Here is a 72089-nt window from a genome sequence, read left to right on the forward strand (position 1 = left end):
CACAGCTGCACAACAGAGAGCAACTGGATGTTTCCCAGTGAAACAGGCAAAACACACACTGATACACACACACACTTGCTTTAGATAGATAGATAGATAGATAGATAGATAGATAGATAGATAGATAGACAGAGTAGATGTTTGACAGGCTGTGAGTTGTGTGACACAAGCAGAGGACAGGTGAGGGGTCACGTTCAGGTCTTTGACAACAGTGTGTTTGCACACAGCGTGACAACAGGTGTGTGTTGGGTCAATCATCACACACACACACACACACACACGGTGGGATCCTCCTGTCTGACAGCAAGACGAATGGAGGCGACAGATGCACACATAACTTTTACTGACAAAACAGTGAGTGTGGACTTAAGAGACGTAGAGGAAGACAGGAGGAGGAGGAGGGTGATTACACTTCTATTCTCCAGACTATAAACTCTGTATAAACACCACAGGGGATCTGTATGACAACTATTTCAGATTCTGAGGGTTATATTGATATAATTTATCTACGTTTCCCCCTCCATCGCTCTACATAAGACAGCAAGCAGTCCGAGAGGAGGTCATAAACAACCACCGCTGAGTTTTACCGCTTCACAGGAGCCTGATAATCAGACTGAATTGCCATTTGGTTTTCACGTCATTATTAAGCTAGAGAGGGGAAGGGTGTTTATCCAACTAGGGAAATATCTGGCAATGAGCAATGAGCGTTCACACGTACGGACTCAAAATGGGACCTGGCGTTGCAGCCCAGCGTAGTAAAAGCTGTTTTTGGGTGAGAAGGATGCTGTTTTAGCCTACATCCACAATATTTGCTTGAAAATGATCTCCATCCAGACAAGCGTTTTATGGCCGTCTCAGAATTAATCTCCGTCCATACTACCACGCCTGAAAAACGCATATCACATGACCATTCATGTACACTGGGCATGCGCGTGCTAGCAGACACAACAAGGTCAGCAACGCTTGTAACTCATTATCTATGTTGAAATTAACCGCTGGCGGTCGAGGCTGATGTCCTTTGTTTTCTCTTTTCGTTTTCAAAGGTCTCTGTTTCTGTCCGTCCAGACTAAAACACAACACCAGAGTTTTAAAACTAAAACGGGGTAAGCAGCGTTTTCAAACGTCTCTGTTTTAGGAGCTGGAAAACGCCACAGTAGTGTGGACGCCAGGCGTAAACGTAGCAAAAGTTATGTGTTTTAAAATCTGGTGTTTACCAGAGATGTGCTCACAAGAGTCTTAAAAATAAGTCACTAGTCAAACTAGAATAAAATAGATTTTTTTTTTCGGGCTCCTAAAATGGAGATGTTTGAAAACGCTGCTGACCTCTTTTTAGTTTTAAAACTCCGGGTTGCGTTTTAGTCTGAAACGGAGACCTTGGAAAATTATGAAGCAGACGCCCACGTTCGCTTCTTGATTGGGTCTCATCAGTCATGACGTAGCCCCTGTCACGTGAACCTTTTCCAGAAGAAAACAAACGACATCTGTTGTGCTTTGCGCCGCGTAGAACGTCTAATACTCGTGTGATACTTTCAGTAACCGCTCCATCTCGTCGCCAATCCAAGCAAAGAAATCTCTGGTCTTACTTTTCACCATTGCTGAACTTCCAGCCTAGTGTTTTCTGCAACCGAACAACCAACCGTGCTGCTTCCTGTCCACCGCCACGTGCATGCCCAGTGTACGTGAATGGTCATGTGATGTGCGTTTTAAGGCTTTGTAGTATGGACGGAGATGAATTCTGAAAACGGCCCTAAAGCCCTCGTCAGGACGGAGATCGTATGAGTGTGGATGTAGCCTTGACGAGATGCTACCTACTTGGACCACAGAGGAAGACTGTCACAGCTTGTCGGAGAATCAATGGGTCACACATTCCAGCACTTCGGTCTGAGGACTTCCACTCTGACTTCTTCAACCACAACAACAACCGACACTACGTCATAAAAACACTGAGCTCTTCAAATGATATTTTCCGTATGCAAATTGTTTAATTCCCTGCATCAGCAACAACAAAACAAAATGACTTTCCCTAGTAGGAAGTAAGAATGTGATTCCTGAATCTGAATGAATCTTTAATCTCGTGAGGACACAGTCTCCATCCTGATCCACTCCACTGTCAGGACTTAAGCCGGCCTCGGGGTCTCGGGGGTGGAGAGTTGGCAGATTTGGGGGTGAAAGGGTGATTTAGGTGTTGAGGGGACGGGAGGAGGGTCACCAGCTAATGATCTTAAATCCTTGACAGGTCAAAGGTCTTTTTAAAGGATCCACTTCCAGGACACAAAAGAGTCCTGTTCTTCATCCGAGCTGGAGCAGTCTATTCAGCTACAGATCACCGACCTTCGACCCCCGAAAACCTCCTGTGGAGACGCAGCAGCTTCTGACTTTAAAACCTATTTGTTGCAGTAATTTTCTGTGTTGTTGTCGTGTGGAAAATGCAATTTGCTTTTCAAAAGGAGCAATGAAATCTTTGATGAGCGAGCCAATCAGCAGAGTCTTGGTCACAGCATTTTGTGACAGAATTAATCCTGGTTTTCTAAAAGCATCTTAAAATGATTCTAAAATCCCTCTTATGAATCTTCTTGAAGCTTTAAGGTGCTTCCTCCCACCCACTCGTAGAGCATCTCAAGAGGCTCTGCATCTGGAGGGTTTCCCTTTTTCTTTTATTGGTTTTGTTAATTTTTTAAGTCTATACTTAAAACAAAAACATTTAATTGAACAGCTAATCCGTCAGTTTCTTTCATCGTCCTCTGCCTCTTCACGTCTAATATATTAATCTCTTCTAATGCCACTTTCCTAATGATCAGTTTCCACATCTTCTTCGTCTTTTCTTTCTATTTATGGTACCGATACATAAAATGATGATTCATCCACAATTCATCGTTTTCTGCGATGCTTATTATCACAAAGACGTTGACACAGGACCGACATTAAGAATCTCTTCACGGCAAGTTACGTGTGCACGTCCTCTTCAGTGTTGCTTTGGTAAAATCATTTAAGAGCATTTGTTGAAATGTGATCATTAATCTGGGGTGGGTGAATTCTGCACATGGATCAACAAAGAGAAATATTTTCCTTTTCAAGCTTCTCAAAGACATTTTAGAGAATTCTCATCTCAAATATGTCTCATGTTACGTGAAATTTTACACTTAAAAAATAAAGAAATATAGAAGCAAAGCGACAAAACTAGTGTTTTTTTTTTACAACATCCGCTGCCGCCATTTTGGACTGAAAACGCTTCTTATATTTATGAGAATTTATTGTTCAACACGGGCCATTTAAATGGAATATGAAAATAGAAATAATTTAGTTTTACGTTTGTACGGCTCTTTGTAGGCGGACGTTTTAGTGGTGTCCTGTAGTTACTTTCAGTCCAAAATGGTGGAAGCATAGCTCTGCTGCTGGGAGCTGATGTTGCAATGGAACGAACTATTGACTTTCACTTCTTATCAACATACGGTCTTTGATGAGGTGTTGAAAGCTTTTCCTTTCTCATAAAACATTTGCAAAGCAAACTGTCAACAGTCTCAAACTCTAGATCAGCAATAATAATAATAATAATAATAATAATAATAGCATGAAATCGTCGGCATAAAGGTGTATTGTTTCGTCGGCGTGCTTGTGCAAGCATTACTATAACACGAAATGCCAAAACAAAATGTTTTTTTTTAAATTTTCTTTATTTTCTATAATTTCCTTTTTAAAATGTACAATTTGTTTTATTTATTTTTCTTATTCTTCTTCCATTTTTTCTTTTCCCCTCACATAAAAATGCTGCGTTTGGATTTACATTTGATGATAATGTTATGGCATGTCCTTTGTCTTATTCATTTATATTGTATGATAAAAAATAGGTTGTATCTTGGAGAAAAAAGTGCATTTATGGATTAAATGAGTCAATAAATAAAAACTAAAATAATAAGAATAATTTCTACAATATCCTGAAAAAACACAATATTTCAACTTGTCTTTAGTCATATTAGCAGATACTAGATTTTTTAAGGGGATTTTTCACATTATCAGTCACACTTTTTCAGATGTGAGAATTCATATTCACATTCAAAGGTGTATTCCCCCCCCCACTCCCCCCACCCAACATTAACATTTATTCCACATGTTAAACACAGAGTTGGTTTCATATCTGAACTGTGACTGTGAGTTCACAGAGGAAACGGGGAACTGACATTCATATGAAAACCAACAGATGTCCATAAAACACATGAATGAGGATTCAGTTTTCCCACCAGATTGTTGCTTTATTAATATTTTTAGAGAACAGAAAGGGCGATGATGAAAATCTTCTTACGAGATTAGCAGACTTCTCCCCGAAGACGGCGATGAGTTTATTTGTTTCCTGTCCCCACACGCAATTTAGCATTTTCTTGTTATTCTATGCGTGTGTGCGTGTGTGTGTGTGCGTGTGTGCGTGTGTGTGTGTGTGTGTGTGTGTGTGTGTGTGTGTGTGCGCGCGTGTGAATTCAACATCACACTATGAAATTACAGGGACCACTCAGAGGACTGAGGGGATCATGTTTGTGTGTGTCCTGCTCTTTGCCAACTGCCTATAAAATTATAGAGGCCGCCTGTGGGTTTTATAGAAATGTACAGTGTGTGCGTGTGTGTTCTCTAACAGCCTGTAAAGTTACAGGGTGAACAATGGACGGTGGGCACACATACAGTTAGTGTGTGTGAGTGTGCGGTTACGGGAAATGAACAGATTCAGACAACGTTATTTATTCCAAGAAGGGCGATTCATTTGCAGCTTTACCCACCAGCTCCACATCCACAGCTCCACCACTCACCGGCGATAGGTCAATACCATGACAGCAAGCAGCAGTTAATAAAATCAACCATTTTGCTATAGTTCTGGCTTTAATTTTTTTCTGCCATGATATTCAGTACCAAATAGGTCGATAGGTTGGTGTGAACATCCATCAGATTTCTCCATTTTCACATCGAAGTCACATTTTGCTGATTTAAAAATAAGTAGGTTAAACAGATCTTCCCATTTTATTCTGACTGAATGAATGAACTGTAATTTTTGTTGTTCGATTGCATCATTACAATACTATAGTAGTTGTAGTTAAGGACAGTTGTTTGCTTTGCATTATGATTGAAACTGCCTCAAAGTGAACACACCAGCTCGTCCTGCTACCTGATTGTTGATTGGAGAGCAGGTGGTTGAGATTAGTGAGAAGCCCACGTACTAATCTCTATATGTGGAAACACTGGAGGAGTTTTTTTTCCTTCAACATTTCCTCTGAGAACAACAAAAAAATGGCCTTTCAGCAGCTCACAGTGATCCATAATTTAGTTTAAAATTACAACTCCGTTTTCAGTAACGTGAGTTAGTTTCCTACGGTGTCTTTGTGACTCCTGGTTCCTGAACAGGGACGTTTCCTGTGCTGATTTGTACTGTATGGTGTCCTACTGTAGGCTACAGTATTCATGGAGGGAAGAGTCAGTGTGGCAACTTGAATGGCAGGAGAAAATGTTCTGTAAAAATGCATGCTATTAAATGAAAATTACTTTTTTGAATTTGTGTTTCAGCACAGTGTGAAAAATGTCAGACACAGTTGAGGTGCTGACAACAGAAAGTTCAGGATCATCCGGCAAACAAATTGCTCTCAATCAAGCACTGAAAGATTAATGTGCAACTTAAACATTTAACTCTTCATCTCACCATCGTGGAGACGAAGGATCCTGACGTAGACTTTTATAAACCTGATTCAAACTCATACCATCTATTCCTCAAACTGGCCGGTTTCATCAAACCAATACTTGCGTCCCAGGCCCGAGCGAGCTGCGAGAAGTCTTCGGGATTTGCAAATTCATATTAAATTTGAAGACAGTGGAGCAGAAGCCCCTGCGTGGTTTAGTGGTAATCACATACAGGTGCTCTCTGGATCCTTCAGGTGTACCGAGCTTATTCAGTCTTGTGAAGGGATCATTGTGCAATATGGGCTCACAAAGTATGAAATGGAGGTCTCCTTCCAAAAATAATCCAAGGCACACTGTAGAGTTTAAAATGCCTTTATTTTAAATGACAATATGTATTTAAAATGAAATGTTGTTGTAACACGGCAACGTAATCTCACACAACGGTTTGTAACGGTTTCATATCTTATGAAAAAAGTGATTCCTCCTTTTTCGTTCGTTTTCCTACGAAAGTCCAGCAACACGTTTCAATTTACGCTCATTACATGCATAAATTCTCTTCAAAATAAACTTCCGTCTTCACAGGAAACTACTTCCTTAGGTTTAGGCAACAAATCTACTTAGTTAGGTGCTGGAAAAGATGGTAGTTTGGGGTTAAAATAACCTTGGAAGGGATGTTACTTAAGTACGGAAGTTACGTGACAAATAAATCAACGTTGACTTCTGGTTTCACACGGTACACCAACACCGGTCTCCTGGGCGAAGGTCCTGTCCACAACGACCTCCTCAACTATGTGGTGTTTGCAGCTCTTTATACTTCCTGGTTCACGATTATGTGGATTACATACAAATTGATTTTGTGGGATATATATATAATTTATGGTGCATTACTTTTTGTAGGTATAGCTACAAACAGTGTATGAGAACAGCCTGAACACAGAGCTGTTTGTAGTCTGACTAGAGAAACTCAGATTGACGCACACTCTAAGAAAAAAATCTGTAGAAAAACAGATAATGTCCTGGCAGTAAATTACCAGTTCATTTTCCGTTAAGTTTACGGACATTTTTTTCAACCCTAAAACGGAAATGTCTGTTTTCTGTGATTTACAGGATGTCCTCTGTACCATTCACGGACACTTCTGTTAATCCTAAAATGTGTATATATATATATAAATATATACAGTATATCCTCCGTACTTAGCCAAATAGCTGGCCCAACCTTTACATTCTGGAGGGAAAACAGACATACCGCTAGCATTTGTACGTTACCTATCGGTCTTTGCGGATCACCTGAGGCTAAAACTGCCACTGAAGTCTAAAATATAAGCTTTGGTAAAACGTAAATTACAATACCATACTCGCTTTAGTGTCAAATTGAGTCACTAAAATATTCCTGCGTATCTGGTAACGTTAACGTTCGACAACAGCTGAACTAAACAGCAAAACAGCTTTCCAACTAAAACGACATAAATCATTTTGGTTTGACATTAATTGTTGATTTGTCCCTCAGAAGTGTGAGAGAGGTTTCTCTGAACTAAAGTTTACCGTGTGTGTGATGGTCTCTGCCTCTTCCAGCTTTCGCGCTAGCTGTGGTTCTTGTTCCCACAATGCAATGCGTATTTAAAAATACGGGTAAAACTGTGAAAAATCGTTACAGAAAATTCCTTCATATTAACGCGGTACATTGGCCCGTATTTTTACGGACTTTTCTTAGAGTGCAGTCTCTGATTCTGAGGTTCACAATAATGTTTTGAAATACCAACTTCTGATGTGTGAAAGAAAAGATACCCAAACATAATACAGATAGATGTTTTTAAGAAAACTTCAATATTGCAGTTTGTTGGCCCCACACACAACAACGTTGAACCCACTTTGGAGAAAACAAGTTGTTTTTTTGAGAAGAAAAAAAATCCAACATGTGTGCTACTTCTCTTTCCAAGAAGCAGCCATATTTTCCTGGTATGCGTCCCACTCCTGGAACCCCCCGCCGCCACTCATAACCGCAGTGTGCTGCAGGATGGCGTTTCCAGTGTGTTTTTGGGGGTATAGAGCGAGGGGCCTTTATAATCTGCTCAGAGGAACTCCCTCTCTGTTCTGTATTGTCGGGTCGGGTTTTGAGGTCGGACCTTGAAAGCGTCCTGACTGGTAATCAGCAGTTTTTAAGATGATCAAACAGCCTCCATTATGATGGAGGACAATAGGGCTGACAGGAGGGTATGGGGGGGGGGGACCCGAAAAGATGACAATAGATTTCCTCTTTCTCTCCCTCCTCACGTGTTCTTTCCTTTTCCCTTTTTACTATTATATATATATACACACACTTTTTTTCCCCTCTTTCCGTCCTCTACTGAGCTGTTTTCCAAATCCACATGTTAAAGTGAACACACATCACTTTTTACTGCTGGAACTCACCGTCACTTCCTCAAGGAAACAGACAGATTTTGAAGATATGGATAATGTTTTACATGCACTATAGTAACCTGGTTACTGTACATCTGTGTGTTTACATGCAACAGGTCATTAATCAGATTTCTCCCCTACTACAACATTATATCACAACAACAGGAACTGCAAATGCATTTTACCTTTTTTCCACCAAAAATTAGCACGTTGAGTGCAGGTTTTTTAGAAACGGGAAAACCTGCTAAAAATAGGCGCCAGACTCCTTTCCCATTGCCAGTAGTCCATATTGCCAACTTTTAGACCTTAAAAATAGGTAGGATTTCAAAATCAAAGCGGAGTTTGAGTTTCAGAGACTTTGTTTCCTGCATTCTGGTGACTTTAAAAAAAAATGAAAATAACAAAATAGTAAGTACACTGCAACAGCATTTTTGTGTTAAACTTCTAATTATCTCCTTCAAGGCCAGGGAGATTTTGTTTTCACCGGTGTTGGTTTGTTTGTCTGTCTGTCTGTCTGTCTGTCTTTTAAGAATTCCGATCAGCCTGAGCATTAAGACCACAGGGTATAACACATGCGCAGTGTAGCTGATGACAGGTTGATGACGCATGACCCCGCCTCCTTCTGAGAGTAGAGAGATACGTGTGTGGATGTGTGGCGAGACATCGAGGAGCGGCGGGACCTGCAGGCCGTCCGCGGTGATAAAGAAAAAAGCGGTAGATGACGGGATGAGAAACAACGTAGTGTAACGCTATACAGACATAACAAGGCTGCTGAATGAGAGAGGCATCCGCCGATACGTTACACGGAAACACACCGTGTTAATAACATGCCGACCACCTCACGGTACCGCCAGCTGTGAGCTGTGATCTGTTTAAAGTCAGGCACCTTGGCGAAGGTCTGTGCTCTTTAACAGAGCTTTACTTTAAGCTCTACTTTAATTCTCAGGAAAGAAAACAGAATAATTCGCCCCTCTGGTGTGAACTTGGCATGTGAATCTCTGGTATCAACTAATATTCATCAGTTTGAGTATTTCTTTCTCTTAGTTCCCTCCATTTCTCTCTCTATCTCTGACTCACTGAAGGTCCTTTCAGACACAACAAAATCAGGAGGGTTGGCAAGTATACAGTAGACGAGTATGCTATTCTGGGGTTTTTTTCTGGTATGTCATGTTTAATGTCACAAACGCCCTAAAAAACAGAGTTAATAAACCGTGAGAATGTTACGGTGGTTATTACTTTTATTATTTATACAGTCTTTCTTTCAAACTCTCAAACCAGAGTTGGTGATTGTTGGAACAGTGGATAGACTTAAAAAGACAGTTTTGATGAGTTTTATTTTGTTTCTGTCGAGTTTGAATTAAATGTGTTTTACGACGATCAGTGAGGTAAAATTACTGTTTCTGTATGGTGGCTTTGGGGAGCGCATATAACAGCTGATTCTATTCACGTCTAACTCTGTGAATTAAGGGTTTATTTTGTCCAAACCAGAGTTGGTGATTGTTGGAACAGTGGAGACTAACCAAGATGGGTTTGAGTTTGAATGAACTGTGTTTCGATGGTAAAATCACTGTCTGATTGGAGTCTGGTGGCTTTGAGGAGAACATATTAATTGCATGTTTTGCATGTTAAGTAAGGGATAATGTACAGCGAGCCGCAGCTCCCTGATTCTTTAAACACAGGGCTGTTTTCTGTCTGAATCACACTGTTCTCCTTTCATCCTGCACCCTGTTACTTTCCCTCTTTGAAGTGTTTGTCCTGCACTTGCATACTTGTAAAAGGCCAATTAAAAACCTGGTTACCTGCATACATGGCCAAGAACTCCACTTTCTTAAGGACAAATATAACCATTACGTAGTTGTGTATTTGGAAAACATCAGAAAAGCCAACATGTGTTCTTGGATCATGTGTTGGGTCTTTGATACAGGAGACGAATAAACAGGCAACAGAAAAATGAAATATTGCAACTCCTTGTGTGTGTTTAATACCAGCTGTGAGAGTTTTCTTGCAGAAAGTTAGACAGGAAGATCGATACCACTGAAGCTAGAGCCAGCAACCAGTTAGATTAACTGAAAAACTGTAAACAGGGGGAAACAAAGTGTACAAAATCCTCTTACTAGCACCTCTAAATTCTTACTCATTAACATGTTGCATCTTGTTTTTTCAATCCGTACACAAACAGAAATATAAAAGGGAGTTTATGCTCTAACTCAGAAGTCAAAAAATTGTTCCAGCACTTATAAGCTACTTTTTCTAATATAGTTTTGAGCAACTAAAACATTATAAACTCACGCAAAGAAAACAGATGGCTTTTACCATGTAAAGCTTCTCATCTGCAGGTAATCACTACAAAATAGAATAAACACTAAGTTCAGAGTACAGTCACTCCTATATTGTTTTAATAATATACCCAATAGTGGAGTGCATCATGGGAGGGAAACACTGTTTAACCAGAAAAATGTTGTAACCATAGACATGTACACATAGACGCCGCATTGGACGCTTCAGCCCATTGCAGCGATACGTCAATGTGGGCGCCATATTGGACAGGGCGAGACTGGCCCGTAAACAAAATACAAGTGAACGGGGGAGCTGCTGCTTTTTAGCCATATGTATATATATGTCTATGTTTGCAACTTGAGTAAAAGATTTGAATGCACCTCCGGGTGAGGTGTTTACAGCAGAAATGTTCATAATGGGGTTAATATCTGATTATTAGAGTGGATGTAAAGTGTCAGACCACCTGTTGAATTCAGAGTAGCCAGAAAACGGGAACTCTTCCAAGAAACACACTGTACAGAGTGTCTACGTCTGCATTATAAGTGTGCTGCGGCATGTGAGCACAAAGTGTTTCCCTCTCAGCCAATAAACCTGAGGGGACCCCTCTCTCTCGCTCTCTCTCTCTCTCTCTGTCAGCCAATGAGAAGGAGGAGAGCACTGCTCCCGGCCAATGGGGTGCTGAGGAGGGAGAGCTGGTCCACGTGGAGTCAAACAGATCCTAAAACAGTAAAGAACAGGAGGTACGGGGAACTGAGGACAGGGAGGAAAGAAGGAAAAGGAGGGAAACAAAGAGTACACATGAGAGGTCAATCAGGGGGAAATGTGGGACGGACAAATATGAAAGAAAGAAAGCAAATAGTCTATAAAAAGACAGAAACGTAGTGTTCGCTGTAAATATATAGCTGTCTTTATCTTTTATTAGTATTGCTCTCTGATATGACCTCCTAAGACCTAGATCCCGACTGACTTTACTGTCTTTCAGAGGCTGTAGTAGGTTCAGTTTTAAGGCAGGAAGAAAGCTTAATAAAGCTCCGAAGTTGGGCTAAATTTTAGCAAGGAAAACTTGTCATGTCCATTTTCAAAGGGGTCCCTTGACCTCTGACCTCCAGATATGTGAATGAAAATGGGTTCTATGGGTACCCACGAGTCTCCCCTTTACAGACATGCCCACTTAATAGTAGTAGTAGTAGTAGTAGTAGTAGTAGTAGTAGACATTTCATTGTAGTGAGACCATTTTTTGAAATTTTACCTCACTGTATAAAATGACCTGCGGTGACCTCTAGGATAATCACAGCCTCATGAAACTTTACAGCCACAAACTAGAGACCTAGAGCATTCAGATGATGGATGAATCAGAGTAGAGGTCTAGAGCATTCAGAGGATGGATGGCTTTCTTGAAGGAATCTCCAAATGTACGTAGATACCGCATTGGCCGCTTCAGCCCGTTGTTGCGATACGTCCACGTCGCCACCATATTGGGGAGGTCAGGACTGGCCTGTATCACAATACTTGGGTGCCGATTCGATATGTATTGCGATTTTTAAGTATTGCAATTTGATATTAAGATTTATTTAATTTCATTTACTTTTTGGTTATTTGAATATACGCCGTTGGTTTTATTAGTTTCATCTGCAGCTCATTGTGCACATTTCCAGTGTTTTGTTGCGTCTCAAGTTTTCCGTCCATTCATACGTTTTTTAGACCGCCTACACATGATCAGGGTCCTGGGGGTCATGGGGATTTCCCAGCAAGCACTGGGCCCCCCGTCTATATCACATGTCTGATACCAACCGATTCACACCTACAGGTTGTTCTCTACTTAGAGTTCCCAACTCGTATCAACAAGTGTTCAACCACACACACCTCTGTCCATTCATACAGAAACTATGTCAACCGTTCTTCTTCTTCTCACTTTCAAACCTCCAACTTCAAAACTGTCCTGAAGCAGTTTCTTAAACTACGGCTCTAGACCCAAACTGGGTCACAGGTCTGTTACTGGAAGGTCTGAACACACCAGACAGCAGGTTCCTATTATAACATGTTTCTATTCACTTGAGTGGGCTGATGACCATAAAACCACAATATTTACTTCAGTAATCACATTTATCCTGCTGTATTATATATGTTTGAACTTGTATTGGTGTAATTAAAATGTATTAAGAGTTAATGTAATCAGAAACCTATTTAGTGATGTGTCTATGTCTGTAGTGAGATCACAGTTTTGACTTTTAGACTGGACAAAAAATCACTAACAACCACTAACATCTGGCTTTAGTCTTGAGTGGGAAAGTTTACAATCGACATTCATTCCTGGGACCCGTGTTGAGGTGAATATACAATAAATAAAATCAACAGGGATTTGAACGATAATTATATTTATTAATGTGCAAAACATAAAATGAATATGCTCTTCTCAACAATGACGACAGTCATTTTACCTCGCTGATCATCAAAATACACTTCATTCAAACTCAACAGAAACAAAATAAAATGCATCAACACCGTCTTAGTTAGTCTTTCCACTGTTCCAACAATCACCAACTCCGATTGGGTCAAAATGATTAATTCACAGAGTTGGATGTGAAAAGAAACAGACAATATATGCGCCCCTCAAAGCCACCAGACTCCATTGACAGAAACAGCAATTTCACCTCGCTGATTGTCGTAAAACACTCTTCATTCAAACTCAACAGAAACAAAATAAAATGCATCTAAACCGTCTTTATTAGTCTCCACTGTTCCAACAATCACCAACTCTGGTTTGGTTGAAATAAACCCTTAATTCACCAAGTCAGATGTGAAAAGAATCAGCTGTTATACTCACTCCTCAAAGCCACAAGACTCCATTAACAGAAACAGTAAATTTACCTAAAATACATTTAATTCAAACACGATAAAAACAAAATAAAACTCATCAAAACCGTATTTTTTTAGTCTTTCTACTGTTCCAACAATCACCAACTCTGGTTTGAGAGTTTGAAAGAAAGACTGAATAAGTAGTTAGTAGTTTTTTTATTTTTCAGTTTAAGTTTTAGTCAGACATCGGATGTATCCATTCACCCCTCTGCACAGCTCTGGCTGTTTGTTATGCTCACCACTAAAAACCCCATCATAAACCCTGTTGAGCATCTACATGACAAAGAAAGACGAAATCTGTCCATCTTAAAGGGGGACTCCCTCCAATTGTTCACATCACAGTCAGATTAATAGTCGCGGGGAATCGTCGGTGGTTCTGGAGGAGGTTTTTCTGAGGAAATGACTTTGATTGAGTTTCTAGATTTGGCCTTGGAAACTACACATTTATAACAGAAAGCGTGTTTACTGACTGAAGGTGTAGAGTTTGAAACATGTGGGTGTTTATCAGTTCAGGGAGGGGCTGATGAAAATATGTTAGCACATTGCATTATGGGAACTGTAAGACCCAGTGTGGGGTTTTTGGAGTTCGACCCGTACTAGAGACCAAAAGTCTTTGCTGGACATAAAGACAACGGAGTAGAAGCGCTGTTGGGTTTAGTGGTAATCACATCCAGGTGCTGTCTGGATCCTTCAGGTGCTTATTCAGTCTTGTGAAGGGATCATTGCATGGGTGGATTTTAAGGTATAAAATTAAAAAATAATCCAAGGCACACTCTGGAATTTGTGCAAAATTAAAATGCCTTTAATTTACATTTTATATATTTATAATAATTTACAATTGTTTCAATTATTTTTTCTCCCGGAATCCGGGAAAACATAACTGAGAACGCAGTTTAGTTGTACGGGAACGTAACTTTATAGGAGCCGGGGGGGAGTTGTGTTGGGCCAAACTTTTATAGGAACTATTTAATCACGGCTATTAAATAAATCAAATACCACCTGACAAAGGATTTTCCAAATCATAAAGAAATGACATGCTACCTGCAATCCACCACAGTGTATATGTATGCCTGGCATTGCGCAAGAGATGCCTGCACAGAACGCATAGCGCACAGCCGCAGGAGTATAAATCAAGCATCAGACTCCTGTTTATTTCCAATGACCCTGCATGTTTGCTGTAGATACAGTTTACAGGGAAATTGCTGGTTGCTGCCTTCTGGGTTTAAATGTCACCTACTGAAAATATACAAACTGAAAGATCATTTAAATGGAAATAAATGGAGCTGAACACCTACAAAATCCCAGCGGAGGAACAGTTTAACCTCTGTGGGCCATCCATCAGTCTCCTGTAAACATCTCTGTGCTCGGCGGTCCGTCTGCACGCGCTGAGGAGACCGCTGATTGTTCATTCTCTCCGTCTTTCAGCAGCAAGGATGAAAAAAGGAGCTGAAAAAACCCAACTCAGTCTTGAACTGACAGTGTGTGGTTTTCTTCACTCGGTCTGTGAGTCACTGAATGAGCCCGACAGGCCTGAAAACACAGCGGGGGACTTTCTCTGTACACTCACAGTGTGCAAGGACAGTCGATGTGGGTGTGTGTGGTGAAGCGTTTAGAAACAGATGAAGGGTGTGTGTGTCGGTGTGTTTTCTGGTCCACCGGGTTTCAGTCGTCCTCGGTGGAAGCCCACTAAGTTCTGTACAGCACCTCCAACGTCATCACCTCACCGGCCTGTCAAGTTTCCCTCATAACAATTTCGATCAACAGATCAGCTTCAGATGATTATCAGTTCAGTTTTACCAGACCAAATGCTCGTCCGGGGGCAGAAATACTGTAAACTCATTGGTCCAGGTAATCCTCAGTGGGCGGGGCCAAAGTACTAGAGACTGAAACTTAGAAAAAGAAGCTTTAATGTCTGAATAAACCTTTAGGGGCCGTGTCCACCAAAGTGTTTTTTTCCAGCTGAAAACGTCAGGCGCGCTTCTGAAAACGGAGCGTTTCCAAGCTCTTTGGAGGCGCACCGTTTTTTTTAGCTGAGACGCTTTGGTTGTGTGGCAGCAATTACACAGAATATCCACGGAGGTTAGGGGTGGGCCATACAGCAAAATTTGGTTTCAATCCGATACCAAATAATACATGGCCAGAATCACCGATACCGATACGATACTTTTTATTATTAAAGCTGAAGTAGGCGAGATTGGAGCAAATATGATTGTGTCCTCTGGTGCTCCTAACGGGGTCTGCAAGATTTCACAGACCGGAGGAAAACAACCAATCAGAGCTAATCTGGAGTCTGCTGTCCAGCTGCCGTCTATGAGAGCCATGAGTCAATCACTTGTGAACTCCGAGCAAACGGTCAAACTAGGCAGCGCTGATCAAATATGAATCAATATTATGTTACGTTGATGCCTATTTCTCTCCTCAGATGTTTTCAGAAACATCTTGTAGTGTACTGTTTAGCTGTAAAATGAGAAAGTTTGTGACCGAGCAGCCATGTTGAGATCAGTTGAGGAAATACCAAGCACCGCCCACCAGCCGGAGCACAGCCAATAGGAACGTTTTCTCTCTCTGAAATGACCTGTGATTGGTCAAAGTCTCCCGTCGGGCTAGATGTCCTAAAGCCTGAAAACAGAGCCATGATGAGGTGCAGAAGTCTAGTTATCTCTCAGAACACTTGAATTACAACATGCTGAAAGGTTATTATGGAATTTTTGCCCAATGATGCCAAAAAATTGTTGCCTACTGTTGCCTATTAATTATCACATGCATGTTAAAAAACAGGACACTTTTTAAAGGTAAACAACAAAATTATTATTATTGTAAAATTGAATGTTCAAACATCAAAAGTATTTTTTTCTATAAACAAAGAGCAAACATTTATTTGTTGAGAATAATTAATGTTTTAAAATGTTTTTAGTGCAAATAACTGTGAAAAACACACAAACTACCCTAAACCATCACTCACAGCTGTGAAATAGCTCCAAACATGCTCCTCTTTCTTCAGCTGTCATGAGTCTGTCGGAGTAACTAGGCTCTGGGTGCACAACGCATTTGTTGTTTGAATGCACACCAGAAAATTTTAAATTTTTCACCAGTCCTGATACATGTGCCAACTTTGGTCAGTTTCCGTGCACCTTTAGCTCCTCAAAAATGCGATTAATTCGCATAAATAATAATAATAAACACTAAAGTTTCAATAGGGTCCTCGTGGCCCGACGTTGTCGATGCTCGGGCCCTAACAATAGATAGATAACATAACATCCTCCAGTCACATGTCGGTAAAAAGTGACAGTGGCGAGCGCAACTTTTTACCCGGCAACCAGAAATAAATGCCAAACATGCAGCTCTCAGCGTAGAACAGACGCTCGTCATGCCGCTGGCATAAATACGCGGCGCTCACATTGCAAAGAATTTCAAAAATACGCCGGCCTTAGGAAAAAATGCTTTGGTGGACACAACCCTTCAGTTAGACGTGTGTACTTTGAACTGTTAACTTGTGCACTCCAATAAACTTGAACTTGACTGAGTGCCTTCGAGCAAAGTGCTGAACCTTCTCCCAGCTGCCTCAAGTTCTCAGCTGACCTCTGAGTCCTCTGAGAAAGGGTGAGTGTAAAAAGTCAAGTTCAGTCTCCTGTGCACGGCGGCAATAAAGCTTTTTATCTCTTTTTCTAACACTTAAAGTTAAAAAGTACAGATATAATAAAGAATCAGCACTTCATGTGCTTCAATAAGAAATTTCAGTGAATATAATTATTTGGTCTCTACAGAGATTTTGAAAACACAATTCAATGACACATTAACAGCCTGTTTAATGAAAGCTGATGAACTCAGTATTGAACGTCGGGTTAATAAGGTTATATATTCCTTTTCCCTGTTGAGAGTTAAACTGTTTCAGGCTGAACAGATGCATGTCGACAACAGTTGCTGATGCGGAAACACACTCTCATTGTCATCAAATAGGATTTAGAATGATAATAATAATAGGATTTAAAGAAGCATTTAGGCAGATTATCCTGTTTTCTCTTTCTGTGAAGTGATAATAACCCTTCACTTTCCGCTGGACGTCAGCAGATGGACCTTTTTTTCTAAAACAACAGAAGCAGCTGCTGGTTTGAATAAAGTTTCGATGATTTTATCTCAGAATAAAAACACAGAACAAATCCTTTAAAATCCTTCCTGCGTTGCTTTGTTTTGCCAGGATGTTGTTCTGTCTCTTTTAGAAAATCTGTTTTAAATACAGTTTATTGGCAGATGGTTCAGTTGCAGCAATATGGCAATTTAAACACACACACACACACTCACACACACACACACACACATTGTCTTTCTGTGATGACTCAACACACACTTTCATTTTCTTCTCAAACACCCCCGTGCCCTGGAAACACCTCCAGTCTCTACAAACCTCAATAACTGAAGTTATTTTTATCGTCAGAGCTCTTTGTGCATCAGTAACGTCCTCCTATTTCACCAGAAATGCCCAAAAAATGAGACAAATCTTCAGTTTTACATGCCAGTAAATTAAAGTCTGGAGGATCCATGGGTGAGTTAGAGAAGCAATGTTCATCATCCTAATAAACGCTTTAATATTTCTTTTCATGAGTGATTATTTATCCATCTGCTATGATTCTGCACCGTTTTGTGTTTTTTTTACTTAACTAGTTTGTTATGTTAACAAAAAGCGTCTTTGAGTTTCTAAAAAGATGCTCTATAAATAAAATATTACTGTGTGACAAAGTCTAAAGCTGTCCTACAGCATTTTTTTGTAGCTTACACCTTTTTGTCAAAGTTCTTCTTCTGTGAATTGAGCTTAGGTGTCATTTCTGGCTCGTATTTGGTAAATGTATTTTTAGTATTGTGTGAATTACTTTCGCTACGTGCCGTACGGTCTTCGTATAACCACAGTGAGAGCAATCTACACCTGCCGCCTACTCTGTTTTGTAGTTTTCATGAGCAGAATTCGGAGGTGCGACCAAAGGAGGCAGAGTGTCCAGTATGGTGACTTCTTCTTTGCTGATTATATTTGAGGTTCATGCTGGCAAACCGCAACCTCCAACCTAACCCCAACTATACTTTAACCACAGCGCTGTCAAATCAGAAAACTATTGATTTTTTAAACTGGTTTTGGAAGGTTTGCACGTAAAGGCGTATAAATGCCACGATAATACGCAAGGCGTTTAGCGTGCAATAAGTACGCCTTTCTTGATTTCCACGTGTCATTTGTAGGCCATGTGTCCTGTACTGACTGCAGTGTAAACGTATCTTCTTATAAATTCTATGGTAAGAGTTGGGGAGGTGGACGGTCCCAACAAACACAAGACCTTGAACCAGGAGACGTCACAAAGTCACGTGACATTTGTCACATGTTTTTTATTGATATTTGTGACGTGTTTTCCGTAGTTGTGTTACGTTGTTTCCGTACATGTTGTACTTAGTTTACATACTTATTTTAAGCCCAACCGTGATTTTCTTGCCTGAACCTAACTGCGTAAGTTTGCGTGGCGTGCAAATGAAATGCGAAAAGGCTAAAATGCGTACTAATGACACGCGGAATGTCCGTGTGATGTCGTGTTATTTATGTGCCTTCTCGTGGGATTGGACCGGGTTGGACAAACAATGTCATCCTGCCTAAAACGTATTTGTCGTTCTGGAGGGCGTAAACAAGCATCGTATTTTGTTATTTAATTTGCCAACCCGGCCTCACGGGTTGGCCGCTTTTCGCATGTCACATAAATGTTTGTGGTTATCTTCAGGCAACAAAACAACTTAGTTAGGTTATGGAAAAATGTCATGGTTGGGCTTAAAATAAATACGTAAACTAAGTAAAATACGTACGAAAACAACGTAACAAAACTACAGAAACCACGTCACAAACATCACACAATAACATGTGACAATCGTTTGTTAGTGGATGCCTTTATATGCATTTATAATGAAACAGGTGTCGACCCACTGGGAGATTGATTTCACTTACTTTAAGAAGATTAAATTATAGGATGCAATAACAGACAACATGAAAAGATCATTTTAGTGTTTATGATTCTTTGCTGACTGTAAGAGGATCAGTTAGATGTCTCCAGTGAATACTTACAGTGGTTAAAATGATCTCTGACGTACAGCAAAAAGTCCATATTCTAATTGTATATATCAAATCTCACAATGGCGCTATTTATAGAAACATTACTCTACATTTACTACGGTTGGTAGATTAGTACGCTACATTTCTTGGCCGCTGATCAGACAGATTGACAGTAAACAACAATAATGGCGGGGGGGGGGGGGGGGTGTGGGGGGGGGTTAAAGGGGATCTTTCATGCTGTGACATCACACAACCACAACTCTTTTCTGCTAAACACCCACTTCCTCATCTGCATGCTTTTCATAGGTTCAAGTTTGGGTTTTTTTTCAGTGACATTTTCCCCCTACCTGAGCATTGGAGCGTAATTAAGTCCCGCCCACACAGGAGGGGAAAACAATTCATCGCTCTCCATCCACTTTGTATTGTGTGAATGATTTCAACTGACGTGGGTCTGAGTCCAATATCCAGTTTCAGAGTGTGGTGCTTGGTGAAGTTTCATGGTTGGAGATTGTGTTGAATGCTGAGCTGAAATCAACAATCAGCATTCTGATGTAGAGTTTGTTATTGACAATATGATTGGAGACGCAACGTATTCTCGTGATATTTTAGGAAAAGTTTAATTTTTTGTGCGTTTTCCTACGATTGTCCAGCAACACGTGTCAATTTGCGCTTCTTACGTGCATACAGTCTTTTCAAAATAAACTTCCATCTTCACAGGAAACAACTTCCTCAGGTTTAGACAACAAAACTACTTAGTTAGGTTTAGGAAAAGATGGTGGTTTGGCTTAAAATAACTCCGGAAGTGATGTAACTTAAGTACGGAAACTACGTGACAAATAAATAAACGGTGACTTCTGGTTTCACACGGGACATGAGCGCTGGTGTCCTGAGCGACCCACCCATCCATCCCGACCTCCGCCCTTCCTGGTTTACAATTGCGTGAATTACACAGTGCATTACTTTTCGTCGGTACGAACGGTGTACGAGACCAGGGATGTTATCGGGCCCAGCAGCTTTACTCAACCACAGAAAATGTTTGTCACCTCAGATTTGGAAAAAAAAAAAATGACTGCACTTGAGTGATATTTATACTAAAGGGAGGAGGAGGTGAGAGAATGAACACAGGAAACCACAAACAGCAGCATACCTGTTGATGAGCAAGAGAGGGCATTACGGGTCACAAGGAAATATATGCAGATATATGTTTGACATTGTATTCTTATATTTACCTTTCAGGTTCAGGCTCTGTTAAATTCACCTTCAAAATACAACACAAAATGACCGCCGGTATGAGCCCACAGAGTTTCCCCCCTAACTGCCTGACCCCTAGTCTTCATGCGGCTTGTGGTGGGTATTTACTCACTACAAGCCAGCGTGACCTGCAAGCAGGCAACACCGCAAAGCACACGGACGTGCTCCCGAGACAACCGCCCGAAAGCAGTTGACACTAACCGCGCTGCCACAACACTAACACAAAGAGATGACGCAACCCAAAGGGGAAGCGCCGCTTAAGCCTGTCCGGGGAACCTCCAAACACAGAGCACAGAGTAAAGGGGTGGCAACACTTACCTTCTCTTTGGACCAAAATACAACACAAAGAAGGAGGAAAAATACGCGTCCACAGATGATAGCACAAACACACAATGTGTCTTTCCCACAATCCATGCACAACGCAGTGGGAACAAGCGCGGACCAGGCTGCAATCAGTTGATCCGTGCGTAATCCAAACCGCGTGGCAAACAAATCCAGCAGAACAGCCTAATTTACGAATGAACATATCAAAAATCAAGTTAACTACTAACCATAAATTAACCCAGACCGGACGAGCCCCCAATTTGTCACAACCTAGCTCTCAGGGCCATGACAAATAGGGAGACACATCGTGGTAACGATTGAATCAATTCATTTATTTAACAAAAAAAGAGTAAATTGTGCAGAAAAAAGGATCAAAAAGGTATGGAGTGTGAATATCAGTAGTATCAGTAGTGTAAGGTGTGCATGGATGGTGTAAATGGTGTGTGCGAGTTGTAAAATGTATAAAACAAGCAGAAGATTAACCAATGAGAACCTACGGCTGCTACATGGCCGACGATGGCATCTGCGAGGAAACAAAGAGAGAGAGATAATGAGTCATCAAGCCTCAGTTTTAAAGGTTTTGAACACCGGGCCCAGGTGTTCCCAGAGGGCCATGATTGCAGGTTAACAGAAACCCTATTAGCGACAGCAGGGATCGCCACAAAACCTATCCCGGGCAACAGCAAACGCTCAGAGAAAGTGCGACGGGAGTATGGGGATGTAGTTTAAAGAGCTTAAAAGTACTGTAGTAGTAGTAGTAGTATTAGTTTGAGAGCTTAAAGAATTCCTGTCCCATGTTCACAGCGTTCATTGTCACTCTCACTGTACAAACGTAGTAGTTTAAAGCCCAACCATGTAGTTCTTTCCTAAACCTAACTATAGTGGTTTTGAAGCCAAAAATAGCGTGACACCAAGGGGCGTTATGTGACGAGTTGGGATGAGAACGTGTTGGTTGCTGTGATGTCAGGTGTGTTTATGTCGGCGAACTCGGGCTGGATAAATCTTGTCCAAGTTTCTGACTTGAATGACAAAAAAAATGGTAAAATGGTATTATTACGTTTTTACAACTATGCGATGCGTATCACTTTCCATGGTTCCGATACGATTCAAGGACAATATTTGGCTCATCTAGAGCGATGCGATACGATTCAAAGACTTGAAATCGATACACAAATTCAATCAGTGTGACTGTGAAATAAAAAGCTGATACTGGACAGTCGTGTAAGGGAGTCAGGGACCTTTTCGTACAGTGCAGGAATGCTCTGTTCCGAGAAGTGTGGACGGCGAGGTATGTGGTACCTTGGCTCTAAGGTTTGGATCATTTCACGGAACCCAGGACTTTCAACCACACTGTATGCTCGCATATCTGCACAGATAAACCTGGAAATGGGTGCTGTAATGTCTTTACCCCCAGGTGAGTTTTGGCCTAATGTCTTACCAAAAAATGTTGGCGAGGCTTGGAACTTTTGCAGAGCTATAGCCGGCACTGCCGGTGCTGCGGGAGCGCTGCTAGAGTTACCTGGTCGTTTGGTGTCAGCAATCCCATGGCATCTCAGTAGGTGCGTGGACAGATTGGTCGTGTTGCTGTTGTATTTTATCTGACCTTTACATATTCTGCAAACAGCGAGCGATTCATCCAGGACATCTATCTTTTTTGCAAAAGCCAAAATGTTTCCACACGCTAGACCTCGAACAGAAAATCTCTCTCTCGTCTGGCTCTTGCTCGCCATCAGCCTGCTTCGTTTTGTTGTCGTCTTTCTGAGATTGGCGCTGCTGGCGCAAGGGAGAGTGAACCGGAGTAACATTTCTTTACTATTAAAAGTGCTAAAAATACGTCCATATAACGTTTGTCGTGCTTAAATACAAGGTGCAAATTCTTAGTATCGATACAATCGATTATTTACTTTGCAAATTGATTTTATATCGATCTACGTCCCCCGTGAAGGACAACTTTGCAGAGTACCTATCGATGTAGTTGGATCGTAGGAATATAAATCGATGTAGTAGATGAATGTTAGACCCCTAGTCAGTATATATTTTATTAGCCAACAAGTAACAAGCTTTTTTAGTGTTTCATTTGAATTTTAACTGGTGAAGAAGCAGCTTTTTCTCTCTTTCTAAAGTGATTAAGTTGAATACTGAGACAGGAAGGTTTGGTTGTAAAAAAAAAAGAAAGGATTAATTAAGCAGCAGTGTTCCCAGTTTAAATCCAGTTCTCCCATTCACTCCCACACAAAGACACTAAGAGATGCTGCTGTGTGCTTATGGTGTTCATTAACTTACCTTTTAACAGACTCTCTCTAACAAATATAGATGGTTTCCTGGTGTAGCCTGGTTTAGTATTCAGTGACTCATTCCTCTACAACGGAAACACTTTGTCTAACCGACGCTGATACCGCTATCTTCAGAAGTGTGAGCGCTCCGTCATTCAGAAACTATGAAGTATGAAATGCTCTTGACTCAAAGTCACTATTAAAACCGGGACCTGAAAGCACCCAAAGACAGAGTGTAGATCTCAATGCACTTTTGCTTTTGTTCCTCACACTGTACCTCCACCACAGGCTCAGATACAATCATGACATTATCTAATTTTCACTCAGGGAAATCAGGCAAAACTAAACGTGTCCTTAAAAAAAACTGAGGATAATAAATGCAGCCCGGACTTGTGGAAATGTTTGTTAATGAGCAAAATTAGGGTCTAGCTGATCGTAAATGATGATATTAACTGAACAAACCAAATGGATCAAAGCGTTGTGAAGTAAGGTAGATGATGTGGACGCTTGTCTTCATGCAAAGTGCTTGCTCTTCATTCGGTGCACCATAAATACCCTCTTGAATGGGAAGCGGAGGTTAATGGTGACTCTTTTTTTCCTGTGAGGCTGAAAGCAGCTGCTGAAGCTCTTTGTGTGTTTGAGTCATTACGTCTCCCAGAATGAGCAGAGTCACAAAGTGACTGTTGTGTTTAATCATTTACGGCATTTGTCTGAGTTAAAACTAGACGACATTTATTCTGAAAGTCACGGTGGTCCCTGTCACACAGCCTGTATCTGTCAACCAATCAGATTCTTCTCAGAGAGTGGGCCTGCTCACTGATTGGTTGGTGAATAATTTAAATTCAAACAATGCTGGTTGTTTCCAAATCTAATCTTTTTTTTTTTTTTTAAATTCAAAATATTCTTTCTTGGATTTTAGTGAAAAGTGACAGAAAATTATAAATTACTGAACTTGCTCATTCAAGAGAAAAACAATCTTTATTGTCACAGGATGAAAAAACAGAAAAAGGTGAGCAGCTCCACACTTTATACCCTGTGACATCACAAGTTTGAGTGTTAGCACTCTAGTTTTTGGATTTGGGAGAGAATTGTTAATGTTTACTAATATTTTTTAAAGATCTAATATTGTAAAAAAGTGAGATGTTTATGTATTTTTTTATTATAAAGCAGGTTTAAGTGCTATATTAATACTGTGAAAGTATTGAAAAGCTCAATCCATGGAGAAATACACACAGCCCGTATTCAGAAACGTTTGAAAAAAGCCATCAGGATTTCCGTAATTTTGTGATGTCACAAATGTACAATATTTAGACCATTTCACAGTTTTAAACGTAAACATTCTAATTGTGTCCCAGTTTATTTCCGGTTGCCTAAACATAACCGCGACAGTTCCATTGCAATTCTGTTGAAATGCACTAAAACAGAGCGTTTCAAGTAGAGTGTAAATACAGGCATATTCATGCAGACAGTATGAGGAAAATAAAGTTTTTTTTTAATATTATAGCATCTAACATGTTCTAGTAAAAACACAAAATACAAGTATGAACTTGAAAATGAGTATAATATGGGACCTTTAATAAATTATGGTACCTTTTGTCCTCTCTTTTTGTGTCTGAACCAGTTGATGACACTTTAAAATAGAACCCATAATTTACACTTTCCCTTCAGCTCTCTATTTCAGGTTTGGGCGAAAGTCATTATGGGAAATGTAGGACACCACCAACTACATGAGACAGGTTGAGACAAAGTGGACACGTATTACTGCTCTTCCATAAAAAAGTCAAATAATGGATCAGAAGGCAGGAATCTAAAGCGGATAAAACAGTTAAACTTCCAACATTACAGTCTTTTGTATGCTTCACAGTGTGTTGCTGCACCATTTCCTGCACATTTAAAGCAGGTATGCAGAACATAAGTTGTGACAGTGATTTCTGATGTGATTGTGAACTGGTTTAAGTGAACAGAGGACTGTATAAACAGAGCCTCCTCAACCCCGCCGCTGCAGTCCACGCCTCCTGTCAACGCTGTCAGCAGATAGGCGATACCAGAGATAAGCGTTGCCCCAACAGGAATGTTCTAACGTCTCGCTTGCCTCATAGCTCAGATGCAAAAAACCATGATGGTCGCCCACGGCCGGTTTCACATGCAAATGCCATTCAAATATTGATCCTGCGGCGACAGGGAATTTGAATACCAAGTTTCTTGAGCAATTCCCAGGATTTTTTATGTTCTGTATGTCTGTTTGGAAGCCACCAAACGTGTTGAGACATCACTGAGAGGTTGATGTGAGAACTTCAAAAATGTTCAACCTGTTCTCATACTCTGTTCATAGCTACACCTACGAAAAGTAATGCACTTTAATACCTCGCAAAATCATTTTAATTCACGTTATCGTCAAACCAGGAAGTATAAAGAGCAACAAACGCCACGTAGGGAGGAAGTCGGGGTTGATGTTTGGGTCTAAAAACACCAGAGTTTCACCAGGAGACCGCTGTTCATGTCCCGTGTGAAACCAGAAGACACGTAACTTCTGCACTTAAGTAACGTCACTTCCGTAGTTATTTTAACCCAAAACACCATCTTTTACTAAACCAAACTAAGTAATTTCCTGTGAAGATATCATAATATGTTGACCCAAGATGGTCTCCCTGAATGGCGTATGAATGACACGGTATTTTGTAAGTCATTTTGTGTGCAGTAACAACACCTTTGTTGCTTTTGCTGTTTAATTTGTACGCCATGTAGTCTGTACTGACTGCAATGTAAACGCAGCCGTGTGAATCTGCTACACTCAGAGTTAGTGATGTAAAATAAAAAGAGAGAAAGATCACTTATGGTGGGCGGGTCGGGAAGTGGATGGGTCCAACAAACACCGAACCAGGACACCCCTGTTTGAGACCCGTGTTTTGTTTTGTAAGGCACATTAGTGATGATTGTCACGTGTTTTTCTGTGATGTTTGTGACATGGTTTTTGTAGTTTTGTTACGTTGTTTTCGTACGTATTTTACTTAGTTTAGGTACTCATTGTAAGCCCAAACATGATGTTTTTCTATAACCTAACTAAGTGGTTTTGTTGCCTGAATATAACCACGAACATTTATGTGACGTACCAATATCATGCGAAAAGCGGCGTACAAATAAAACGCAAAAACGCAAAAATATGTACTCGTGACACGCGGAATGTACGTGTAATGTCGTGCTATTTATACGCCTTCCCATGAGACCGGGCTGGCAAATTAAGTCATTTTGCGCGCAATAACAAGGCCGTTCTTCTTTCTTTTGGCGTTTCATTTGTACGCCATGTAGTCTGTACAGACTGCAATGTAAACGCAGCACATTTGAAAATGCTACGCTCAGAGCTAGTGACGTAGAATAAAAAGTGAGAGAGACTGCTGATGGTGGATGGGTCCAACAAACACAGGCCTTCAAACCAGGAGACCGGTGTTCGTGTCCCAAAGTGTTGTTGACTAATTTCGAAGTTGCGCTAGTGATGTATTTTCCGTACTTATGTTACGTTGTTTCCGTACATATTTTACCTTTACATAGTCATTTTAAGCCCAACCATGATGTTTTTCCTAAACCTAAGTGATTTTGTTGCCTAAACATAACCGTGACCAGTTTACAGTCACAACCTGGCATATAAATGAAAACCAAAAAGCCTACCTATTCTTTACCTTTAATTGTCCAGCATGGTTGTCCTTGTCCCTATAGCTGTTATTTCTATTTCTGTGTAAGTAAATCAAAAGAAATGCAAAGAACGGAGTCAACTTCCTTGTATGTGCACATCAAATAAATATGATTCTGAGAATTATAAATCTCCCTTGGCTTAACGGAACTTTACAGTGACATCCAGCTCATTGTTTATCTGTCCGGCCACAACTTTACTGTTTTGGTTTCACTCTCACTGCTCTCATAGCGTTGTTTTCAGAGAAAAAGCTGTGATAAACCCATGGTACACTACCTGCTTAGCAGCAAACAGCAGACATCAGTTAGAGACTAGCTGGTGATCATAGTGGAGCATTTAGCAGCTAAAGAGACATATCTCCCTCAGGAGGTGGTGGAGACCAAAAACAGAGCTAAAAGAGAGAGAATATTGGACTGACATTCATCAGGTGACACAAACACAAAGACTCCTAATGAAGGATAATGTAGCTAACTGCTGGATGTGTAAATGAGCAGCTGTTTGCTAACAAGTCAACTTACAAGGTGATGATATGTCAATGATGTGCTCACAACTTATTTCACAAAAATCTTATTTTGCGAGTGTAAGTATGAGATAGACTTCATAAGTGTGAGTAATATGATGCAGAATTTTCTATCGTGTTTGTCATGGTCCCAACTTTACACCAAATATACATGTCTTGTCATTTTATAAACTCTAAAAAATCTAAAATTAATCTGCAAATTAACTGACGCAGGTGTTAAATAAATGCTTTGGAGTGATTCCTGTGAAATGTAAAGTTCTACAAAATAAAAGTAGGCATATCTCAAAAATGATAAATTACATCACTTCAAAAACTTTAACTGGTCGTTTGCTCCTGAAAAATCACATGAAAGAATATAAAGTGATACGTTAAAAAGTAGAAATTAAACAGAGTTTCAGTTTATAAAGAAACTTTTCAGGATGTCGTCCAGGTGTGAACGCAGGACAGAAACTCAGAAGATCTCCGTAGAGGAAATCGGTTATGTTTTCACACAAACATTAAACACAGAAGTTGTTCTAGAAATTCTTGATTCATGTTTTTATCATTGTGCTGTTTCCAGCTGTCTCAGGATCTCTGCTAGTTTACATCCTTAGGGCAAGTTTACAGATATGCAAATCTTATTCAAATGTTTTTGTCAAGAATGTGAGGAGGAGGAATTACAGTAATTTTTTTTTTTTTAGATAAACATCTGGAGGCGGAAAGGTCACTTGAGTGGAAAATTTCCCCCTTTTGGTCCATTTGTTTTTGTCACTTTGATCAGTGACCTTTCAGGAAAACACCTCGAGCTCAGCAGCTGACAGACGTTTAAAGTGTCGACAGGAAGGTTTCATAAAGTGGGCGCGAGGTGACGGCATGGAGTTTTCACCACTCGATGATGCGCTCATAACTCAGATAGAGAGAACACCAACTCATTCAACCTTTTCATTTTTTCAATTATGAAAGTAACTTTTTAGCATTTCTGTAGTTTTTTATCAGCGACACTCGACACTGAAGTCACAAGCAGAGAAATCATCTCTGTTCCTGACGCTTAAAGCTCTAAATACTTTTTGAATTTCTCTAACTGGACAGAAACATTACATGTGTTGAAAACTAAATTTAAATATATAAATGTAATATAAATAAACTAAATTAAAACACTGTGTGTGTTTTTTTAAGGGCTTTAAACTCAAATGAAATAGTTTTATAAAAGAATAAGCCTTATGCATTATGACACAACAATCACTTAGAATAATTTACACCTGAAGACTACGTGTTTGCATATAGGCAGATATTCCAATTAACAAATTGGATTGCTTTTAATGATTGCACATTAATTTGAAATATCTGAAGGATCCTTTAATCATCAATTTGCAGTGTTATTTATGGTAGGATTTTGTTTTTTGCTGAGGGGTTATAATACTTCAGAGGATTCTTAGACTAAATTATTTGTCACACTAATTGATTATCATATACTGAGGTGCTTTTGTGGGTTTTCTGCTGGAATTTAAGATGTAAAAATTGTTAAAAATCTACATATAGTATTGCAGGAACCGCTTATGTTGTACCAACTGTAACTTCAATTTCGTTAGAAATTATTTTACTTTGATTGATGGGATTGATGAAAAAAGACATAAACTGTATCCAGATTCAGAGGCTGTCTTCCAAGAACATTTATCACCAGGAAATTGATCTCGTTTGACAGAGTTGCAAATTCCAGCCGTTAACTGGTTCCCGAAGTTGACAGCATGACATTTACGTCAACACAGGGTCGACAAACAAACAAAATTAATGGGAAATATAATATATGTAATTAATGTTTTCCATTTTCTAAATGTACCCTTGATCTTTTCCTAACCTTAAATACACTGTAGTTGTCATGCTCAGATATTGTGGAAAGCAAGACTTCTAACGTAAACAAATATTGTCATTGAACATAATTCGGTGTTTTGCACACAGACTAAGCCAATCTGTAATTTACGGCTAAATTGCATTCTCAATTACATTTGGAAGGAAAAGTATTTTGAAGTGGATTACGTCTTTTATCAGAAATACCTTTGCAAGTCTGCAGACGGCCGCAGCGAGTGACGTAGTACAACGAGTTACGTGCAGAGCAAGGGACGTAGTATATCAAGTGACCGTGAATGAAAATACGTTGTATAAATATATTATTGAATAATAACGGATATAACAAGCAAGAAAGTCCACTGCTGGGTGGATCCAACAAACACTGGACTTTCCTCCAAGAGAGCGGTGTTCGTGTACTGTTTGAAACGTAGTCATTTCTTGCGTTTTCGTTTTGTTTTTAAGTCTTTTTAAGCCAAACCATGATGTTTTGCTTTTTTTACTAAACCTAACCAAGTAGTTTTGTTGTGTTTTCGTTTTGTTTTGTTTTGTTTCAATTTACAACATTTATCACGTGTTTAAAACTGTTTAAAACTGTTTAAAGCTACAACCGTAATCTGGGAGAAAATACGTTTCCCTCAAAGAGTATATTGGTGATGCAGTTAAGTTGTATGGGAATGTAATTTTGTGGGAGACGGTGCTGGTTTAACAATAATAACAATAATAATAAACTTTATTTGTAAGGCACCTTTCAAAACAATAAGTTACAAGACATATGCCAAAAGAGGACAATGTAAGTTGTGGAAAAGGTGCACCAAGCTGTTTCCTTATGGATTTAAAAAAGCCTTTTTATAAAAATGTTTTTTTTTAAAAGAGATTTAAAATTGTTTATAGAGCTGGCTAACCTGAGGTCCTGAGGTAGACTCTTCTAGAGTCTCGTGGCATTGATGGCAAAGGCCCTGTCTCTCTTAGTCGCCAGCCTAGACCTGCAGGGTACAACCAGTAAGGCCAAGTCAGAGGACCTCAGGTTACATGGTGGCACGTAGGGTGTAAGGATTTCAGTGAGGTAGCTTGGTGCCAAACCTTGCAGAGCTTTAAAAGTTAACAATACAGTCTTAAAATCAATTCTAAATTTGACATGCAGCCAGTGAAGTTCAGCTAAAACCGGAGTGATGTGCTAAAATCTCCTTGTACCAGTGATCAGTCCAGCAGCCGCGTTTTGGATCAATTGCAAGCGATGTAGTGAAGTTTTGGCAGAGACCGGAGTAAAGGCCGTTGCAAGAGCAAGAGTATTCCGCCATGCTAGTAATGAACAAACTGACCAGCTCATGCAACTAGATACAAACAAGTCAGTAGGATTCATCCCATCTGTGGATCATAAACTGTCTGCACCAACTTTGATGGAAATTAATATTTGTTGTGATATCCTGGGCCTGGACCAACAACATTATACCGTGACCTGAAACTTGATTCACTGACTTCTACGACCAAATGTTGAGCAGCTGCTGTGGTCCAGACAGTAACACAGTGTCCTGACTCACAGCCAAGAGGAGGTTATATAACATCACACACTCTTTCTAAGAACCCACATACGCCTGAGTCCTCTAATAACTTTCCAGGGAATGTGGTTAAGTGTGTTTGCGTGTGTTTGTGTGTGTGTGTGTGTGTGTGTGTGTGTGTGTGTGTGTGCGTGTGTGCGTGTGTGCGCGTGTGTGTGTGTGTGTGTGTGTTGAAGCTCTGTTGCTCCTGCTGACATTTCCAGGACTTGTTTTTTTCCGATCATCTCTATAAAACCAGATTTAATCCTCGTCTTAAGGGTGCTCTGCAGGACTCACCATGCTTCTGCTCAAAAATGTAACTACAAATTCAGGTTTCACAGATACCACACGAAGACTACAGAGAGAGAAGTGTGTTTGGTTCAGCTTTGTCTGGTTATGTTTCTTCTCCTATTTTTTCCAATACCTTTAAAGATTGTTAAGGACAACATGGAACCTTGTAGAAATGCTTTTGGTTTATGAAGCAGGAAAGCTCCTCAGATCCTCCGCTTCTTCTCTTTTAGTTGTTCCACAAAGCAGAAGCAAAAACATGCTGCTTTCAGCCACTGGAACGACCTTCCAGAGGAACTGAGAGGAGCAGAAAATATTGATACATTTAAACGTAAACTAAAAACCCATCTATTTAGTCTGACTTTTATATGGTGTTTTATAATTTTATAATTTTATGTTTTTTTAATTTCAATATTTATTTTATTTATCATCATCATTATAGAGTTTATTTTACTGTATTTTATTTAATCAACATTTTATTGCTGATCATTATTATCTCTTTTATTCTATTTTATTTTATTAAAATTTGTATTATTTTAATACAATCTGCTTTTTTTGTGTAGTTCCATGCTTTTTATTTATTTATTTTTATTTTTATTATTATTTCCTTGTATTTTATTTATCTTTTATCATCTTAAATATCCATCTCTTATTGCTTCCTTATTCAATGAACTTTTATATTGGTTGTTTTGGTGTGCATTATTCTCTAAATCCATTATTAAACACCATATTTTTGTCAGTCGTCTGTCCAGCTCTTTGAATTGCATTTGACTTGTTTGAAAGGTGCTATATAAATAAAGTTTGATTGATTGATTGATGGAGCAAACTGATGAAAAGCTCGGTAATCTGAAATTGTATATATTATGATTTAGTGAAGCAGAGTGAACCCTCAACCTGACAAAGAGAATTAAATAAACACAATTACTCTGAGTATGAAATTATTGGAAAACACAGTATGAAATCAGTCGAGGATGCGCAACGTTCACTTATTTTATTACGGTGTTTTATTTTACTAAATCTAACAAAGTAGTTTTGTTGCATTTTTTGTTTTGTTTTGTTTAAATTTACAATGTTTACCACGTCTTTAAAACTGTTTAAAACTGTGACCCTATGTGTCACTCGTAACGTCAATGAGAACGCAGTTTAGTCATATGGGAATGTAATTTTGCAGGATACAAGGCCACCTGGTGGTGCACGACATTCGTCTGGTGTTGCAGTATCAACTTGTTGAACCCTACTCAACTATAAATCATTATGAGGAGTGAAGTAACCTGATGAACTGATCTGATATCTGATCGGCAGCGGCTCGCTTCAGGCAACAGAACAAAGAGTTCGCTGACACACCTTTCTGTTCCCGATGTCAGACGACGACATCAGTAATAAATACTGATCTAATCACAGGTCATAAATGCTACCTGGTAACCATAGAAACCGCAGACTTTCTATGAAACCACCGTTTTAACAGCAGAAACACAACCATGTGTCTTTCCACCATTTTGGTCCGGACTGAAATATCTATTAAATAACTATTAGAGGGATTAAGATGAAACTTAGTACAGACGTCCATGGTCCCCAGTGGATGAATCCTACTGACTCCGGTGATCCTCTGACTTTTCCTCTAACGCCATCATCAGGTCAAAATGTTATATTTAGATAGATAGATAGATAGATAGATAGATAGTAACTTTATTGATCCCGAGGGGAAATTAAAGTTCCCAGCATCACAGTTCCATAGTGCAAAACATATTAGTAAAAAGGCAATAAGTAGTACAAAGTACAAAGTATATATAAACTACATATATACCAGATATAAAAATACCAGGAGATGAAGAAAACTGTTAAAAATGAATATAGTGCAAAGTAACAACTGACATACGGGACTATTAAAAATGTGATTGTAGTGCAAAAAGTGATATAATGCTGGATAATAAAATACAGGAGATATACATTAGAGACCAGGGGATTAAGAAATGTAAAATATGGAATATAATGCGGGATAAGAACTGAGGTAGAGAGTTTTTTAAAAATAGACTAAAGTACAGAATAAAGCTGTACATGTTTGTAGAATACAGTAAAACCAGTCTATAAAGGTGCAGAGTAGAGCTGTTTGTGGTGTGCAGAATTAAAAGTAGCTCAGTCTATTAACGTGCGCTGTGTGCATTATCTGTCCCCCTCCTCCTCTAACCCTAACCCTGCAGTTTGCCATGTTATAATTTGAGCATATTTTTTATGCTAAATGCAGTACCTGTGAGGATATAAATATAAATATATACATACATTTGCATAAAGCAGCATATTTGCCCACTCCCATGTTGATAAGAGTTTTAAATACTTGACAAATCTCCCTTTAAGGTACATTTAGAACAGATAAAAAATGTGCGATTAATCGCTATTGAGTATTTCAATCAATTGACAGCCCTAATATAAAACACACAGAACATGAGCTGTAAGAAACTCCTGCAGGTCAAACTGGGACTCATAAACACAATAAACAGACTTACAGCCCAGCATCATTAAGGCTACGAAAACCCATAATGCAACACTCTTACGGTAATGTAAAGGGCTCCTTTCAAACATATTATCCAGGAAAAATACAGTCTTACTGTGCCAACACAGTATTTGCATTCAGCCAGTTTCCACTGTAAACGTCTCTCTGGATAACCGTCCAGATTTATTAGAGCTGAAACAATGCGTCCAGTTCATGTAATTCCCCGAAGTATTATAATATCTACAGAGAAAGTCAAACTTGGCGTCTGCTGTGCCAACTCCTCACACTTGAGGCTTGTGTTTGGATGGGCTCCCAGCCAGAGGACACACACACATGCTGTACATGGTGTACACAGTGAACGGTTGCTCAACAGGCTGTAACAGGAAAGTCTTTGAGTTGTGTGTCAGTTAGGGAGAACTACAGGATTCAGTTCCTCGATGACAAAAGTCTGTGGTTAGGAGGTCAAAGGTCGGAGGTGGCAGAGGTCAGACAAAAGTCCATGTGACCTCAGAGTGACCTCAGGTTCAGGTTCAGGTTACTTTATTTGTACCTATTGGGAAATTTGGTTTGCAGTAAAAAAGGACAAGGTATCCATGGTGACACATTTTACAGACACAGACAAACATGATAAGAAATGCTCCACTGATCACTAAAACCACTAAAATACAATGAATTAAATATGGATATATAAATAAACAAGCAATCGTTGCTTCTATAGAAGGGGTTTCCAACAAGTAGAAACAAGTAGCACAAGTAGTAAGCTACCGGTAGGGGTCTCCAACAAGTAGCTTGCCAGCTACCAGTAGCTACCGGTAGCGAGCGAGCTACCCGTTTCTGAGTGGCTCAAGTAGCTCGCAAGCTACTTGTTGGTGACCCCTGCTATAGAAGCAACGCTTGCTTATTTATTTATATATTCATATTTAATTCATTGTATATTTGTGGTTTTAGTGATCAGTGGAGCATTTTTTATCATCGCAAGCGACCGATCGTGGTTTGTGCGAGCGACCTTCTGAGTGGCTCGCTAACGGTGCACAGAATATGTACATGAATTTTGGTGCCTTCAAATGGGTTTCGTGTTTACCGTGTTCACCAGAAGAGTCCCTATGAACACCCCTCCTCATAAGTGGAAAGTTTCTGGAAGCTCCGAGTTCACGAGTTGTGACGTGTTTGTTGACGTTGTCAGAAATGGAAGTTAATATTTTGTAGTTTTAGTCGTAGGTTATATTATTTTTCTTCGTAATTGTATAATAGGGCTGAGGAAAATATTGATATTCCCAACGGTCATTATGTCTTTGCATTTACTGCATTATATTACCTACTTGCTAGCTTGCTAAACTGTTAGCCTCTGTGGCTTCTAGACGCCAACAGTAACCTTAATATTGCCGTTGCTTAGCAGCGGTGTTCTTCACGACTTAACGCCAAACATATCGTGTACACGACTTCCCGTGTTGTAAACACGAGCTCACCAGTTTCCCATGAAGGCACCATTTGATAAGACAAATTCATTTTACAAACCTGTTTAAATGTCTATCCAATCTCTCCGGTCTCCGGTCTCCAGTCTACGAACAGAGAAGGTAAAGGAGCTGAAAACGACGTTTAAAATACAGTAACAAAAAACAGCCTCTGTTTAACAAGAAGAATGCCAACGCAGCAACAGAGGTTTCGTTTAGTGGCACACATCCTAACGAAACATAAAAAGCTCTTTGTCCATGGCGGGAATGTAATAGGGGCAATTACTGCGGTGGCTGAATGTTATTAAAGGATCATAAAGTAAGTCAGAAATGTTGTCTGCTATTGGCGATGTACAACTTGGTGTTATGAGTCGCTCTCGGACACTTTCATTTTGTCAAATTAGCTCTCAGAGGAAAAAAGGTTGGAGACTCCTGTTCTATAGCATCTGCACAGTGTTGCTACAACTTGTTCATCTGAGTGACGGCTGCTTTGTTCTACATCTCGGGACACTAAACCTCCGTCCAGAAGGAAGAAGCTGAAATTCACTGTGCAAATGATGAGAGTCATCATTTAAAATGGAGTCGGTTATCTTCTGTAACTGTCTGGTGTACAGGGACCCTGGGTTCAGCTGTGACTCACCAGTCAGCCTACTAGACCATTTCACAAACTGATTCTGAGCATTTCTGTTCTTTAAAGATAAGTTTCCAGAGAAAAAGACAAGATTCAATAAAAGCCCGTTAAAATAAAGTCATCGTGGTCTCCTCAAGCAGAACAGACGCTGGTTCCCCTTTCTGCACATGGCTTCACAATTAGATTTAAAATTGAGCTTTGAGTCAATAATTGTCCCGAGATATTTATACGTTTGCACTCATTCCACTGTCTGACTCTTGACGGAAATTACTTCATGTGTGTGGGCAGGTCTTCTAAAATCAATATCTTTGGTTTTAGATATGTTTAATTGAAGATGGGACTCCTTTGTGTTATTTCTTGCTATTTCCCCCATTACCTCGAGGACGTTCAGGAGATTTAATCTTACAGTTTCCTTCACCCCTCTGCAGGCTTTACTCCACCACGAGCACCAAAGTCTTTGGTCAATAAATACTGTTGCACATATCAATTGGATTTTATTCACATCCACATCAGGATTCAAGTGCCCGAAAAAAATGAAAATCAATTTGTTAACAGTTGCAGTTCTGGGAATTTTTAACTGGGATGGCAAAGGGATGTTTAGAGATGGCCAGCAGGGATGTGTGCACGTAGTGTTGCGGAAAATTTGTATGCATTAATATTCTACTAATAATAGGCTAAAACATAAATTGATAGACTTCAGGAATACACATAACTGTTTATGGTCAGTCTCCTATTTGGCCAAACGTTTCTAGTCAAGTTGGCTAATAACATGGATTATCTCATTACAATGGCACCCGGCAGTGGAGGGGATATATTAAACAGCAAGTGAACATTTTGAACTTTGAACTTTGTGTTGGAAGGATGTGAACGACTCTGACGAGGGCCAAATAGTGATAGCTAGACAACTGGGTCAGAGCGTCTCCAGAACTGCAGCTCTTGTGGGATGTTCCCGGTCTGCAGTGGTCAGGATCTACCAAAAGTGGTCCAAGGAAGGAAAAGCGGTGAACCGGCGACAGGGTCAGACCCGAGGCTCATTGATGCACGTGGGGAGCAAAGGCTGGCCTGTGTTGTCTGATCCAATAGAAGAGCTGCTGGAGCTCAAACTGATGAAAAAGTTAATGTTGGTTCTGAAGGTGTCAGAACACACAGTGAGGAGCAGTTTGTTGCGTATGGGGCTGCGTAGCCGCAAACCGGTCAGGGTGCCAGTGCTGACCCTTGTCCACCGCCAAAAGCGCCTACAATGGGCACGTGAGCATCAGAACTGGACCACGGAGCGATGGAAGAAGGTGGTCCGGTCTGATGAATCACGTTTTCTTTTACATCATGTGGACGGCAGCAAGTTGGAGGTGTTGACTCGGACTCCAAATTCTCCAGATCTTAATCCAATCGAGCATCTGTGGGATGTGCCGGACAAACAAGTCCGATCCACGGAGGCCCCACCTCGCAACTTACAGGACTTATAGGATCTGCTGCTGACGGCTTGGTGTCAAATACCACAGCAGACCTTTAGAGGTCTAGTGGAGTCCATGCCTCGACGGGTCAGGGCTGTTTTGGCGGCAAAAGGGGGACCTACTGAATATTAGGCAGCTGGTCATAATGTTATGACTGATCAGTGTATATACTGTATGCTCGCGCCCAAGTTGAGCTTTGCTCGACGGAGCAAAAAGCCGTCGCTAGCCTTTGGAAATAACGTGTTTCAGAGCGCAGTGGTTCCGTTGTCGCGTTGAGTCTGAAAGAGCCTTCAGTGAGTTCCTTTCCTATTGGTCTTAATGCTTTTTATTACTTCAATGTCCTGTTGGTTTTAAAGTGTTGTATTGTGTTGTTTTTATGTTTAATTGTACAGCACTTCGTCAACTTTTGCTGTTTTTAAATGTGCTTTATGAATACATTTGGATTGGAGAGAGAAATGGAGAGAATGAAGAGAAAGAAATACTCATGCAGGGGCAAACAAATTAATGAATCTTTAATGAATGAAACTTCTTTAAAAGTCACCAGAAAGCAGGAACAAAGTCTCTGAAACTCTAATTTTGAATGTGGTATTACCACTTTTATAAAGGATCTGAGTACTTCCTCCACCAACACACACACACACTCACATATACAAACATTTTCCCTGAGAGTCCTGAGGGGGTTTAGTGTGATCAGCAGTCTGTGTGTGCGTGTGTGTGTGTGCGAGCGTGTGTGTGTGTGTGTGTGTGCGTGCGTGTGTGTTTGTGTGTGTGTGTGTGTGTGTAACCATCCATTTAACAGGCCCTTTCCACAGAGCGGATGTATTTACATACATGGCCTCTGTAAAACAAACACTCTCTCTCTCTCACACAGTCGTTAGCTTCCTCCGCTAACAGCTAGCAGGCTGACGGCGATGATGTAGCGTTGAAATCATTTACATGATAATAATCTGGCTGTTTAGTCTGCGTGTGTTTGTGCTTCACACACACACATTTACACACTTCAGCATGGCCTCTGGCGACGTTGCAAAGAGAGACCGTTTGAACTTGACCTTTGACCCACTTCAGGCAAAACTGTGACTGTTTGAATTGTGGTGTAAACACTTTCATCTGTCTTCATCAGAGCAGCAGTTACAGTCTCTACATTGTGGATGCAAAACACCTCAATTAACCCAAACTGTTTCAGGTCAAAGGTCACTAAACACATTCAGAAAGTGATCCATGATCCAATGTATCATTATTATTATGACTTCGTCCATCCTGTAATACGTATCTAGTACATGTGATATTTGATAGAGGGAAAGATTTAGCTGAACATTATAAAACTATTAATTGGTTTTGGCTTCGGCTATTTATGAATGATTAAATGGTCATTCATTAAAAAACAAATGTTGGTGTTGTAAAGCGGCGTTTTCCTTTTGACGCGGTCACACTTTATTCAGCCGCTCTGAGCAAACAAATACAAACATGGAAGAGATACAAAGACATTCAGTTGACAGTTCAAGTCCAACTTTCTCTTTCTTTGTTACACTGAATGTGTGTCAGAGAGAGTGAGTCATCGGACAGAGATGTCTACATAGTACTTAGTCTGGGACTGTTTTTACTGGTTTGAAGTGGTTAGTGATCAAACACTCATTCCTCTACAAACGCTGTTTAAATAGTTCACTTACAGTAATGAAGTAGTCCACCGACAGTGTTCATTTGGTTTTTTTTTCATACATGAAAACATACAGAAACACATTTTAAAACTATGTTAGACTAACGTTAGTTGATTTTCTGTTTTGTTTTTTGCTTTACTCCCATGATACTTTCGCCTGGCGGACCGTCTGCTTTCCGGCTGGATACATGAGGCCGATGCTGCGTGCACGTTGATATCATGACGGGGGAAAAGGTCATTTTCTCTGAATAAAAAAACGCACGGGGAAAGCACCTATGGGCGAAGCCGCTCCTCGTCAAGTGGATTGATAGCACCTCGTCACGTAACGCCACCAAAGTGAAACTCTGCTGACCGGCTCCTCCATCTAATGTTTGTCGTGCTTATATACAAGGTGTAGGGATGTTAATAACTAACCGTTTAACCGTTAACCAACATTAAGCATTTTACCCGATTAACGTTATCGGTTAAAACGGTTAAAAGAAATGTTAATAATTAATCAAAAAGCTGAGCAAAACTCGTCACTTTAAGGAGAAAAGCTGGTCCACCTTAAGACAGTCTGAGCTGGCGTTACAGATACATGAATTTGGCCACACACACACACGGTCTGTCGGACACTCGCTGAAGTTACGCCGTGCTGACAGAGCCCATGTGTGTGGCGGCGGCGAGCACGAAGCTACCAGCAGAGCTGCTGATGCTAACATAGCACAAACACACACAATGTTTGTCGGAGGATTGCTATCGTTAATTCGGGCAGACACAGCTGACAACCTGCTAAACTAAACTAAATGTGCTGCTAACGCTCCCGGACGGTGGACTGGAGACAGTGAACGCAGCACCGTGGCTGCTACAGTAACTCTCCCAGACGGGTGAACTGGAGACTCAGTTGTCTGTTGTGCTCATACACTGCAGCTGGCGCACCGCTGCATGAGACGCACTAATCTTGTCGGTTAACGGTTAATAATCGGTAAACGAGGGTTGGTTATCGGTTAAGAACATTTTTCAAAATTAGCTTCCCTAAGAAGGTGCAAATTCTTAGTAGCGATAGAATAGATTATTTACCTTGCAAATGGATTTTAGGAATATAAAGCGATACATGGATGTAGTAGATGAATCGTTACACACCTACCAACGTCAGTGTTGAACCTCACTGATGCTCTTATGGCTGAATGGGAATAAACCCCTTAAACCAGGTTCCAACGTCTGGTGGAAGACCAGGACATTGGAGGCTGCTATAGCAGCAGGTAAATGCTCATGGGTTTCATAACGACACGTCCAACCATCACACAAGGCAGGAATGTTTGGGTGTCCGCTTACTTTTGGCCACACGTTGCTTCTCATTCGCCTCCATTGTTCTCATCTCCACTCTCTCTCTCTCTCTCTCTCTCTTTCTCTCTCTCTCTCTCTCTCTCGCTTGCTCTCTCTCTCTATCTCTCTCTCTCTCTCTCTCTCACACACTCTCAATGTGAAACCTAACAGAGATGTACATTACAACTAAAAACAGGAAGTTGCTCACATCCCACCACACATTCCACATCCTCCCCCCCCCAGACACACACACACACACACACAGACACACAGTGGAAAGAGCGAGGGAGGGATGGACAGATGAGAGAGAGGGAGAGAAAAAAAAAGAGGAAACACCCAAACTGCCCGTTTAACGCTCAGCGCTCAGGAATGAATGGAATACCGTTTGTGTCAGTCAACGCTCGCTCTTCATTGGCGGAGAGGAATTCCGTGGGCGGCGAGGAATGCCGTGATTGGCTGGAAAGGAACGCCAGGGCTGTTTGAATTGGACGTGTTTCAAGCTGCTGCGTAATTTAATATCAGAGTGACTAACAGGCTTCTTCCTCTTCTCATGGCACTGATAAAAAAAAATTAGATTAACTTACGGGAAGGCTGGCGAACCGGATCCACCCTCTGTGTTTCTTTATTCATTCAGTCGAAACAAAACAGGCTTACATCACGCTGAGTCATCGGATATTGGCAAGATAAATCACATTTTTTTTAACCACAATACAAGGAAGGTACATTGTGTTCAAACGAGGCGACAAAAAGACTGCAGGAAAGACAAATAAAAGCATAGGAAAAATAATCAAACATTTTTTGGTTCCAGTTGATAAAGACACACGTCAATGAATGAATAGATGATTTCTTCTTCATCATCAAGTGAGCAGAGGAGGAGAAAGGGAAAGGAAGTCTGAAGAAAGGAAAAGAAAGGAAAGGAAAGAAATACATATGTGTACAGAATAAAATAAATATTTAAACTTTAAAAAGAAATAAAAATTGTGAGTTGGATAAAAGCTTAAACTTTAGAAGTTTAATCAAATTGCCGAAGTTTGTCGCCTGGATCTTTTTCTTTGTAGCTGCATTTCTTTGCCTCCTTCTTTGTTGTCTTATAAAAGACTAATTAAAAAAAAGTTCACTTCTCACACACAATATGCGGAATCCTGTTTTTGTTATTGCTGTGTGGCACGTGCACAGTTATGAGCTGCATCTTTAGCGCTGCTCGACCTTCTGACCTCCGTGTTAACTCCCAAAACACACACACACACACACACACACACAGCAGGTCATGACCCCATCCCACCAAAGGTCACTGAGGGTCATTGAGGCGGTAATGAGATTTAAAAACAAAAGACATTCAGACATGAAGAGATTAAGGAGAGAATAAAAGAAGAGAGAGAGAGAGAGAGAGATAGAGAGAGAGAGAGAGAGAGAGAGAGAGAAGATGAGAGGAAGTGAAAGAAAAATGAATATGAATTTGACACCGAATTGGAAATGAGGAGAAAAATAATTCCATAACTCAGTATAATTATGTGTTTGTCAGCTTCATGTTAAGTCAGTTTGAATGTTACATTATAAATATTACAGCGAGGAATCGTTAAAACAGCTGTTGGATGAAGAGCTTCTTTATCTTCACCATAGTGTGGAGAAACACCTGTAAGGAAAAACATTAGCAGCTAATAGCTGAGATCTGGCTACACGTCAATCAGATCAAACAGTTGTAAAAAATAAACAGATAAAGACTGTGTTTTATTAGGAAACAAGTCATCCTATTGGATCAGTGACTGAAGCATTTTAGGTAGTGTGTTTCTTTCGTGTTTTTTTTTAGTTTCAACATCTGGCGAAACTAAAAATAGCTAAAAATATAAAGTGATTAAGTTGAATACTTTGACAGAGAGGTTTGGTTGTAAGCTCACTCGCACACAAAGACACTAAGAGATGCTCTGCTGCTCTGCTGAGTCCATCCTCTAAAGCTGTGACTGTGCTTGTGTGAGCAGATCTTTAACTCTCTGTTGACCTTTGACCTACGTGTGTCCCTCTTTAGCTGCAGCCTGTGAGCAGATATTCCTCCACCAACATCGTCACATCCCAGAACTTCTTTTATGCCAGGATCAGACTACACGATATTTTTGACGGTTACGATGGTCACTACGTCAGATTAGACGATTGAGAGTCATAAATTCTTGTCGTGACTTGGCCGCGACACATGACAGGCTACACATCGGTCCCCTGTTCCGCCAATACACACTCTCCCAGCACCGCCGTCTTAATATACGGGCTAGACCATGTAAAGGGGCCCACGAGGCTCCAGGGGAAAACAATAAAAACATAATTCACAGGGAGAAGCGAAAGCGGACGGGCAACGGGATGCTCCATGCGCAAAGACGCAACGGCGGTGGTGTTTTTTACTGCGACACAACCTAGGTTGAATATCCTACTGCAAGGCGGGAAGGTCTGATGACATCATTCTGCATAATATGTAGCCATGTGCTTCTGTTTACAGCTGTGTGCGTCTGTGCTCAGCCAGTCAAATTCACGTCGTGGAAAGCCCAAAAAAAAAAATCAAACATGCTAGACTTTCCGTCGAGACGTCGTGAGACGTCGTGAGACGTCGTGAGACGTCGTGAGGCGTCCCAGGCGCGGCCTCGGTTGTCGTCTACTATGAGTCAACACCCTACGACGGTCGCGTCGGGCTGTAATCGGGCTGATAACGTGTAGTCTGAACCGGGAATAAGATCTGTGACCTGACAGAACGGATGCATGCTGATGCAGACGGGAATGGGTTGAAGTGTTTTTTTATGCTTGATAACCACAGACCATTGCCAGAACTACTGCCAATCATTTATATTATTAATATATGTGCAAAAAAACAATGAAGAGGTTTGACAAAAAAATAAAAGCTTTGATTCGTTTTGTCCCGACAAGACAAACAACAGCATCTGTCTCCCAAAACCAAAGAGGACATTTAAAACACTGGACGCCTGAAATAACTCCACTGACTCTACTCTACTCTACTCTACCTCGTTAACTTCTCTCTTTTTCTCACACTCATCCATTCATCCTCTCTGTCTCCGTCAGACCACACTCATCCATTCATCCTCTCTGTCTCCGTCAGACCACACTCATCCATTCATCCTCTCTGTCTCCGTCAGACCACACTCATCCATTCATCCTTTCTGTCTCCGTCATACCACACTCATCCATTCATCCTCTCTGTCTCCATCAGACCACACTTATCCATTCATCCTCTCTGTCTCCGTCAGACCAAACACTGGAACAACACACCGGGGGAAGTCTCATTCATCTACAGGACTGATGTTTACTCAGCATGTTCTCTCTCTCTCTATCACTCTCTCTCTGTTTTTCTTAGACTGCTGTTTTTGCTGTTTTTCCACACAGGGTGTAATGGTACTGTATGGGGGGGTTAATGGGCTGTGCATGTGTGTGGTGAGGAAGGGGGGTGAAGGGCATCATAAAGAAACTAAAACAGCACTGATGATGGCCTCTAACTATCGACTCTGAAACAGTTAAAAAATCACTCAAAGATTCCTCTTTAACAAACAAGAGCAAATAGGTTTATAGATATACTTCCATTGTTCTGTGCTCGGCTGCTGATGTTTTGAATGCGGATGAGTGTCTTTTTCGTTACCTTGTGATTCTGTAATTTGCTCTTTGTTTTCGTTTTTCAATTGTAATGTTTGTTTTATGTCTGCGACCGTGTAATCGCGCTGCTGTTTATCTTGGCCAGGACGCTCTTGGAAAAGAGATTTTTAATCACACTGAGTTTTTTTTACTCCTGCTTAAATAAAGGTTAAATAAAGGTTAAATAAATAAAAATGGACTATTGTTGTACTTGCAATGGTTCAACACGTTCTCACTCCCAACTCGTCAGATAGAGATGTTTGGTCAGTGGACCTACTATTAAACTATAGGTTCCCCTCTAGTGTCAGTTTTGGACGTGTCAGGGACGGCGTGTCAAGTTTCCGCTCGTTACATGCATACAGTCTCTTTTCAAAATAAACGTAGGTTTGCTTAGTTTTTAGGTTTAATTACGTTTAGTTACGCAACGAAACTACTAGGTTAGGTTTAGGAATAGTGGTTTGTGTATGATTAGTACGTTTGTTAAGCAAATGGCATTACTAAAATCTGGAAGTTATGTAAGAACTACGGTAAAATAAGTAAAATGCTGACTTGGTTTCACATGTGAAATAAGCAGCGGTCTCCTGGGTGAAAGTCCCGAGTTTACGTGCATGGTCACACGAAAAGGCGTATGAATGACACGATAATTCACAAAGCATTTAACGTGCAATAAGAATGCTGCTCTTGCTCTTGCTTTTGCCGTGTTATTTGTACGCCTTGTAGTCTGTACTGACTGATGTGTAAACGCATCCGCATAAATATGCTACGCTCGGAACTAGTGGCGTAGAATAAAAAGTGTGATACAGCGGGTGGGTGGGAGGGGAGGTGTAGGGTCCAACAAACACAGAACTTTCATCCAGGAGACCGCTGTTCGTGTCCCGTAAGCCGCGTTACAATCAGCTGTTCGTTTGTGTCCCGTGTTCACAACGTTCAGTGTCATTTTCACTGTTCTAACGAAGTAGTTTAAGCCCAACCATGTAGTTATTTCCTATCGGGTACGGTTCGGTACGCTGCGTTTGTGAACATGATCCGACCTCGATCCGACCCAACTGGAGAAGCATTGCGCCTTTTTGGATTAAGGTGTAACGCTGATGAGCATGTCACAGTTTAGGAGGGTTAATGCACGCCTCCTCCTCCTCCTCCGTACAACTTGATATGCGCCTTCAGCGACTCCAGTGCATCAATACATTGTTTTCCAGTCGCAGCCACGCCTCATTTTCAAACTGTATCGTTTGCCTTGAGTGAAAAATTGCTGAGGTAAAAAACAAAAAAGATGACCAGGGCCGAGATCAAGTAGTTTTCCCTCCATTGTTGCGTTTTGTAAGTCTGCTCTTCTTTGTTTACTTCCGGGAGTTTTCCAGCATGGAAATTCTGACCAATTAGAGAGCAGTTTCTTTGCACACCAAAATGTTGGTCCGCTTGTAAATGCTGCCGTGTGAACACAAACCAAACTCGAGGCAATATGCAGCATGGTAACAATCTGGTCCCTGATTCGGACCAGAGCAAACAAACTACAGGTGTGAAAACGCCATAAAATATGCCAAAGAAATCAAGTGAATCAACTTTAAGTCTTTCTGACTCGCTGGGTCGGTGAATCCTGGCTGCTGTGCGCTGAACTGATTTGTCCCTGTGTGTTGTACAGTGTGTGCTGTGGGTGTCACATGATGTCACACTTTATTCTCATAGTAGATTTGTTCAGACAGCACTGATGTACACAGAGTAGGAGCTGGTTTATAGTTTATAGTAGGATTTAACTGGTGGGTTGTATGTTATGAGTATCGCTGTATTATTTAAGAGCAGTCGTCATTATGTCGCCATGAAAGTTCTCAGAAACACGGACCATTTTTTATGCTTCTTTTTATGTGGTTGAAAATTGTAATGTGACATACTTTGGTGTTTGAAAAAAAAGTTACTGATTTCCTGTTATTGTTGAGGGAGCTCCACCTTTAAATCAAGATTATATGACACCGGTGTCAGACCCAAACCACACATCCTCTCTACATGTTCTTTCTTTCATTCTTTCTTTCTTTCTTTCTTTCTTTCCCACCCTCGGCCCTCCCTTGGTGTTGTTTTGACACTTTGACAGCTGAACATGGAGCCGGTCTGTTGTTCAGTTAAAAGGGGATTGGGTCGTTTTTCATGCTGTGGAGATCATATTTGAAATATTTTCCTCTCACCCTGAGACCCTCAACTCATTAAATCAAGCTGGTGTGATGGCTGCTGGGTAATTTTGAGAACCCCCCCCCGCAGTAATGCAACACCTCTGGGAAAGAGACGAGTTGAGTTGTACTTTGAACGTAGGAGGTCTTCATATCTGTCAGGTGATGATGCGCGCAGTTAAAATATATGGAGGACGCAACATGCCAAACTCAAAAAAATAAATGAATAAATAAATAAATGACTCGATAGATAAATAAATAAATATGTCATTAAATGTAGCAAAAATAATATTAAAAATAAATTTAGCCATTAATTAATTGATCATATGTGACATAAATTTATATTTCTGTTTTAATTTGCTTTTTTATTTATCATCATTTTCATAATGAGGCAGAAATGCATCAAGAAATGTGTAAAACAATACATTTAAAAATAAATATAAAATTAATAAAAAATAAATACAAAAATAAATAAATGAATGAATAAAAAATAAATGCAAATAAACACATTTAAAAATTAATAAATAAAAGGAAAAATTAAACAGAAGAGTAAATAAATAAGGGAATTAATACAGAGATAAATAAAGAAGCAAATGAAAACATAAATATCAATTTATGTCACATTTTATCAATTAATTAATGGCTACAATTATGTTTAATATTATTTTTGCTACATTGATATTTCTATTTTAATTTGCTTCTTTGTTTATCATCATTTGCATAATGAGGCAGAAATACATTAAACAATATAAAAAGAAATGTGTAAAGAAAAGAAATAAATAAGGGCTGATATGCAAAGGGAAAATTGTGCAGAAATAAAAACAAAAATCCATATTAAATAAATAAATACATGCATTTAAAAATAAATAACAAATAAATAAAATATAAATGCAAAAATAAATAAATACATTTAAAAATTACTATAAATTAACATTAAATAAAAGGGAAAATTAAACAGAAGGGTAAATAAATACGTAAATTAATACAAAGATAGATAACTAAAGAAGCAAATTAAAATAGAAATATCAATTTATGTCATATTTTATCAATTAATTATTTTATTTTAATATTATTTTTGATACATTTAATGAAATTTTTTATTGATTTATCGAATCATATATTCCTTTATTTTTTATTTTGGCAGGTTCCATCCTCCATGAAAATGGGATGAAACAGGTCTTTAAAGAGAGACAAATGTTCTTGTGACAAAATGTGTTTAAACAAAAGTTATAATCAGAACATCCTAATTTCTCATGCTCAAACAACATCTTAAGAAAAAAGTTTCCCTCATCACTGTGTTAAAGTTAACTGATTTTAGATTGTGTCACATGATAGAAAGCTACAGAATAGCTACTAAAAGGACGTCGTGGTGAGATTGTTTTGTCAAACAGAGTTATTGTTTGCTAAACAAAAAAATGTTTAACGGGTTTCCTGCCTCATAAAATATTCACACAGCTGATTTTTTTAATTAATTTGAGTCGTTTTCATCTTTTGCACGTGTCGTCATGTCCTCATAAATGAGATGCAGAACAGGACTGCCTCATAAAAACATCGCTCCGCGGGGTACCTTCCAGCTCAGCTGGGGCTCGTTCATGCTTCACATCCAGAAGCAGATTTTGAAATTGTACATATTTTCTGTGACTAATGAAATAAAGAGGATTGTAAAGCTTCGTATGTCCCCTATAACTTCATCTTGAGATAAAGTAAGGGAGCAGTTTTTACATTTTCTGAGAGCTGTTCTATGTGCTCTGTTTCTATGCCAGGGTTTGATTGGCTCTGATTACATGCACCTGATACTCACCTGTTTAAAAGACACACACTGAAGAAAGCATTATGTTCTTGCACCATAAAAGAAAAGACATCCAGCAAACATGAACTTGGACATGTTGCTGTTTCTTGGGCTCCATGTTTAAGAAACATAATGTTCCTTTTCATTGTTTTGCCGATGACGTCTATTTGCCCATAAAAACGAAGATTCATTGCAGCCTTTGTTTAACTGTTTACATGATGGATCTAAACTTCCTCAATCTTAATGAAAATAAGACTGAGATCATTACGTTTGGACGACCTGACCTGTTCGGTGACTCTGATTCTTGGTCCTTTAAACTTCTCAAGAACGACCTTTTGTTAAAAATGTTGGCTGAAATATTGTTCTTAGCAGCAACAGACAGTTAAAGTGATCTTTTAACAGTAAAAAAAAAGTAAAGATTTATTTTTAAATCAACACTTCCTACTTTCATTTCAAAATAAAAGCCCTTTTTTCTGTGGACATAATTCCTTTATTTGTTAACACAAGGCTTTTATTCTGAAATATTTGCATGACAGTGTTGTAGAACATGCAGTGACTTGCAGAGCCCCATGAATAAATATAGTACAGGGTTTTAATTGTGGATTATTACTATTATTTACAAATTACCACACGCTTCATAACCTTTTTCTGTCTTAAATAAATATAAATGATATTTATAATTATATGAAATAGCCATTATGAAAGGCAAACTCTATATAGAAAGAAAGGGCTGACAGCAGCAGCAGCAGAAACGCTGCCGGTGTGGACGATACACACGTGAAACACGCATCAGCTCAGTGCCGCTCATGCGGTCGGTAAGTACATGCCATTACACTTAAAAACAGAGGCGACCGAGCCTTTGCGGTTGCTGCCCCTAATCTCTGGAACAGTTTACTTTATCATATTAAAACTGCTCAGACCACAGAATCATTGAAGTCGCTGCTGCAGACTCACCTCTTCTCGCTGACGTTTGATTAAATTTATCTTCTGTTGTTGCTATTATGTGCATATTATGTTTATTGTTTTACTCTATTCTTATTGTTCTTTGCTTTGTATTCATAGATTATTTTTTCAAGATATGGGTGAAATGACCCTCAAAGCATACCATTCCTCCTCTGGTGTTTTTCTCTCCCACTGCTGCCTCCAGAGGAGGATTTTCCGAGAAATTCCCACGGCTTCTTAAAAATGGCTGAATGGAATTCCTCAAACAGCTTTTCTCCCTCTCCTCTCCTTTACTCTTTTTTTTCTGACAGTAAAATAAGACTGCAGGCCTCTTTTCATTCTCCACGCCTCTCTTTCATCTCCTTCCTGCTCCCTCTTTCTCTTTGTCCCTGTTGCTCCCACTTTCTCACCCCGTCCACAGTTTGTCTCAGGTTCTTTCTTTCTTTCTTTCTTTTCTTAGACGCTGCTGGCTGCAGAAACACCGAACCACTCTAAAGCCGTGCTCTCTTTCTGTAAGATTTCAAGGCATGTTTGTTTCTTGTTGCCTGACTTTGACAGGAAGTTGTGGTAACCAGGGAAACGGTGCAGCTTCACCTGTTTTAGACGGCTGCGGTCCAACACACACACCATGACATCAGCTGTGTCTTTCCAGCGTGCTCTGTGATGTTTTTTGCACTGCCACAAAGGAAATTTCCTGTCAGAGAGGAAGTGGACAGAGTTGATGTCGTACTTCTAGGAAAAACTAAAAAAAAAAAAGAAATCTGTCACGCTCATCACAACAAAGAGGCAGCAGGAAACAGGTTACCGTTTACATATTTATATATATTTTGACTCATGCATTTGCAGGTCTTTTGTTAATCATGTCTGCACAAGTTTTTTTGTTTTGTCAACACGTCTTGCTGACAGTTTCCTGTCCCATGCATGCAAAGGAAGTTATTATTTATTTTTATTTAGATAGATTTAAAACATTCATATGACCATGCAGCACTGTTATTGATTCCCACTTAAAAAAAAAAAAAAGAGTCAACATTCATGGTAGGAGCTCTGTGAGGCTGTTCTTAGACACAGTATAGGTGAGCTAAATGCCGTTGTCGTCGTGAGCATGCTAACATGCTCACGACAACACACAACGTGTGTAATGACACCAAGAAGAAGCGCCGGTTGTTGATGCCAATTTTCATAGTGGTCAAACGGCGGTACTACAACTTCCGTGTCCGTCACGTGATGCCATTGGGCCCAAAAACACTTTTCCCCAAAGACTTACATTGGGAAAGAGACATCTGTAACTCAGAGGATATTTATTTTGGGTGAATCAACTTCCCAGTATGAACACTTGAATAGTCCTTATTTAAATCATTAGGTTCTTAAAGTTGTAAAACGCACTAATAGCTGATTCCAGAGTTATTTCTCTTCCTCCGTTCATGTGAATGAGACCCAGACCGAGGCTGGAGCGAGGGCTGGGAGGCGGAGTTAACAAGCCGTGACGACAGCGTGACGGCTTTGACCCCGTGACCGAGCCATGTGACCGGCTCAATGGGCCCAATGGATGCGGAAGATCGCCGGAAGATCCGGGTACTTTATCACTCGGAAGTCGAGCCATTTTGGTTTCACGCTCCACTGAGCAACTTTCATAGGAATAATCGGGGCCCTGCCTCCAACACTGTATCCAGTTCTCTTTATACATCCATGGTGTGTGATGACACAGAGAGGCGACTGTTGGTTCTAAACAACAATGGCGGCTCCTGAAGAGGTTAGTGTAGCTGCAATAGCATCAGTTCTATCAGAACTGGAGAGGATTTCTTCATTGGAAGAAGAGCAAAGAGCACTGAAGGCTTTTCTAGATGGAAAAACATGTTTTCACTCTTCTCCTGACTGGCTTCAGCAAGAGTTTGATTGACAGATGATTCATCCAATCACCCGCAACAGTTTCCAATGACGGCTTCTCAGATGGTTCTGTGTAACAAACCATCTGGGGCGTCAGGTTAGCAGGGAACGCCCCACCAAATCATACAATATTCAGATAAAATATGTATTTGGAAAAAGAGCGTGTGTCTCAAGTTTCAAGTTTCGCCATGTGCACAACATCTACAGTGGAGCAGTCATTGGCAATGAAATTCTTTGTTCTCAGGCTCCCTCCAACAATGCTACTACAAAATATAAAAAAGACATGCAACAACGACAAGATGCAAGCAAAATGAGAATCCAGACATAATAGTAAAATAGTGCAAAAGTTAAAATATAGGAATAAAACAGAATATATATTATAGAATAAATGAATATGATATATAATTAATTATAATATATATAATGAATAAATTATACTGTGGTACACTGTTGTACACTAGTGGTAAAATGAAAAAAAGTGAATGAAATAAATCTCCTAAAAGTTGCTGATGTATCACAAATATGTTTGTAATGACCGCATACGGAGGACTTTGGGTTGGTGGATGGGTCAAACAATCACAGGACTTTCACCAAAGCTGATCGTGTCCCGTGTGAAACTAAAAGTCAGTGTTCGCTTATTTTAATTTACATCCGTAGCTTAGTCATTTTAAGCCAAACCATGATGTTTTTTACTAAACCTAACCAGATAGTTTTGTTGTGTTTTTTGTTGTGTTTTGTTTAAATTTACAACGTTAACCATGAGTTTAAAACAGTTTTAAACTGTGACCGTTGTCTGGTACAAAATAATTTCCTCGAAAAGTAATTGAGAATGCAGTTTAGTTGTATGGGAATGTACTGTATGTTTGTAGGAAACAGGGTTGAATAAATATACATGTAAACTATTTAGAAGTAGTACAAAGTGTACAAGTGGGGTGCAAGTAACGGGGTAAATAGTGATGGTTACCTCTACTTGGGTCTGATGCTAACTAGTGCACAAAGCATGCTGTTTTAGTCAGTACAGTAAAATCTGTGATGTAAAGCAGGGAGGAGCAGGAATAAGGAACACTTTATCTGCAAACCTTCGCAGTGTAAATAAAGATTAATTCAGTGAGATGTATTTCTTTAAGCCTTGTGTCTTTACTGCGTTCAGTCATCTGTCAACTCAGGTGAAAGGGATTGAAGGCACTCCCACTGTTCATATAGGTAGGTATTATCTGCCCGTCATTTACCCATAGGGCCGTTCAGCTGTACAGTATATTTACTGTCTGAGGTAATACTGTGTATGTACTTATGCTGTCAGTGTACTAAGACAGGAGGAGTTACAATACAAATTCATCACCAGACTGTCAGAGTTGAAGCAGCATTTATTCATAATCGAGTCATGGAGGGTATCAACACCAGCCAAAGGAATTGTTAACCTGTTAAGCCCTGAGAGCTCAATCTCTAAACGCCTAAAATAAAACACCCAAAATGAATCAGGAATATCTCCTCAACCATAAGGCTCGTGTGCACATATGTGGTCTCCTTTGAAAGGTAAGAAGTTAAAGAATATGAATCCATTGTAAGTAAACTAAACTATACTACCATTCCAGAGAAAATGGAGATGCAATAAAGGAAAAAATAAGATTTTCATCCTCGCCTAGTATAAAATCGAAATTTCAAAAGCAATATCAGCATTAAAGCCAAGATCTCATAGACAATGATATAAAAGTGACTACAACTCGGGCGCCTGGGTTAGCTCAGTTGGTAGAGCGGGCGTCCATGTATTAAGGCTTGGTCCTGACCGCGGCGGCCTGGGTTCGAATCCGGCCTGTGGCCCTTTCCGCATCCACTCTCTCTCTCTCCCCCCTTTCAAGACTCTATCCACTGTCCTGTCATAAAAAAAAAAATGGAAAAAAGTGACTACAACTGTAACCATACATTTGATGAAAATAAACTAAAATATAACATTTATGATACAATTTATAAAGATACCAAGCATGATATTGTAGACTGATGAGTAAATTGTCCAGGATCTTTTGATCACAACTGAGTTGTCAATCGATTCAAATATCATGTGATTAATTTTAATACTCTTATCAACATGGGAGTGGGCAAATATGTTGCTTTATGCAAATGTATGTATATATTTATTATTGTAAATCAATTAACACAAAACAATTACAAATAGTGTCTAGAAACCCTCACAGGTACTGTATTTATCGTAAAAATATGCTCAAATCATAACATGGCAAACTGCAGCCCAACAGGCAACAACAGCTGTCAGTGTGTCAGTGTGCTGACTTGACTATGACTTGCAATAGACAATAGACGATGAAATAGCGATATTTCATAACTACGTCACCCGAGCGCCCCCGCCCGGGGTTATTAAAATATTATTCAAATTAAGGGCTTATTAATTATCTGTTAAAACATCAGTAAATTAAATAAAACCATTAGTTACAACATAAAGGCTTTATAAAATATTTGTGTCTCTCGTTTGTTCATCACTTTCTTTTTCCAAGAACACCTCACACTGCTCAGAGCTGACACACCCAAACCACAACTCTACACTTTCTCACACACACACACACACACACACACACCTACACACACACATTCAAACAAAGAAACCCATGGGAATCGGTCTGTGGGTGTATTTGGTTTGGCACGTTTCATCTCTGTATGTTATCTAATCCACACTGATCAGGGTGTGTGTGTGTGTGTGTGTGTGTGTGTGTGTGTGTCTGTTTTACTCATGTTGTGGGGACATACTATATATCTCTTTACATATTGTGGAGACTCGCCTTCCTTTTGGGGACAAAATGCACGTCCCCATAATGTAAATCATTATATTTTAGTGTGAAGACTTCTTGGAAATGAATCAATGTAATGTCCTCCAGATGAAGAGTCGAGAAACCTGAAGCTGCTTCACACTGATGCTCAAACTTCGACAACACTAGCATTTGTCTTTGTATTCGTTCAAAATTGCATCACCTTTGTGTCTGTTTTTGATCTGAAAGCTTTTGTTTTTATCCAGTTCAGCAGCGGACATTATCACAGCTCAGATCAATAACACCTTCCACCACATACACCAACTTCCTGTTACGACTGAAAATATGTCAAATTATCAAAACAAAACAATGAAAATGGTAGTTCAGCCTCTCCGGCACACGCTCCTTTCAGGCTAAATAAATGATGTGATCTCGACTGATTTTACTGTATTTCAGAGTGAAGCTACAGACATCACATGAAACTAGAAAACCTAAAGAATTCATTGGTACCAACCATGTCATACTAGCTTGTCGGGAAGGAGGTTAAATTTTAGCGAGGAAAAATTGGCGAAGATATTTTCAAAGGGGTCCCTTGACCTCTGACCTCAAGATATGTGAATGTAAATGGGTTCTATGGGTACCCACGAGTCTCCCCTTTACAGACATGCCCACTTTATGATAATCACATATACAGTAAATGTGTTATTTTCTCCTATTCTAAAATGGTGTATTTGAATATTTCTGCATGCTGGGGTCCCTAAACAGTCTTGAATCACATAAATTGGGTATCACTGTAAAGCTGAGACTCTTGTGGATCCAATGAGCCTAACTGTATTCATGTGTGATGATGTTAGTCCCCATAGGAGACATTTCATTGTAGTGAGACAATTTTTTTTATTATTATTATTTGACCTCACTGTATAAAATGACCTGTGGTGACCTCTAGGATAATCACAGCCTCATAAAACTTTACAGCCACAAACTAGAGACCTAGAGCATTCAGAGGATGGATGGCTTTACTAGCTAGATTGACAATAAGGGGGTTTCTGAGCAGTTCACACAACAGAAGTGCTCGACATCCAATAGCCGAAAAATGCAATTCTTGCAGAAATCTCCAAACGTTAAAAGTTTTTGATCCCAAATCACAGCATGGTTTTTTCTATGGTGTTACTCAAGGTCTTGGTGTCTTAATGTGGTATTTTGGAGGGATTATTGATCATTTTTATCAATTCTCAAGTAGAAAAAATGGTTAAATTTAGCAACAAATTTGTGTAACAAATGGTATCAACCCAAAAATTGCTGCAACAACTTATGAGACATAATAGAGCATGGGGATGACTGTCATATACTTCTATCGTAATGCTTAGGTTTTCTAGTTTCATATGATTTCTTTGTCTTCACTCTAGCCCTTAAACTGAACCTACTACGACCTGTGAAAGACAGTAAAGTCAGTAGGGATCGCGTGTCTCAGGAATATTGTTTTTGTGATCTTTGTCAAACTTTGAATAAATGTAATTTTACTAGAAGTTGTAACCTGTAACAGCTGAAACCAGCAGCCTTCCAGCTATCAGGATTAATTTAGACCAGAAATGATGATGCTTCCTCCAGAGCAATAATTTATGACTAGATCAAATTATCTTGTCCATTAACGTCATGGCTCCACTGGCTTCTGAGGAATGTTCAAAAGTGTTGCTGACTAATGAAATTAGAGTCAGTTGCCATCAGTGAACTGAAGCCACTATTGTCAAAGAAAAGGAGTGTGGATGACACAATTATGCGCGAGACAAAAGTGTGTAATTAGACTGCTGTTCTTGCTTTTGGCGTGTCATTTGTACACCATGTAGTCTGTACTGACTTTAAATGCATCCATGTAAATATGGTACGCTCAGAGCTAGTGACGTAGATCAAAAGTGAGAAACACTGCGGATGGAGGGTGGGAGGGGAGATGGATGGGTCCAATAAACAGAGGACTTTCAACCAGGAGACCAACCAACAATGTGTTTGTGTTTCTAGTTATTTTAAGCCAAAACACAATGTTTTTCCCTAAACCTAAAGAAGTTGTAGTTTTGTTGTTTAAACATAAAGAAGTTGTAGTTTTGTTGTCTAAACCTAAACAAGTTGTAGTTGTGTTGCCTAAACCTAAGGAAGCATTTTTGTTTGTGTTCAAAAGGTGATGTTTTATTTAGTTTTACATGTTAGAACGTGTTGCTTTTAAGTTTCACTTTCATTTTTACAACGTAGTAGGTGTAGTAGGCCCCCACTGACCCACGTCTATGGTGCTTATAGTGACTGATAACACCTATTTAATGGCCTGATAACAGTCGAATTGGGTGTCCAGACGGGTTTTCCCTGTTATAATGAGAAAAGTCCCTCAAATATCCAACTCGTCCCTCATACATTTGATTAGACAACATTGCATGCGCCAACAGAGATTACTCTCTAGATTTATAGTTTGTGACTTCTTGGAAAGGATTTTAAGTCAGTTACACAGAAATATAGCTGTGAGGAATTATATGCATAATTGTGTGGCATTTTATGTGTTTATGTGTGGGTGTGTGTTTAGGGAGTAAACTATGACACACGGATGAATCACTTGTGTATTTATGATTGGGAGTTTGGTGGGAGCAGGTATAAATTCAGTGTGTGTGTGTGTGTGTGTGTGTGTGTGAACTCCTCGAGGGAATGTGTCAAGTGTTTTAAAGGTGTCAGTCAGGAATGGAGCTCACGGGCGTGGACGTATCCCACGATCCTCTGGGAGAAAGAATCAATTTCACAACCCAAATGATCTTTTCACTCTCTTAAACACACACACACATAAATCAGCCCAGTCACACAGCAGTTCATGAAACAGTCACGAAATTTAATATAATGATTTGCGTACATAGACACAAATTTCACTTTTTTTTCGTGATAGTCAGCACAAAATCAATTCGTATGTAATCCACGTAATCGTGAACCAGGAAGTATAAAGAGCGTCGAACTTGGCTGGGTCAAAACCTTCGCCCAGGAGACCGCTGTTCATGTCCCGTGTGAAACCAGAAGTCAAAGTTGATTTATTTGTCACGTAACTAAGCAGTTTTATTTTGAAAAGATTGGAGCGGACATTCATAGGTAAAGTAAAGTATATGGAAAAGTCCAAGTATACTTGGCTTATACTGAAAAGTATACAGAAAAGTATATTTGGCTAAGTACTATAAGTTCACTTAAGAAAACTTACAAGTATACTTGCAGTAAAAACTATTAAACTAGTAGTTTACTGAGAGTATTCTTTAAAGTGCACTTTCATAAACTAAAAAATTGGCTACAAGTATATAATTAACAGCATACCTATAAGTTCACTAGTTGAAACTAGTTGAAACTAGTTGTGTACTCACAGTTTACTACTCTTACATTTAAAGTACACTTAAAAGTATACTTTTATAAACTAAAATGTTTCTAAAATCTATACTTGAACTATAGTTAAGTTTACTTTATAAAATAAACATGAAGTATACTTCTTTTTTGTAAGGGCGTTCAGCTCATCTCTACTTTTTCTTTCCTCCGGTCGCTGTCTCTTCCCACCTCACTTCACTTTCTCTCACTTTCTCTCAGTTTCTCTCAGTTTCTCTCAGTTTCTCTCGCTCACTCTCTCTCTCTCTCTCTGTCACATGAATAAACGTACAGTTAGCACATAAATTCTCCGCTGTACATCTGTATACCAGGCAGGAACCTGCACGTCGCTGTACACACTCTGTTAATCTCCTCAGGCTTTACTGTACAGCTTTATTACTTCTTTCATGTGAGGAATGCCTTTGATTCATCATCTGAAACGTTGCACAACGTTATGCTCAGCAGCAGAACTGTAACCCTGCATACGTCAAAAAGCAGTCAACCGCAAGTTTAGTTTAGTTAACTAAGTCAGATATGTACAGAACCAACGTAACACAAGACGTCACAAATGTCACTAAAAACCATGTCAACGTAACTTCGAGAAAGTACCGATCTCCTGGTTAAAAGTCCTGTGTCTGTTGGACCCATCCACCATCAGCAGTCTCACATGTTATCCTGTGTCACTAGCTCTGAGCATAGCATATTCATGGTGTACAAATGACATGGCAAAATCAAAACGGCGTTCTTATTGCACACTAAATGCTTTTGTGAATTATTGTGTCATTCATACGCCTTTTCGGGCGACCGGGCCGATGTGCAAGGTCACTGCGTGCATTCAGATGACAGATTAAAAATAACCATACCAAATATTTCGATTTGGCAAGTCCTTAAAGGGGAACTCCACCACGTCACCTGAGTCAGCGTCGGTTGGGTCTAAAGACTACAAGTGAGAATAATCTGGAGGTGTGGAGTTTACCAGACGTCAATCGTCAATCACTGACCAGACAACCAGGTCTCACTCCCAACTCGTCAAATACCGCCGTTTGGTCGGCGCCCCCCGGCATCAGTAACCAACGCACATAGGCCCTTTAGCAACAGTGATGAACCGGGCTTTCAACTAACTCCAATGTAAACCCACCCGCTGTGTTATTCGATGGTCATGGAGTGTGACGTAGTATTAATAGCGTGAGAGTCCGTTCAGGGCGGGAGGGAAGGGAGGTGCACGGGTCAAACAAACACAGGACTTTCAACCAGGACACCGTTGTTGGTTCCACGAGTGAAACTAAAAGTAACGTTATTCTGTTGCGTCATGTCGTTAGTCGCTGCTGTTGTGAGGTTGCGTGCATTCGAACAACATACGCGTCTAGCACCCAGAGACTATAGTTACTCCGACAGACACATGACGGCTGAAGAAAGAGGAGCATGTTTGGAGCTATTTAGAGGGTGGTTTGTGCTTTTTTGTAGTTATTTGCACTAAAACAGTTTTAAAACATGAATTATTCTCAACAAATAATGTTTGCACTTTGTTTATTAAAAAAAAAATACTTTGCACATTCAATTTACAATAATAGAAAAACCTATTTTGTTATTTCCCTTTAAAAAGTGTTTTTTTTAACATGCATGTAATAAGTAATTAACAGTGGAAAGCAACATTAAAAGTACATAAAGTATTGTATTGATATCTTTGATTCTGGTCCTGTATTACTCGGTATCAGATTAAAACCACATTTTTGCGGTATCGCCCACCCCTACTTTTAACGGGAAGACCTGCAGTATCTGTGTATCTGTATTTTTACACACACACACACACACTCACACACACACACACACACGCACACACACACGCCCTAACGGATGCCGGAGCTTCTCTCTGCCTTATATGGCCGTTCCTGTGAAACAGTGCTCTTATACACGTGAGGGTTGTTAAAACCGTTTCTGCCGGCCGCAAGATCATGTTACAGTTACACACACACACACACACAGTGAGAAGCAGGGCGTGCATGAAACAGCTGCTGCAAGCCAAGACACTTCTCTGGAAAAGAGTAGAGAGGAAGGATAGAAGGAGGGAACAGACGAAGACAGAAAAGAATGGAGGTATAAAAGAGGAAAGAAGGAAAAAAGGAGAAGTTGGTATAGAAAAGGAGAAAAGAGGGAAGTATCTATGCATGAAAGAAAGGATAGAAAAAGGATGAAATGAACAGTAATAATCTGAACAGAAGGTATGACTGAGTTATGGATGGAGGGATGAAGAAGATGACGGAGGGATGCAGGTCAGGAGGTTAAAGGCTTTTCACAGAAGCACTGACAGTTTTACAAGGAACAACAAGCTGCAGCAGGATGTCATAAACACTTTAGCTGTATTCAAAACCGCCTACTGCATACTACTGAGAAACGCAGTACGCAGTATACAGAACATACTGCGTTCCTCAGTAGTATGAATCAGCTAAAGTGATGTATTTGCAGTATGCTAGACGAGGCTTTAGCCTTTAAACCAGCTCTTAAAGCACTGCACAAAAAAACAAACTCGTACCACTATTACAATATTATCGACAACTTTGATTTTTTTGTTTACGTTATTTATGTTTACTTCATAAGATACAGCAGGTTTAAACTATTTATTCTAACAGCTCATAGTGAAATGAGACAAACAGGATCATCAACGAGGAGAGACGGGAAATATAAAACATTGATCCACAACATTTACTCAAACTTCTTTTTCAGTTACAGCAACTAAACATTGGACTGAACTCCCACACCACCCACCCCGACTTCCTCTCTACGCGGCGTTTGCTGTTCTTTACATTCCCTGGTTCACAATTACGTTAATTACACACAAATTGATTTTGAGGGATATACAAATACGAATTACAGTGCATTACATTTCGTACATATCACTACTAACGGTGTATGAGAACAGCCTGTGGGGTAACGTTAGAATTGTTGTAGTGGGCAGGTGGCATGTTGTTGGTGTCATGGTGTTTTTATTTTATCGCCAGTGGAACGCAGTATACTTACTCACGTATTGTACTTAAGTACAACTTTGAGGCACTTGAACTTTACTTGAGTATTTCCATTGCCTGCTACTTTTACTCCACTACTTTTTGGAAGACGATATTGTACTTTTTACTCCACTACATTTATAGAATAAATAAATAAACTAATAAATGAAGATGTATTATTATAGATTACATCAGTATAGAAGTAGTTAAAATTAGCTCCACCTTTACCAGCTGCAACATTAAAGTGATGAACACATTAATGCAGCACTTATTTTAATGTGTTATGTAAGATGTTATTATTATTATTCTGAGCCATTCTGCATAATGAGTTTAAGTATATGGTGATGCTAATACTTACTAAGTGCTTTTACTTAAGTAAGATTTTGAACTTAACAGAGTATTTTTACGCTGTGGTATTTCTATGTTTACTTACTGTAAGTAAAAAATCTGAGCACTTCTTCTGGTTTCCTGCTGCACTGATACGGGGTATTGTTGGATTTTTTCATTATTTCTCAATGATTAATACATGTTTATTCTACTACTGAAGTAATGAAGAGTCACTTGTACTGTTAGAGCCTCTAGTTGAGTTGAAAGAGTCTATTATAGGACAAACATCCTGTAATAATTCATTCACTACGGTGTCTGTTTAGAGTTCTGCATTCGTCACTCTGCATCATTTCTTTACATTTCAGTACCGTGAATGTTTCTGCATGCTGATGAATTATCAGGAGACTGAAGTCATTCATGGATCTCGATTATCTCTGGATTACTTTGCATTAGATGACATACTACTGTACTTCCTTCCTTAATGTCAGCGTGGAAACCCTTCAGTGTAATTCAAAGAATGTGTGAGACAAGTTTTAACACACAACTCAGCTTCAGGGATGCGTTAACCCTCTGAGACCCGATCCTGACTGACTTTACTGTCTTTCAGAGGCTCTAGTAGGTTCATGGTTGGTACCATTGGTCTTACTAACTTGTTGAGAAGGAGGCTAAATAGCGCTTCAAATTTGGGCAAAATTTTAGCGAGGAAAAACTGTCATGGTCATTTTCAAAGAGGTCCCTTGACCTCTGACATCAAGATATGTGAATGAAAATGGATTCTACGGAGCTCCCCTTTATAGACATGCCCACTTTATGATAATCTCATGCAGTTTTTTTCATTCAGTATAAATGCATTCTATAGATGTCTCCTATTCTAAAATGGTGTGTTTGAATATTTCTTCATACTGGGGTCCCTAAACGGTTTTGAATTACATCAATTGGGTATCACTGAGACTTGTGGATCCAACGAAACTTGACCTCACTGTATAAAATGACCTGTGGTGACCTCTAGGATAATCACAGTGTCATGAAACTTTACAGCCACAAACTAGAGACCTAGAGCATTCAGAGGATGGATGGTTTTCCTAGCTAGATTGACAATAAGGGGGTTTCTGAGCAGTTTACACAACAGAAGTACTCGCCATCCAATCACCGAAAAATGTAATTCTTGCAGAAATCTCCAAATGTCAAATGTTTTTTATCCCAAATTACAGCATGGCTTTTTCTATGGTGTTCCTCAAGGTCTTGGTGTCTTAATGTGGTATTTTGGAGGGATTATTAAACTTTTTTATCAATTCTCCAGTGGTAAAAAATGGTTAAATTTAGCACCAAATCTGTGTAACAAATGGTATCAACCCACAAATTACTGCAACAACTTATGAGACCATCATATACTTCGATCATAATTTCTGATTAATGACTAGAACAACTTTTCATACAGTGCTGTGCTGCATCTCAAATTAATCTTCAGGTTTCCAGCTTTCAGATGATGTACATCACTTCTATGTGACATCTACTGTTGACCTGCTATCTCCCCCTAAAGACCCCCTGAACCCCCCTAAAGAAGACTAAAACGGATCTATCGTGGGTCTCAGGGGTTTAAGGGTGTTGGTCATGTGTGTGTGGGGGAGGAGTGGGGGACTTACAGTATGGGGTTGTTACAAGTACCGGGAAGCAGCACCCGTATAACAGTTACTGTAATGTCCTGAAAAGAAGGAGTCCATTTCATTAACTGTGTGTGCTTTCTCATTTCATAAATCCCCCTTTCACTGCTTTATTGTGAAGCACGCTACCTCAGTTAGATTCCTATAGGAAGTTTGGAAAAAGGTTTTATTTTTTCCCAGCTTGAACTCAACCTTCCATGATGTTCCAGGTATTCAATGAAGCCAAAGAGAAAGGAGGAGTGAAGTGAAAGACAGAGAGAAATAGGTCGATGGATGTGGCGAGAGGAGCAAACAGCTCTCCCTGCTCATCCATCATTGTATAAATGTCAAAAACAGCTACGCTTGCAACACACACACACACAAACACACACACACACATACACCGATGAGCACTGTACAGAGACATGCACACACTCAGACAAACAAGCAGGAACACACAACTCTTTTAAACACACATTTATTCACACACACACACACAAGCACACTCCCGACTGGCCTCAGCGGCTTCCAGCTCGCAGGAATTTCAGCGTCAGCAGCAGCAGCAGCAGCCCTGAAACAGCAACACCATCAACGGACGCTAGTCAGTTTTAATGTGTTGTACATAAACTGAGAAAACCATAAGCACCGTCGTAGTAATGGCATGTATTTGCCACAGTAATCACAAGTCCTTTTGCATGCAATAAGAACACCGTTCTTGCTTTTGGCGTGTCATATGTACGCCATATAGTCTATTTGGCTTGTTGCGGCAGTCGTTGTTACACGGTGGTCGGGCACACTCCGATTACATTACGTACCCACCGTCGTTTTGTTCTTTTTTTACAGAAATAAAAGTTCATTTTGGCATATCAGCGCCGAGTCATCAATACAAAGTCGAACGAGGGATGATACAAACTGAAAGTGAAAGTGTCTGCTTCGTACGGAGCCTCAGGAGTCAGATTTCACACACAGGACGAGAGAGAGTTGACAGACAAGACGATGGCGGAGGATTTGGTGTCGAAGCGAAAAGCAAAAGCTCCTATTTGGCAATATTTCAGATTTAAACCCGGCATCAACGACCGGCGCTCTTCCTCTCTGGTCCTCTCTCTAGGTTCCATGATGGAGAGGAAGTTGTGTTGCTCTGGCACTGTTATCTGGCGTGGAGAGGAGGTTGTGTTGCTCTGGCTCTATCTATCTGGCGTGGAGAGGAGGTTGTGTTGCTCTGGCTCTATCTATCTAGCGTGGAGAGGAGGTCGTGTTGCTCTGGCTCTATCTATCTGGCGTGGAGAGGAGGTTGTGTTGCTCTGGCTCTATCTATCTGCCGTGGAGAGGAGGTCATGTTGCTCAGGCTCTATCTGTTTGGCGACGCCGGGAAGCTGCTTGACATCCTCGTGGATCCACCTTCTCACATATGTTCACATTATATGTATTATTTTTTGTCATATGGATTGTCTATGTTGTATTTTCATTATGTTGTTACTCTGTACACGTGTCATCTATTGCACGTCTGTCCATCCTGGAAGGGGGATCCCTCCTCTGTTGCTCTTCCTGAGGTTTCTAACATTTATTTCCCTGTTAAAAGGTTTTTTTTGGTTAAGTTTTTCCTTATCCAATGAGAGGGTCGTCCTGTAAAGGACAGAGGGTGTTGTATCCTGTACAGATTGTTAAGCCCCCTGACGAAAATTTGTGATTTGTCATTTTGGGCTATACAAATAAAATTGACTTGTCTTGACTTCCTGGGGGCTTGGTTTGATCGCCAGAGATTTAGTGAGATTTCTGTTTTTTTAGTGGGACTCTTGTTGTTGATGAATGAATCTGTTAGTGTGTGGTGTGCTGTTTCTCTCCACACACTATAGGAACAGAACTGTTAAATTGAACACAACATGTCGTTAAGTGAACATTGACTTGGTTGCACACAGGACACAATAGCGGTCTCCTGGGTCAAAGTGTTTGTTTGACCCGTCCATCCACCCTTTCTCGCTCTTTATACTACGTCAGCTGCTCTGAACGTCTAATAATGACGTGGATGGGTTTACATTTGAGTTAGTTGAAAGCCTGGTGCGTCTCATACAGACGCTAAAGGGTGTCTTCGGTATCAGACACAGAGGGGCGCTGACCATTTAGCGTCGGTATTTGGCGAGTTGGGAGTGAGACCAGGTTGTGGTGGCGCGAGAGGAAACATGTCTGGACATGAGCCGAGCAGAAAGATAGAGAGAGAGACCCTCACTTTGTTATGAGAGAGAGAAAGAGGGGAGACAGAAAAAAAAACATGCAGATGAACTCTTCATTGTCTCCGGCTGACACGTCCTATTAAGCCGTCTAATACGTCAACTTTTATTTCTGTTCTGTAACACGAACACAAAGACATGGAGACACAATAGAGCGTCAGGCTGAACGACCGCGAACAAAAGAAGTCAGCAGTTCTGTTTCACTGACCTCCCATTGCTCTGAGTGTGTGTGTGCGTGTGTGTGTGTGTGTGTGTGTGTGTGTGTGTGTGTGTGTGTGTTACATCCATGGCCATAACACACACACAGGAAAAAGGAAGTTTCTCCACTTGTTTTAACCGCCTGTTGGTCAGATGGGAGGAAGGAAGACGACTGATATCACTAATAGGGATACATGTTGCAAAGGTCAAAGGTCATGACCAGGCTCTATATTTACCTTCATCATCATCATCATGTTATGTTTCGTCACACCGTTTGTTTCTCTGAGTCACGTCTGACTCACCTGAGTGAAGACTCACCTGGATCCGTGTGTTTATATGACACAGTTTCTTTAGCAGCGACCCGTTTAGCAGGTCAAAACAAGGATAAATAACAGGATGCAAACTAAAACAGGATATTCTAAAATCATAATCAGCCCGTTCTCATTCCCAGGGCGTCGAAAAAAAAGAGTCCAACGAAGATCCTGGGGATCTCCAGGTGAATAATCTACCGGCATCATTTCCACTCAGTCAGCGTAAATCAAGTCAAATCTATATTTGGAAGTGATCTTTAATTAAATAATTTTCCCCAAAACTTTTAAGCTGCTAAATGATTTAAAACATTATGATATTCTCTAATCGCATTATTAAATGATGAATATATTTACAAATGCAGACATAATTAATGAAAATGTGTCATTCAGTTTATGTATAGTGCATTTAATCCAAAGAGTCTCTGCACACTTTACAGGTTAAAATATATCAGACACGGTTTGACTGATCCGTCCACATCGATAGAAAGTATTATTTATGAAGTACTGTCAATTTTATTTTGAAAGTACGTCACATTTAAAGGTCCCATGTTTTTTATTATAAAGCGGGCTTAAGTTCTATATAAATACTCTTAAAGTATCGAAACGCTCAATCCACAGGGAAATACACACAGCCCGTATTCAGAAACTCTGCATTTGAAACAAGCTGTCAGGATTTCTCTCCATTTGTGATGTCACAAATATACAATATTTAACCCATTATACGGTTTTAAACGTAACGTTCTAAATGTGTCCCAGTTTATTCCTGGTTGCAGTGTATGTGAATGACATCAGCTGACAGACATGGACCAATTCTGTTGCAATTTCGTCGCAATTTCATCGAAATGCGCTAAAACGGAGCGTTTAAGACAGAGGGTAAATACAGGCATATTCAGGCCAACAGTATGAGGAAAATAAAGTTTTTTTTTAACATTACAGCATGTAAACATGTTCTAATAGAAACACAAAATACAAGTATGAACCTGAAAATGAGCACAATAAGGGACCTATAAGACTAATTAGAAGGACTCCCCACCACCTGTTCACGTCCCTGATCACCTGACCTCCGCGCCCACCTGCACACCTGCTCCTCATCCCCTCATCAGCTCCTCACTTTATATCTACCTGCCTCGTCCAAGCTGTAGCAGCTCAGCATTTGTTTTCTGCTTCGTTTTTTTTAACCCAAACAGGAAGCCCTTTTACTAAAATAACTTATGCCACTTTTGATTGTTCTTTTTTCAACAACAACGAGGAGTTTATTTCATGTCAATTTAAGTGCAGAAAATCCACCTAAAATGCTCCTTTGGTTAAATGACCAAGACTGTAAATCTTCTCGTCACTAAACTGCGGTTGTTAAAAACTGTACAAAATTCCAGCTGCTTCCGACAGCCGGCCGGCGTCTGAGCTTTAATCTGCCGCCAAAGAAAAACAATAAAAGTTGAGAGTTGACAGACAGCCAGGCAGTGAAAGTCATACCTGCAGTATGTGTCACTCATTCACACATATGATCATTGTCATACTGAAACCAGCTCTCTCACACACACACTCACAGTCATTGTGAAACCAGTTCTTGAGTGCTGATAATCCCATTAAACTCACCATTTTCCTCTCTGAATCAGAGCAGAAGAACCACAGACGGTTTCAGAGATTGAGGCTGCAGAAACACTCCTTTACGTGGATTAGTCAGAAGAGATTGTGGCACCTTTGTGCCTCATAAAAAGTGTGAGAAATGTGGATTTTTTTATGTCACTATTAAAATAAGAAAAGCTGCCAGAAAAAATCTAAACACTAGATGTGAAGGAGACGACACTCCCACATGAAAGGCTGCAAAATACATGTGAAAAACACCCTTTTACATATACTTTTGTGCAATTTTGTTTTAATCTGGCTCTTTGTTTGGTGCCATGTCATTGTTCTGACAACCCAATAGTCCAAAAAATGCACCACTGGACCGAAAGCCCATGAGACCGACAGCCTGTTATTCCGAAAACAAACATGCATTGTCCCAAATTCCCGTTGTTCTAGAAACACACACTCTCCCTTTACCGCTGTCTCAATGCACGGGCTTACCGGGGCTCAAGTTCCCCGTGTGAAACCAGAGGTCAACATTGATTTATTTGTCAAGTAACTTAAGTTACAGCACTTCCGGAGTTATTTTAACCCAAACCGCGATCTTTTCCTAAACCTAACTAAGTAGTTTTGTTGCCTAAGCCTAACCAAGTCGATCTTATCCTAAACCTGAGTAGTTTTATTTTGAAAAGACTGGAGCGGAAATTGACATTTGTAGGAAAACGCATATAAAATAGATTGTTGAAAGTCGTGCTGAGCGTCTCGAAAAAAAAGGGAAATTCCAGTCTATGTACACTAATCAAATAGATTAAATTTAGCGACTATTTCACGAACTGCTGTGAGACTGAGTTGTAAAATAAGTATGTAAAATACTACGGAAAACAGTTCTCATTGTGAATGTAAGTGGATGAATGGAGGGCGTGTCAGAGAAACAAATCTCCTTGGATAAATAAAGATTAGTCACTATATACCAAGAACACCAGCAGCAGCAGCACCAGCATAACCTCCCAGCCACCTCTGGCTGACAATAGCACCGCTGTTAATGTTTTACACCGTTACATCATAAAACTCACAGGAACTGTTTGCACTGTGTCTCTGATCAGTTCCCAGAAAAGGAAACTGATATCAAAACCTTCCACAGGCTACAACAGCAATCACCTATATCACCTAAAGCTTTTCATTTAAATATTCAAATTAACAAACACTACGAAGAAACTGAAGAAAGTGATGCAATAAAGTCACAATCACATCATCGTTTGGCCTCGTATGAATGTTTTTAAAGTCAGACTCTTACAGTAGTACAGTCAAAATTAAAGTTTTGTATATTGTAGTGTGAAAAGCTGCATTTTTTTCTTTGTATACTCTTTTTAAATGCAACAATGATTAAAATCAGTTTAACAAATACAGCATAACAGAATTTCCTGTTAAATTACAGTAAACTATTGGCAGCTGTTCCCAGTAGTTTACTGTTACTGTAATTTACTTCAACAATTTATTACTGTTGAATTTATGACAGTATTTTACAGTAGAATGTGAGGTTTACATTGTAATACTGCAGCTGGGCCTGCCAGTAATATACTGTATTTCTACAGTTATAATCTACATTAATAGTTTCTAACTGTGACAGAACTCTATTTCCATATTTGTATTAATAAAAAGTACTGTAAATTGCAGACATACACTGTAAATAACAGCTCTCACCTCTCTCAACATGTTCAAACAAAAGCTGCAACAAGTCATAGTTGACTGCTGTACTTGCTGACCAGCCCTCACTTCTCTCTCTCTCTTCCATTTTTACAAAGTACATCCAGTAATCCGCCTTTTTTTGTACATAGTGTTTGTTAATTTACCTATGCTGTTTTTAGCCATTTTCTCATGTGTTTGTCATACTGTATTGTATCTGTGCTGTTTGTGTCACTTGTGTGGACTGTGCTACTGCCTCTTGGCCAGGTCATCATTGTAAATGAGAATTGGTTCTCAATTGATTTTACCTGGTTAAATAAAGGTCAAATAAAAAAATAAAATAAAATAAGAGGATGAGATGAGTGCCAGTTTTATGGAACTGAACATTTATTAAAAGGCAGCATTGTATGACAAATGATGTTTTATTTGTTTTTTACTTAAAATTTATTTTGCAAATAAAGCATCCAAATCTGAACTATATTTTGGAAGAACAGTACATCGCTGTTAGAATTTAGCAGTATTTTTAAAGTAATTTACAGTAACAGTCTCAATGCAGCAATTAATGTGTTATTGAAGCTATTTACGGCCGATTATTAGCATTAAGAGTCTGTGAAATGACTGTAAACAAACCCCGACACAAACGAGGAGGACTCTAAAACCACATAATGCTGTTTCAGCAGGTTATCAGCAGGTTTATTGTATATTTCAATTAATGTAAATTGTATGATGTATGAGGCAGTTAAGCAGCAAACAGTTGGTCATTTTAACAATCATAAGTCAGTATACAGTCATAAAATCGTACCGTAGAAACACACATCATTATACTCTATATATATATATATATACACTGTGTGCACAATTATTAGGCAAGTGAGTATTTTGACCCTATCATCATTTTTATGCATATTTTCCAACTCCAAGCTGTATAAACTTGAACACTTATTGGATTTAAGCATATCAGGTGATGTGTATTTGTGTAATGAGGGAGGGTGTGGCTTAAGGAGATCAAAAACCTATATCAAGGTGTGCATAATTATTAGGCAGCTTCTTTTCCTCAGGCAAAATGGGCCAAAAAAAAGATTTAACTGACTCTGAAAAGTCAAAGATTGTAAAAAGTCTTTCAGAGGGATGCAGCACTCTTGAAATGTCTAAGATACGTGATCACAGAACCATCAAACGTTTTGTTGCAAATAGTCAACAGGGTCGCAAGAAACGTGTTGAGAAAAAAAGACGCAAATTAACTGCCAAAGATTTGAGAAGAATCAAACGTGAAGCTACCAGGAACCCGTTATCCTCCAGTGCTGTCATATTCCAGAACTGCAACCTACCTGGAGAGCCCAGAAGTACAAGGTGTTCAGTGCTCAGAGATATGGCCAATGTAAGGAAGGCTGAAACCCGACCACCACTGAACAGGACACATGAGTTAAAACGTCAAGACTGGGCCAAGAAATATCTGGAGTCAGATTTTTCAAAGGTTGTATGGACTGATGAGATGAGAGTGACTCTTGACGGACCAGATGGATGGGCCCATGGCTGGATCAGTAACGGACACAGAGCTCCACTTCGACTCAGACGCCAGCAAGGTGGAGGTGGGGTACTGGTATGGGCTGGTATTATTAAAGATGAGCTAGTTGGACCTTTTCGGGTTGAAGATGGACTCAAAATCAACTCCCAAACCTACTGCCAGTTTTTAGAAGACACTTTCTTCAAGCAGTGCTCCAGGAAAAAGTCTGAATCTTTCAAGAAGACCATGATTTGTATGCAGGACAATGCTCCATCGCATGCATCGTAGTACTCCACTGCATGGCTAGCCAGTAAGGCCTTACAGATGAAAGAATAATGACATGGCCCCCTTCCTCCCTTGACCTAAACCCTATTGAGAACTCGTGGGCCCTTCTTAAACGGGAGATTTACAGTGAAGGAAACCAGTACACCTCTCTGAACGGTGTCTGGGAGGCTGTGGTTGCTGCTGCACAAAAAGTTGATCGTCAACAGATCAAGAAACGGACAAACTCCATGAATGGAAGGCTTATGACTGTTATTGGAAAGAAGGTTGGCTATATTGGGCACCGATTATTTTTTTTAAATGTCAGAAATGTTAATTTGTAAATTTTGAGTTGTTTGTTTATTATTCTCACTTTTACAGATGAAAATGAACAAGTGAGATGGGAAAATTATCGTTATTCATTTAGTTGCATAATAATTCTGAACACTAATAGTTGCCCAATAATTGTGCACACATAGATATTCTCCTAAGAAAGCCAAAACCTCACTTTTACTTTCTTAAATATTCAGGTTTGAGGTTTATTAACATTTTGGATTGACCGAGAGCACTGTAGTTGTTCAATAATAAAATTAATCATCAAAAATACAGTTTGCCTAATAATTGTGCACAGAGTGTATATAAGTTGTATAAGCAGTGGTAACTGTTCCAAGAACATTTCTATTTGTCTCTGAACAGGATTTGCGGTTCTTGTTTGATGTGTTATTTAAATAATGGCGAGCCCATTAGGTTGTAAACACAGCGGGGATAAATTATTACACGCAATGAGTCAGTTAAGTTTCTTTAATGCTTCACAGGCGATCCACGCCCGCCTCAACAAATATGGAAATCCACATGAAATCCATTGTCACACAGTCGGGTCTGTTGGCTGTAAATCATTTTACAACTTTCCTGCCTGACGAGGAGGAGGAGGAACAGGAAGTGCTTATTTGGTCAATACACAGTGCAGAACATAGACATACACAGTATACATGAACACAATGTGGAGAAACAGACTGATTATCAGGCTTGTAGAATATTCCTGTGACATTACCTGAGACGACAGACTGAATCATTTTATGTGTTTTATGAATAATTATGTCCTAAAGGCTGAATGTGAGAATAAATGACTTGTTAAACTGGATGGTTTTTGTTGCATCATTGCAGTGAAGCATCTTTTCAGTTGACGATATTAAAATAAGGCAGATAACCATCTGAGTATCACTTAATGTAAATTAAACGTTAATATTCAAGATACGATGGAGTGTAGGCAGTTAAAGGAAACAAAACTGTTATTTGCCGATTAGACAGAATTTCCCTCCAACCGTCATCCTGCCTGACAGGTGTGGACCAACACACCTGTAAATGTTCTACCGTCTTATATAAAAGGTGTGTGTGTGTGTGTGTGTGTGTGTGTGTGTGTGTGTGTGCGTGTGTGCGTGTGTGCGTGTGTGCGTGTGTGTGTGTGTGTGTGTGTGTGTATTTGCATCTACATCACAATCTAAAGTGGCGGGAAATTTGCTGGCCAGCTGACATGCCGGTTTAGAGGGACGAGCACTGTAATCCTGCACACTGTTTTATTATGATCAGCTGTTTGTCTCTTTTATTCACTGAACAGATCCTACTGAAATACATTTACTCCACTTCTTTACTATCTATTGCAGCTTTCCATACCAGACATATCAGGGTTTATGTCAGTATCAGTGTTTGAACTGTAATATGAGAGAGTGCAGTGTGGAGTAAAGTTCACATGAACTCAGTGAACCTGAAGCACTTTCTCACCTCTCCGTCTCTCTCTGGTGTTTTTAAACTCATGTGAAGACTCGCTGCAGGCGTTTCTCTTTCTAAAGTCACTGTTACTGACTTTTTGTCGTTTGTTATTGACAGAAAGTCAATAACAAAAAGTCAATAACAACTCATTGAACAACTCATTGAAACAGCAAAAACATTATTTAAGGACATGTGAAGCCGCCCGGATTACATTTTCTAGTAACATAATGAGGACATGTCACAACGCATCTGGCAAGTCGCAAAAATCAGCCAGTTTCTGCTTGTATGACTACAGCATTATTCATATTTTTGTGGTTATGTTAGGCAATCATAGCACTTGGTTAAGGTTGGGGAAAGATCCTGGTCTGGTTTAATACAGTAAATATTCACAGGGACTTGAAACCAACCGAACAAAAAAAAATGTTGGCATTGTACGTTTCTGCAAACCACGACATACGCTGAATGGCAACATTTCTTAACCAAAAATTTCATATCAGCCTCGTGTCACGCTTACAGAAATGCACAATGTCACGAAGTTAATGTTGTGAAATGATTGGTTTGGGCAAAAACGTAACGCAGTAACGCAACTCAACGTAACACAAAGCAGCGTAACACAACACAGCGTAACACAATGCAATGTAACACAACGCAACGTAACACAACGCAACGTAACACAACGCAACGTAACACAACGCAACGTAACGCAACGCAACGCAACGCAACGCAACGCAACGATGCAACGCAACGACGCAACGCAACTACGCAACGCAACTACGCAACGCAACTACGCAACACAACGACGCAACAAAGCAAAGCAACGACGCAACGCAAAGACGCAGCACAACGAAGCAGCGCATCAACGGATAGCAAAGCTACAACGGAACGCAACAACGGAACACAACCTCGGAACGCCACAACGGAATGCAACAACGAAACTCAACATAGAAACTGTAAAACTTTACTCCTACACTTGACACTATATTTTTACATGTGAAATGCTTTGAACACTAATATCTAAAATATAATATTATAATATTTGTACCTATTGTATGTCCTTTGGGCGTAGGTTTTATATACACCATTAGAAGTTTCTACCACACCCTCACACGTATTTTACATTCCTTTCATGTGAATTGTATTTTACTGACTTTTTATA

The 72089-nt window shown here is 39.8% G+C and overlaps 1 long non-coding RNA gene across 1 annotated transcript; it reads right to left on the reverse strand.

Annotated features, from left to right (window-relative positions):
* Positions 1-24257: 24257 nt before the first annotated feature.
* On the reverse strand, positions 24258-49087 carry LOC119498038. The gene is made up of 3 exons (XR_005209037.1): positions 49074-49087; positions 45197-45204; positions 24258-24476 (listed from the first exon to the last, which is right to left on the reverse strand). It is a non-coding gene; the product is annotated as an uncharacterized LOC119498038 (long non-coding RNA).
* Between the last annotated feature and the right edge of the window lie 23002 nt (positions 49088-72089).

The sequence above is a fragment of the Sebastes umbrosus genome, chromosome 1, assembly GCF_015220745.1.
Source record: "Sebastes umbrosus isolate fSebUmb1 chromosome 1, fSebUmb1.pri, whole genome shotgun sequence".
Taxonomy (NCBI): Eukaryota; Metazoa; Chordata; class Actinopteri; order Perciformes; family Sebastidae; genus Sebastes; species Sebastes umbrosus.